A 72,089-nucleotide genomic window follows, 5' to 3' on the forward strand; every position below is an offset into this window, starting at 1 on the left:
ATAGGGAATGAACAAAGGCCAATAACTAAGTCTTTCAATAGGCTAAGGGTGTTTAAGACCACCAGGAGTGGAGGAGGAAATGTACTTTTTGTTAAGGCCTGTAATTTTGAGTTCAAATTTTTGCCATCCCTCCTACCTAGGGCAGGAAGTTTTCTATGTGTTATAAAACAGCTGAAACTTTAAGGGATGGAACAATGACATCTAAAGTATGCAAATAGTCTGGCAAATTATCCTGAAAATGTAGAAGATAAATAGTATGTGATACTTACTCTTAATTAAAAAACCCAACTAGGAGAATTTAAACATGCCTGTGATTGAGACAGTGTTGCCTTCCTCCCCTTCACTCACCAATATTGAAGGGCACAAGCTGCACACATAGAAACACACCCTTTCTGTCCCGTGCAAATGACAGTAACTACTGCCGTTAAAATGTTAGCAGCAACTAGATGACCCGATCCTATAGTTCTATAATCTAAAATACATGTTGGGCTAAATAAATAACCATTTATTTAGGTAATACACACATTGCATCCGGCCAGCCAAGAATTCTCTGTGCTGTGTGTTTTTGCAGAGGACAGGCAGGAATGGTAGACAGAGGAACCACTTCCAATATCACCTCTGCCATTTATGTGCCATGCCCCACCACACTGGGGGAAGGTCAGGGGTCTTTTGGCCTCTCTTTGTGTTACTATCCTCAGCTGTGAAATGACAGTAGTATTGACATCTTGTTCTGTTTACAGAGGAAATTATAATTAATAACTAACATGTTCAACATCACCAACAAATCAGTGTTGATGATGACCATTATCATTGCCAAAATCTTCCAGTCAACAAAGGGTTTCAGTAACTTCTTTACATAACTAATTTAGTGCCTAGAACAGTCCTGCGAGAAGTGATGAAACAAACACAAGGGTTTATGCAACTTGGCAAATGTCTACAGGTGTTGAGCAGCAATGAGGAAGTACACACCCCACAGTTCTGGCTTCTGTAGCCTTGCTTTCAACCGCTATATTTAACTCTCCTAGGTAGAGTAAATACTAAGCCAATGTTACCTATTTTTTAGCTCATTTAGTAGCTGTTTAAAGTGAATGTTTACCTTGTGGTAAATACTGTGTACATAGCACTCCTATTGCTTTTAGTAAATTTCCACAGGACTTCACTTAAGTAACTGTAAAACTTAGTCTCTTAAAAATTCACAGTTTCACAAAGTAATTCACCCAGTTCAAGGCAGACAGACTGAAAACCAAAATGCTTCTAGTCCTTGGTCCTTTTCCTTCTACATTATACTGACTCTCATACTCCTTATTATAAACCCATACAAAATTCCCCCTTTATCTCCAAAGAAGCTGGCTAAAATTCAGCAGTTCATGAAATTAATATCTTTTGTACAACTTAGAAGTGTTCTGGTAATGTACATATTTTTGGTTATTATTTTTAAATGTGTCTTACAATATACATTTCATAAATCATTCATTTCAGAGAGATCACTTCTGAAAGCTAGAAATTTTCTAAATTACTTTAATTGTGGGGAACTACATGTCATCTTAAGAAACCTTAACTATTCCTAACCATATTTCTGTGCTGGTGACGACACTCACATTGCCTGGCATCCATTCACCATCCATCTCCAGAACTGTTTCACACTGAGAAGCTGAAACTCTAACCCAGTAAAGGGTAACTCCACATTCATTCTCCCCAAGACCTCAACAAACATCATGTGCTTTCTGTCTATAAGAACTTACTGTAGGTACATTTTAATAGAATTACAGTTTTTATCATTTTATGACTAGATTATATTGATGTATTCTAGACTCACTCATTTTCAAGGGCAATAAAACCAAGAAGCAAAATTAATAACTTTCCAGGGATACCTTGGTCTTTGCTTCCTACTTTGGTTTTCTTTGAAACTCTTTTATACAGATGTGCTGGAGTTTCTTCTAACAGCTGGAAGTGTATTTTGATCATAACTTACTTTGTGTTAATGGATATCACATGGGTAATTTGATAAAGCCACAATGGGAACACATCACATAAATTTGCAAATGCTGAATGATCAGCTCATTCATTCATCACAGACATTGTCACATGTACATGAGCCAGTCACAATAACACAAAACAAATAGAGCAGTGTAACAGGGAATTTGAAAAATTAATTTCCTTTCTTAGACATACAACCTAATACCATAATTTTGAAAGAACCTACTCTATGTATTTTATTTTTCCTGATTTTTGAGGTATAAATAATATGAAAATTGTATATATTTATAGGGTTCAACTTGATATATAGGTATGCATATACTATATATATATATATATATATATATATATATATATATATATATATATAAATAGACACACACAATTAGTGAGGTAATGACCACAGGTAAGATAATTAACATATCTAATAGCACAAGTAGGCATCATATTATTTCTTTCTATGTGTTAATTACAGTACACAACTCACTCTTTGGGAGCCAATGGATGTCATTCAAACACATGTGCCACGGAGTTTTTTCTTCTGGGATTGTCTGATGATCCAATGATTCAAACCCTACATGGTGTCCTGTTCCTCATGGCTTACCTGGTGGCCCTGTTTGGAAATGGACACATCACGATACTTACTACTTGGGATCCTCAACTTCATAAACACATGTACTTTTACACAAATAACCTGTCATTCATAGATCTCTGCTACATTTCTGACACTGTTCCTAAATTTGCTTTCAACACAATATCCTTCCTTGGATGTGTTTTCAGGTGTTGTTCTATGAGACCATCATGAACAAGTGGACCTGTGGGCAGATGGTGGCGGCATCATACATGACTGTGGGGATCTATGGAGCCATGCACACTGCCGTGACTTTTTCCACAACTTTTAGGTCCAATAAGATCCATCATTTCTTCTGTGATATCCATCAAATTATTTTGATTTCAGAAACCAAAATGAATATAAATGAAGTGGCAGTGAGTGCATTTAGTGCAAGTATTGCACTGGTTTGTTTCCTCTCTATTTTATATTCCTATGTGCACATCTTCTCTTCTGTCTTCAGAATCTCCTCCCTGGAGGGCAGGTCCAAAGCCCTGTCCACCTGCCTCCCTCATGTGATCATTGTAACTGTGTTTCTTACAACAGGTGTCATGCTCTACCTGAAGGCAGCCTCTGAGGTGAGGTCAGACCTAGATATCACTCTATCAGTCTTTTACACAGTGGTGCCTCCATCACTGAATCCCATGTTTTACAGTCTTAGAAACAAGGACATAAAATTGACTGTTGGGAAAATCCTTGGAATTGTATCATTTAATGCAAATTAAATATATTTGATTATTTTAGAGAGAAGTCTCCCCATAGTTCAGAGATACATCAGTTTCAAAATTTACCATTTAAATAATGGGAATGTATCTTAAAATTGTTGTAGTATTTTAGCCTCTCCGGAATGTTCTTCAGACACATGGAAATAACACCTCGAGATATCAGTGGAACACAACTGTTGTGGTATGTTTTGGGTAGTGGCTAACAAAATTTATTTAGCAACATTAATAAAGATATTTCAAAGTAATCTAGAATTCCTACTTGAAAAGCCAGCATAAGAGAATATTAATAATATTTTTATTTAATAAAATAGTTCTACCATGAGGGTAGAGTGAAAGCAGCAGCCAGAGGCACCAGACAGGGCTACAGGCTGTTGGGAAGAAAAATGGTTTCCCCCAGCCCACACTGTCCCTTGAATTATTTCAGTTTTACCAGTCTCATGGGGGATTCACCCCAAGCTGGAACCCCCTTCCCCCAAGAGCTACACATAGGAAAACAACTTTATGACCTTGGGGTTAGGAAAGATTACTCCCACAAAACAAAGAAGCACTAATTATAACCTAAGAAGTAATGATGGTACTTAAAATTTTATTAATTTTTAAAAATACCACAAAAATATCTGAAAACAAGTAGGCAAGCACTGTCACTCTAAGAAAAGCTGCAAAAATGTCATAAGCTTATATATTTTTTGATGAGTCTATGGGCACAAGGTGATATATATTTGGGCATTTTATCCAAATCTCTCTTTTCCTTCATTGTTAGAAATGTCTGTTAGAAACACACAAACACACATTAGGAGATGCACACAACCCATCTAAATCTATACAAAATATACAATATATACAATATTTTCATATCTATTTGTTCTTATGAAATCTAGGAGCTATTTGTCAAATTTAGAATGTCCAAGGAGATAAATTTTAACTATTAAAATAACCATCTTGTATTTATGCAAATTCTCAACCTGAAATCCCTAGCTTAATATTAAAAAGTAAAGTGGCTATGGCTTTAGTTCATGGCTTTTTCTAATATGTTGGCTCTAGAGACCATGCACCTTCATACACTTTACAACTCCGTGTTTGTGGATACAAATCATCCTTATGTGGAGGGCAAAGATCAGTTGCCCACATCCATTAGTGAAAAGCTCATTTTGCTTAAGACAAACATTTCTACGTTCTTCTGATACTTGTAAATTCCAGCGCAAGACCTTAAGCCCATATACATTTTCCCAACTCTTTCCTGGTAAGTGGGAGGCCCTGGAATAACAATATTTGCATCTCTTGCGTTTGTACTGAGTAAAATGCAAAGAGGTACAGTGTAGTAATAGAAAAGTATATATTGATTGTTTTAATAAAAATGAACCTCATTTCTCCATTCTTTAGTCCTACTTTTAGAATCAGGCTTTAAAAGAATACTCAAGAAATACTATTCATCATAACCTCAAATTTTAGGTCCAAGTATCAGAAAATTGAAAAACCAAAATTTCTGGTAGATTTGCTCACTGTCTCAGTATTTTATGACATTAAAAAAGAAAACTCTACTGATATGTCTAATAAGTACATAGTATCAGTGCAATCTCCATGTGTCACTCCATTTATGAAAGATCAGAATAAACTAAACTATTCTGGAAAAACCCCAACAGTTTTTGCTTATGTAGTGATAAATTTGCACGTGGCTGAGTGGGGCACCACAAATCTTTTTTGAAGTCACTTCCTGTCTTCTGATAGGGACTTGGAATGTCCATCAGCACATATTTTTGAAAATGCATGATCCATGTTGAGTAAATTTTATTGCTGTTTTCTTTTTATGTAGATTTCTTATATAAAAAGAAAACAGCAATAAAATTTACTCAACATGGATCATATGCCAAATTGTAAACCACAAAGTATAACCTCCTGGATTATGGTTCAAGATGACAGAGCAGGAGGACCCTGAACTCACCTCCCATAGACACAGCAAAGTTACAACTAAATATGGAATAATTATCCTCAAAAAGACCTGAGAACTAAATGAACAGCACCTCTACAAGAAAAGACAAGAGAAACATTGAGAAGTTTAAGAAAGGCAGAGACGCAGCCTCTCTTAGAAACCCACAATCAAAAGGGATCCCAAAATACTGAACTCTCATGGAGTGAAGGGATGGCACGCATCAGACACCCTGACTCTGGAGTGTGCAGACCATCACTACATGGCAGCCGCAGCTTTATCTCCACCAGCAGGCATTGTCAACCATAAAGAGACACCAATAGGGTGTCTGGCTCTTGGGGCAGGGGCAGAATGCACTTCCAGGCCATACAGATGAGACACCAAAATGTCAAGTTTGAAGATCAACAGGATTTAACAGGAGAACCATAGACCTATGGGGAGTGGACCAAATGGTCGTAATTTTACAGTGACTGCTGTAGAGGCAGGAAATGCAGGGACTACCCTCAAGGGGAGAAGCACTGGTGGACATTTTTGCCATCTCATTCTAACTTGTGGGAATGGAGCTGATAGAATCCATTTCTGGTGCCCTCCTTCTGGCCTGCGAGACCCAGAGAATGTGTTCTGCCCACCTTGTGCTGTCACTAGGTTGGGCTACTGCTCCACCCACCATATGCATAACTCAAGCTTCAGCAGGGCCAGCCAGGATCAGCCCCAACCCACACCATACAGAGACACAGCCAGAACATAGGTCCTGAGCACCATCCTCCTGGAGAGCAGTGAAGGTGTAAATAGGCCATGTCAGCGCACCAAGTCCAGCTTCCCCATATAGTGGCTGGACTCCAACTGGATTGGCAGCCACCCTGAGCATCATCTTCACCGTACAGGTAGCAAGTTGCCCCCAGCAGGAAGAGCACCCTGAGCTCTGGCCAACTTATGCAGAGACACTACTGCAACTGGGTTGAGAAAGCCGCCCAAACCCCACTTTCCCTTTTCAGTGGCCAAACTGCAAACAGGTGGCCAAGTGCACCAAGCCCTGCCCTGCACACACAGCAGCTGCAGCCATATCAGAACCGGCTGACACTCCATGGCACACAAGAGACTCCCACGGAGTTCCTGGCTCTGGCGTCCAGGGTAGGCTGAGCTCTGGGCCACCAAACAAAGCTTCTACAAAGACCACTCTTTCAAAACTGAATGAAGTTGCCACTTCCCCTAATATATAAAGACAAACAGAGAGAGATAGGAAACATGAGGAGACAGAGGAATATGTGCAACACCAAAGAACAAGTCAAATACACAGTAAAAAACATTAATGGAATAGATAAGCAATCTGACAAGAGTTCAAACCAATGGTCATGCAGATGCTCACCCAACTCAGAAGAATGGGAGAACACAATGATAATTTCAATAAAGTGATAGAAAAAAAGAAGAAAGTATCAAATAAAAGTTATAACTGAAATGAAAAATGTTCTAGAAGGGTTCACCAGCAGAATGGATGAACTCAAACACAAATCGGTGACTTGGAAGCCAAAGCAATGGGAAATACCCAGGCAGATGTGCACAAGGACAAAGGAATTCTAGGAAGTGAGGACACCGTTAGGGACCTTTAGACAACATTGAGAACAGCATTTTCATTAGAGGGGCCCCAGAAGGAGAAGAGAGAAAGAAAGGGCCAGGAAAACTGCATGAATAAATAATGGTGGAAAAATTCTGTTTTATGGAGAAAGGAACAGACATCCAGGTACAGGAATAACAAGAGTTCCAAGTGCCAGGTACTAAAAGAGAAACACATGGAGAAAAATTATAATTAAAATAGTGAAAGTTAGGGATAAAAAAAAAGGAATCTTAAATGCAGAAGGGAAAACAAGCATATTACCTATAAGGGAATCCGCATAAGACAATAAGCAGATTTAACAGCCAAAATTTAACAAGCCAGGAGGGAGACATGGCATAATTAAAATAATGAAAGGGAAGAAAGATTAACAACAAAGAATTCTCTAACTGGCAAGGTTATCATTCAGATTGATGACGAGAATAAGTTTTCCAGACAAAAAAAAAGCTAAAGGGGTTTATCGCCACTAAGCTGGCCTTGCAGGAAGTATAAAAAGGAATTTTCTGAGCTAATAAGTGGTACTAGTTAAAAATAACAAGACATACAAAAGTAAATATCTAACTGGTTAAAGTAAATAATAAAGGTAGTTGATTAATCACTTGCAAATCAAGTATGAAAGATAAAAGAACAAAATTATAAATTAAAAATACAATAGTTAAGGGATACATAAAATAAAATATCAGATGTGTCATCCAAAATAAAACACATGGGGTAGTGAGTAAAAATGTAATGCTTGGGAATATGTTTAAAATTATGTTACCATCAACTAAACAGAGACTGATATACATAAGATGTTATATGTGATCCTCACAGAAAACACAAAGATAAAACCTATAGTAAATACACAAATGAAAAAGAGAAAGGAATCTAAACACAACACTATGAAAATGCTCAAATAACAAGGGAAACAAGAAAGAAGAAAGGAACAGAGAAACTACAAAAAAAGTGAGAAAAGCAATTAACAAAATGGCAGGAAGTACATGCCTGCCAATAATTCATTTGTCAATAAATGGCTAAATTCTCCAATTGAAGATATAGGTGGCTGAATGGAGGGGAAAAAAAGAGGCCCTTCTATATACCACCTGCAAGAGACTTACTTAAATCCTAAGGACACTCACAGGCCTAAAGTGAAAGGATGGAAGTTACCATGTAAATGGGTACCAAAGGAGGCTGGACTCATATCGGACAAATAGACTTCAAAACAACTACTGTAACAAAACATATATAACAGTTATGAATATCTATGCAGCCAAGCTAAGAGCACCTAATTCTATAAAGCAACTACTGAGATATAAATGGATAAGGAGAAGCGAAAGCAACATGATAATAGTAGGGACTGTAACACCTACTTACATCAATAGATAGATCACCCAGACAGAAAAAATCAGTAAGTAAATTTTGACCTTTAATGACACATGAGAACAGAGGGACTTCACTATATACCTATATATATACACACACACACAGAGAACATTGTATTCAAGCAGCAAAATGCACATCCTTTCCAAGTGGCATTGGAACATTGTCCAGGGTAGATCAATGTTAGGCCCCAAAAAAGTCTCAATAAATTTAAGAGGACTGACACAATATGAAGCAACTTTCTGAACACGGTGGTATAAATCAAGAAATCAATTACAAAAAGGAAACTTGAATGAAGTGCAAACACGTGAAGTCTAAACCACATTTATTAAACAACCAAGAAAAGGTCATCCTGTGTACACTACCAGCTATTCCTTTGGAACCTTAGCTGAAGGTTTCCATATGGGGTATGTGTTCTGAAAGACAAAGGTCTCAGCTCCGGGTGGACACTTCTGTCAAATCAGTTCAACTCTGGGCGAAACTGCCGTATCAGCTTTTGTCTGGGAAGACCTCTCAGCCAGCTCAGCCATCCCGTGGGATTCCAGCAGAAATGCCTCCCTACGTTCATGAAAAGACATGTCCAGTAAATTATGTTGCCCACACTGAAACAAAGTGTCTCTTCATTCTTTCCTTCTTTATTCTCTATATAACTTTATATTTTACTCATGTGTATGTTTGTGTATGGGTGGGTGGTTGTAAAATGTTATTTCCTTCTCTGTAAAATGTTCTGGCTCATCTTCATGTTGAGTTCATTAACTTGTTTTAATCTTTAAGCTTTCATTTAATTTTTAATTTAAACAACAATCTGTTTCCATTTATGTTAGTTCTAGTAAGTTTTTTCAAATCTTTATAGTCAATAATTATTATTCACACTTTGTTTTATTCCTTTTAATTTTTTTAGTTTAAAAAAATATGGTATATATTAATCTTACGAGTCAACTACTGGAATGAATGGACCACTTGAATATTTATTTTTTTAGATCAATGTGTGTATGTATACACATATATGTATTTTCATGTATTATTCTTAACACATAATTATATGAATAAATTATAACCCATTAAAATGATAAAAATACATAAGTGTTAAATTATCCATTGCTCATATATCATGCAAATGCTCTGGAATATCAGTGACATTAAAAGAGGAAGCTGTTAGCTATACACATGATGGATATAAAGCTGAATCCAACTGAAGCATATTTGCTGAATAGTGAGGTTTAAATCACATTTCATTGCACTTCTAGATAGAGAGCAAAATGGGTAATCAACAGAAGAAAAAAGATGACTTGAAGTTCGATTACTTCCCATCATATATACAATATTGACATACATCTCTGTATTGAAAGGAGAAAATATTAGAGCTAAATATATGTATAAACAATGTACTGTATTCATGTTAAAATATAGATTCAAAGAAAATGAGTACATATGTGTATATATGTAATTATAAATAAGTGTAAAGTATAATGTGAAATTCAAATTAAATAACCAATATTGAAGTCATAAATTTATTAACACTTGTAGATTTTTGAAGACATGATTGTAACATGCTGAACTTTTCTACTAAAATATAAATATGTACCAATTATACTAGTGGTGAAAAATATTATACTCAATGTCAAAAACTAAGTCAATCATTTCAAAAGATGAAGATTTGGGAATGTATTAAAAGCACAAGCAGACAAGGCTCACATGATTACCCCTCACTTTTCTCCAGTAAATTCTAACACTTCTTTTCATGTAAAGATTTATTTGAAGATTTATTTGATGCACATTAGCTGAGATTATGAGCCAGAAAAGTATAGAAACTTATACACATATGTGTATATATATATAGATGTATATTTCAGCAATATTATCTGAGAAATTGTAGTTTGTTCTTTAGCAGATTTTTCTTCCTGTAGTTATTTGATACAGAGGTTGAATTGGCAGTGCCTAAAATGAACTCTAATAAAACACACATCAAGGAATCCCATATCATTTATATTTGTGTCCTGGTCAGTTATAATGGAAAATAAACACCATTTTTAAATGTTGTATAAGAAGTAGATTATAAAGTGAAATGTTTTAAATAAATAAAACAACTAATTCTGCAATTAGAACACAAATTATTAATACATTCTTAGTTTTTTCCATATGTTATACAATCCAAAGTTGTTGAAATGATGTACACACATGGGTGTAGTAAATACAAAGTTTATGGAGAGGTAGAAGAACTGCCTGTCTATGGAGAAGTGAATCTCCCAGGAAGAAGTGTTCCTCCTCTTTTATTCTCTTTATGAAGTGCTTTTGAGATAGAAGCAAATGTTTTATTTGCCACTGTTCCAGATTTTAGATTTAGATAATACAAAAGAACCAGTATAATCCGCCAGTACATGCTAAAGAAAGATTTGTTAAACAGTATAGTGCAGGAAGAACACAGACATTTAAGGCAATATTAAGGAGATTCAGAACACCCAGGCTGTTTCCAGGGGCCATTCTTAGTCACAGAGGGCATGTTTCCTCTGGATTGCAAACCAGAACACCTGGGAATCCACATTCCCTTTCAAGTATGAGACTTTTCTGACTATCTACTAAAGGACCCAAAAGCAGGATGCATGATCAATAAACAAAAATCAAGACAGCCTAACAGAAACCGGGTACAAATATGAATGTGCACATCTTTTCTACCAATGCTTGAAAGCTGTAACTGTCAGACCTGAGGACAACTTCATTCACTTCCATTAGTATACTTTATTCCAATTTGCCTCAGAATCACCACCAGGGTTCCACGTAACCCTGGAGACAAGCACAGATTTGCAACTGAGCAGCTAAATTAATCTTGGACTTACACAAATCTTAAGAATAAAATGCCTTTATTCTTGGAGAAAAATGATATTCCCTTCACCCAGAGCTTCTTAGTGATCAGCTTCTCCAAACCAGCTCTCATGGCTTTGTTTCTTAGGCTGTATATGATGGGATTAAGGGAAGGAGGCAACAAAATATAGAAAGATGATAGAACATGATCAGTGACTGATGTAGACCCTCAGATAGGTTTCAGATAAGCAATAAAATAGTTGAGAGAAAAAGTACAACCACTACCAGGTGTGGGAGGCAAGTGGAATAGGCTTTTGACTGTCCTTCTGTGGATGGTATCTTTCTGACAGTGGAGAAGATGTATATGTATGAGATTATGATGCAGATAAAGCAACCTAAGTCCAAGACTGCATTAATAAGAATGAGCACGATTTCTGCAGTTACATTCTCTGAGCAAGTAATAGCTAACAACTGGGGAATGTCACAAAAGTATTGCTGGATTTCATTCGGCCCACAGTAAGTTAGGGTAAAGGTTCCTGCTCTATGTATAACTGATATCAGGCCACTACTGAGCCAGGACAAAGTCACCATGTGCACACACAGGCCCCTGCTCATGATGAGCTCATAGTGCAGAGGATGGCAGATGGCAGCATAGTGGTCCATGGACATTGCTGTGAGCAGGAACAGATCTGCCACTGTGGCAAAAGGTACCAGGAAGACCTGCATGACACAGCCAGAGAATGAGATGGAATTAATGTGTGTCAAGGAGCTGGCAACAGTTTTGGGCACAGTGAAAGACATGAGGCAAACATCAGAAAGGGACAGATTCTTTAAGAAGAAGTACACGGGTGTGTGCAGGCAGGAATCCAAGGATGCTATGGTGACAATGAGGCCATTTCCCACTAGGGCCATCAGGTAGATCACTACAAAGATCCCAGATTGTAAGAACTGAAGCCTCAATGGGCCAGAAAAACCCAAGAGAAGAAATTTTGTCACCACTAACATATTCTTCATTCTTGATGAAATGTTCTGCATTTAAAAAAAGGAAAGGTATGGTTAAAGTGGTCAAAGTCCCACACCTAATAAATTTTACTTCAGTACAGCTAAAGAAAAACTGTTCCTTTTCAATGTTTGTCACTTGAAAGTGTGTGCGTCCATGTGTATTTCTGTTTGTGTGAAAGAGAAAGTGAAAAACAGTTTTAAGAGAATATTTTCTCGAACAACATAATCCAATTAATTAGTCATGTGTTGTATATGTACCTTTCTTTTAAAAGTTTCTGTTTCTCTAGGTGTCTAAGTGTTATAATGCAATGGAAACATGTGTACAAATTGTTTACCATATTCACTGCACCATGTTATCTATCCCTCATGGAGAAAAATCTTAATTTACATGTGATAGGAAGTGAAGGGATAGATATGAAAAATCCAAACATTGCATGCCATGTCCTTTATAATTGTGCTTTACAATTTTTGAATTTTAATCAATGGATTATTTGACTTAAAATTAGTTGTTCTCATTTTCATCTTAAATATGAACTTCACAAAACAATAGGCATTCTCTAAGGTCATTTCATACATTTTTGATATCTATATGCCTAGAAAGATGATAGAAAGATTGGCTCCCTCCAAAAGCCCTCTGATCTTTTAAATAACAGGAGTAAACAATAGCAATCATTTCAAGCAGATATTTGTCATTTTCTTCAGTGCACAAGTTTTATTAAAATATTCCTTCACTTAACTCTCATGATACTATTAATGTATCTTTTTATTTACTAGTTTTGGTCCAGGCTTCTTTTTATTTCATTATCCCACTAATGCTATGTGTTTTCTCCCTCTCCCCTTCTCTCTGCACATGTATAAATAAACACACATACACACAAGTTTTAGGCACTGTATGTGTGTGTGTGTCCTGTTTTATACTTTGAGTAATATATATAAATAATAAATACATAAATAAATAAATAATGATTGCAGTTGGATATTTGAAACACAATATATCTGCTCTCATTCTTTACTAGAAGAAAACCACTTAAAATCAACAATTTCAAAATTATATTCACTACAGATTATCAGATTTAATAGTGGAGAAGAGATTTATAACTGAATTATGCCAGAATCTGCATCACACATAATCAAATGCTTAGAATTTTAAAAGTATTTTTCTTATCTAACCCATATTTAAGGCACCTTCCCATTTCATATGAATCAAAATTAAGCAATGTTTATGAAGACACTAGCTTATGATCCAAGTTATATTCTGTATATTTTAGTGGTATTTATTTCCAAATTAGCTATATTTTAATTACTTCACATTATTATTTTACTTCATTCTTCATTAATTTCTGTTTATAACTGAAATAAAATGTACCTACTATCTTAACCGATTTTTATTGATTCCAGTGAACTCAGCATCCCTTTATGCTTTAAATAGTTCTGTAAATAACTGTTTCAAAGTCTAATATGTATTTGGTATATGATCTCCTGTTTTGGAACATAAGTAAATATAGACATACAATTTTCCTGTGGCCTGTTAGCAAGCCCATAGTTTAGAAATCTTAAAACTAACATGTAATGACCCAAGAAACTTTTGAAGTATTTAAGAATTTTCTGGCAGGTCTATGCTTTTCTGGCTGAAATCATTATCAACAACCAGATTAATAGAAAATAAATGCACTAAAGTGTTCTGTAGAAGATTCAAGACATCAGCAAGCTTTGAGTATAGTTGCTGGTGAAAGTATTACTGATGATTAATCCAGAAGGACATCACTAATTCTGACTTTCAAGAATTGAGAAACTCCTTTCCTGAAAGTCACTTTGATACTTGATGTCTCAACTTTAGCACAGTTTTTACAAAGAGCAATCAGAAAGAGTATGATGATGATATCAGTATTCCATCTCCCAAAGGCTTGAACTCTGGAATATTCCAAAGGGAAATGATGCCACTTTCATTGGAATTGACTAATGTGATCTGTCCCTCACTGTTATGGGACAAATCTTGGCACTATGCAACCTGTGAAAATAAAGTAGCACAATGGCCTTTCCTTAATTAATGAGTCACTTCCTATGTTGGCATGCAGTCAAGAATCTCCATAATTGGTAAGAAGGCACTGAAGAAATATATTTACCCAGACACCCAGTGAGCTCTTATGGAGAAGAGCCATTTACGCGGCACTTTTCCAGGTACTGGTCATCTTACTCCCAGTACAATTACACTTTTATTAACCTGGGTTATTGAAATCACAAACTCATATTTCCACTTGTAGTGTTGGAGTATCCATTTATATTGTAGAGATCTGGGCTGACAAATACATGATTTTAATGGTTGATATCAGTAACAGTCGGGGACCGCAAAAATGAGAAACAGAGTCAGAATGACGTTTTAAGCAGAGGGCTTAGACTTCTTCTGGAGACTAAGAACCAAGGCAGCGCTCCCCTGCGCTTTTATTGTTACAGCAAGCGAAAAGACAGGCATCGATTAACAATTATAGGATGAGTTTTTTCATCAAGCTAAATAATTGCAAGCTAATTATTTCTTAAAGTTTCTCTTATGTCTCATCAGGTCATCCGGCCAAGTGAGCCTCACGGTGTGATCCTCATCTGAGTTTGCCTCGGAAAGGTTCCCAAGAACTGTTTGTAGTCCTTGTCACACTTCTCATGACTCGCACCAGATTCCAACATTCAGCGCCTACAGTTCTTCTCTCTTAGATTAGTTTCAGCTGTAGACTAAGCTTAAGCAGGAACTAAATTACAGCAAGGTTAATTGCTGGGGTATCTACAGATATCAATCAATATCACAAACTCAAAAACATCCAGTCCAGACAGGCAGTGAGGCATATGAAAGATAATTTAACCAACTAACAATTAATTTACTTATACTTAGCACTGACTACATAAATTACCTCACATTTAGAGAATGTTCAATAATTGATAGACCGTCATGTACACAAATTCCTTGAGACTGAGTGCAATGGAAATGCACATTACTATGATGTGTTAAATTCCAGAGTCAGGTTTAAAACTCTTGTGAGATTTTTGGAAAAAGCTTAGCAAATACCAACTGTTTAACAATATTAAGAAAATAATATAAGGACAGTTTAAAAAGTCCTTGAAATTTGAACTCAAAAAGAAGTTCTTTGAGAAAACAAGTTTCTCTTTCTTCAAGAAAATAAAGTTATTCAAGTTCAAGAAAGAATCCGCTTACTCAAAGAGAAGATCTTTGTAAATCCAGACAGAGGAAATTTAACAACCAAAAAGCAAATGAAGAAAGCAGCCTTCTGCATTTATGGAGCTTCATCAGAGTAGTTAATGTATGCTTTATGGGTTTCCAAGAAGGAAAACATACAGAAAAATGGTAGAAAAGCTTACTTTAAAAATATAGTGACTGAAAACTTCCAAACTCTGGGAGAGAGATAGGCATCTGTGTACATGGTGGATAAATGCCCCCTACAGGTGCAAATTGAAGACTTCATTGAGGCACTTTGTAATCAACAGTCAAAAATTAAAGAATAATAATTTTTAAAACAGCTTGGAAAAAGTTGCTTCTCACATACAAGGGAATTCCCACTAGGTTAAATGGACATATTCATTTTATTGTGTTTCACTTTACTGAAATTCATAGATATTGTGTTTGTTCCAAAGTGAAGGCAAACCTGTACTGAGCAAGTCTTTGGCAATAACGCTCATTCATAATAATACTCATTTTTGCATTTGTCCACTTATTTCCATTTCCTGTAATTTAATAACTTTGTAAAGCATATAATTACTCTCTAGTGTCTTTTCATTTCACAACAAAAAACTCAGTTTAACATTGCTTTGGGGGAGGTTTTGAAGTAATGAGTCTCTCTGTTGATTTTCTGGGGCTGTTTTAATTTCTCGTTCATGTTTGAAGGATAGTTTTCAGATATAGCTCTCAGTTGACAGCTTTTTTATTTTCCTTCGGGCACCTTAAATATGTAATTTGGCTGCCTACTGTTCTATAGGTTTTCTGCGAACAGATTCCTTCATAGTCTTTTCTGTGTGTGCTTCCTTCAAATGTCACTCTTCTCTTGCTGCTTGCAAGACTGTTTCTTTTGTCTTTCAACACTTTGATTATGAAGCATCTCAGTGGGTGTCTATGTGAAGTTCATTGACATTCCTGGATTTGCAGATTTAAGTATTTCCTCGATTCTGGGAAGATTTTAGTTATTATTTCTTCAAATAATCTTTGTGGCCTTTTCTTTATCTCTTTTATTTATGGGATTCCCATACTGCATGCATTTTTCCGCTTGTTGTTCTCCAAAATATTCCTTAGGCTCTATTCACTTTTTTCGTTCTTGTGTCCTTTTTCCTCAGCCTCAAAAGTTCAAATGTCTTATCCACAAATGCGTTCAATTATTTTTCCTGCCTGTTACTGAATGTATGCTGTTAGAAACCTTTACTGATTTTGTTTCAACACAGTTAATATTTAATATTAGAGAAAATTCTGTTTAGTTCTTTTGTACAATTACTATCTCTTTGTTAATATTCTTTGTCCATATTATTTTCCTTCAGTTGCTTTTCCGTGTCTTTCCTTTAGCTTTTTAACCTACGTAAGGCAATTTAAAATATCACTGTCTTACATCTACTGCCTGCGTTCCTTCATGGGTAGGTTCAGCTGTTATTCCTATCATAATACATAATTTTGATTCCTTGAATAACGTGATTTTGGTTGAAAACTGGACGTAAAAAAGAGCCACCTGTCCCAAAGAATCGAATATATATATTATAAATCTCCTGTAATCAAAACGGTATGGTCATGGAATTAAGAATTATGGACAAATGGAAAATAATAAAGAGTTGCATGTGTTAACAACTAATCTTTGACAAGGACTCAAAGAGAAAACAATAGAGAAAATATCTTCAATAAATTGTACAGAGAAAGCTGGAAAGTCAAATGCAAAGAATGAAATTTGACATAATCTATTCCTACATAAGAAGTAACTAAAAGTGGATGAAAGACTTAAATGCAAGACCTGAAAATAGAAAACACTTCAAGTAAAATATTGGGAAAACTTATATTGACATGGGCTATGATTTTTGAATATGACAGCAAATGTACTGAAGAAAAAAAGCAAAAATAAACATTGAGACTAAAACAAACTAAAAATACTCTGCACATAAAAGGAATGAATAAAAAAAACTAGAGTGGAAAATTAAGGAAGGGAAGATTATATATACAAATCATATATCTGATAAGATGTTAAATATAGAATATAGAAGGAGGTCCTATAACTCAGGGGCAAAAATTCCTCACAAAACTTGATTTAAAAATGACAGTAAACCTGAGTAGAAATTTTTTCAGTGAAGATATACAAAAGGCCAGCAGGTATTTAAAACAATGGTCACTATCAGTAATCATCATGGAAATAAAAAACAAACAGCAATGAAATAATAGGATGATTATTAACAAAACAACAGAAGATAACAGTTGGCAAGAATCTGGAGATTAGGGATTTCTTGCAAACTGTCGGAAATGTAAATTGGTACAGCATTTATTGAAAATTATATTTAAGTTCCTCAAAAAATAAAAACAACTACCATATGATACATCAACTCCTCTTCTAAGTATATACCTAAAAATAATATATCCACGCTCCCATGTTTATTGTAGCATCATTCACAATATCCAAGAAATGAAAAAACCTTTTTGTCCAACAATCTATAAGGAGAAAAAGGAAATGGGATATAGATGTCCACACACACGCACACACACACACGGACTATTCAGGGACTAAAATAAATTTTGCCATTTGGACATGTATGAATCTAGAGGACATTATGGCTGTTAATTCGGATACAGTATGACAAATACTGTATGATTTTACTGATAAGAGGAATCTCAAAATATATAGCTAATGGAAGCAGTTACAATGGTGACTGCCCCAGTCTAGGGGATCAGGAAAATGGGGAGATGATACACAAAGGGTGAAAACATTCATTTATAAGGTGAAAAAATTGGGGCATCCAATGTACAGCTTTGTGATTTTAGTTAACAGTACTATATCAGTGTATACTGAAATTTGCTAAGAGAATGCACAAAATTGTGGTAACTGTGTAAGATGATGGGTGTGATAATTATCTTGATTGTGGCAGTCATTTCACAGAATATAATGATATCAAAATACCAAATTGTGCACCTTAAATATATATAATATTTGTGAAATATATACCAATAAAGCTGGAAAAAAATAAACATATGGCCATCTCAATAGACACAGCAACCGCATTTGACGAAGGACAACATATGTTTATCATAAGAATTCTCAAAAAATTAGAAGAATCTTATCTCAGTGCAATTAAGGCCACCTATGAGAACCCTAAAGCTCAAACCATAATTAAGAAGGACAGTAGAAAGTTTCCCCTATAAGATCTGGTGCATACAATGTTGCCAACTCTCACCACTTCTTTTCTGAATAATAGTGAAAGTACAACACAGAGTAGTTAGACAAGAAAAATAAATAATAGACATCCAAATATGAAAAAGAAGAAAATAAATTCTGTGTTTTTTCAGATGATGTATTAGATATAAATATATAACACCAAGAGACTCAATTTAGAAAAGAGTACTAATAAATTCACTAATGTTGCTGAACGCAAAATCAACATACAAAATATGGTATGTTTCTATCATAAACAATAAACTATCAAAAATTAGAAAAACAAGCCCACTCACAATGCAAAAAAGAAAAAAAGAAATACTGAGGAAGATACTTACCAAAAGAAGTTTGGTTTTATTTCAATATTCTTAAATTTGTTTAGACTAATTTTTGTTCCCCATGTATGATAGTTTTACACTGGGGCATGTTCTGTGTGTGCTTAGGAAGAATGTATATGAAGGGGCTGTTGGATGGCATGTTCCATATGATGTCTGTTAGGTCTGTTTGGTCTAAACTATAATTCAAGTCTAATGATTCCTTACTGTCCAAAGGATCAATCCAATGTTGAAAGTAAGGAAAAAAACTGTTTCCTGTTTCAAGGACTGAAGTTTTAACTATGCTAGTGTAATTCTGGTATTTATTCTCTCTTCTGTGACCTGTTAATTTCATACTTTAAAAGAAGCCCATAAAATAGGATGAATCCTGCATAGTATGGTTGATGAAATAGAAGTATATTTAGATAATGTCATGAAGACCAAGAACTTCTTTCCTGAGAGTATCATAAAACTGGGTAGTTGTTTAAAAGGATAGCTTCTTTGGATGTGAGTGCCTCTTGGAAAGGAAATATGTGCTACTTTAGGAAAAGAATATTATACTTATATCAGTTCTCTTCAGTTTTCAAAAATATCTAGGATATAGTCCAAGAAAACATACAATTGTATAATTTGGCTAATAACAACATAACTGATTAGATTGTCTGTTCAGATTGGGGATGATATTTGGCCTATTGGTTTAAACTAGGATCTATGGCTCTTGGCAATAGATTCAACTTTGTCTTACCAGCAGCTCTACTGATGATGTTTGTAAAGTCAGATTTTAGAGGCCAGTTTGATGCCTGATATTATGTATTGTGTCATTTGTTTTCGTGTATGTTTTGTTTCTCTGACTACAATGTAAGTTTAAGTGTTATTTTGGATAATTTAACATGTTCAGTAAGTAAATAACCCAGTGATTAATTTTCTCTGATGAGTGTGATCTTCATATTAGAGAGACCTCTATTAACATTTTAAATAGTCCCTAACTTTTTATTTTATATACAATGGCTCTTTTAGAAATTGTGCTGTTTTCTCTCAGGTGCATCTTATTCTTTCTTGAGAATTTATTTTAATTAATTAATCTAATTTCCTATACCTGCATTTTAAATGTTTCCTGCTTAATATGGATTATATTTCTGAAGAGTGGTGGAATTTGGTATTTTATGTATTCAAAATTATGGTATTTGTATTTATAAATATTATATTTTGCTGTTATTAGTTCTCCCCAAATAAGAAAACTGACTACAAGTTCCAATAAAGTTTGGAGCTTATCCACTTGTAAATTTCACCATTGTGTACATGGTGCAGGGCAGATAAATAGGTGAGACACCCTTTTAATTACATAAAAACTGGGTAAAATTCTTAGGAACCAGAAATAACTCTAGGATTCCAAGAATTTCTTACACAGATTGTTGACCTTTTAATGGAATATTCATGTAATTGCAGATTTGGGAAATGCCATAATGTATAAGGGCTAGAAACAATGTAAAATACTAGAGGAATTGAAATTATATGCAATAATTTATCAACATAGGCAGACAAATAAAAACCTCTCTTTGCCCTGGCCTCAAATACAATTAAATAAAAACAAGCCAATAAACAATGTATATACTATATTTGATCTTTGTGTAGGAGGTCTTGTAAATTCATTTTTATTTTATATGACTGTACCCCTGACCTCCCCAAGAAAAAATTGAGAAGAATATCAGGTAAAAACTGGACCTGTATAAAAGAAAACACTGAAGTTTTTATCCATGTAAACAAATAAGAACAGGATAGAAAAGTGTAGGTAAAATGTCAATAAATCCAGAATCTCTCACTTGGCCTTATTGCATCTCCATATCAATAGGTGTTTCCAGAGGGTAGAGAGAAGTAGGCCATCCCCATATGAATAGGTGAATACTTGGTGGAGTGAGGACATATCTGGACCAGAGAGGTTGGATGGGGCCTCTTTTTGCAGCTGGGTCATGAGAGATATGGCCAAGCAGAAGTGGATGACTGCTTGCCCATAAATGGCAATAAATGGTTTCTCCCCCTTTATTTCTCCCTTTGACTGATGTTTGGTTTCACAGGTAATTTGCCCTGTGTTGGGAACAGGTTTCCTCCAGAGTTAAAGTAAAATGAAGCATTGTGATTTCTGAATATTTATCATTCATATAGCTTTGGTTTTTTTAAACAAGTGACAACTTAGAAAGGAAATAAAATAAGATTAATTAAATCCCATGATCTTATAACTGTGGATTATGTGAAAATACAGTTGAGTATAGTCTGACTGGCATGATGATTCCAAGCGTACATGTGGTTCTGCAGGAGTGAGTAGGGGCAGAAGCCCTTTCCATTTGCTTTTTCTTCTGGCTCAGTGGTTAAAGAAGCAAAGAGAGGTACAGTATGGATGCAGAGGTGATAACCTTTTTTCTACCTGTTTATCTTTGGCAAGATGAGTGAGGAAATAAGGAAAGAAATAAGAAAGCCATATAGGACTTCCAGTTCAGGGTGAATGGTTTAGTTTATATTGTTAAAGCAGGACCAAGATATTTATCCATCTTATAAGGAAGTAAATGTGTTCACATGCAGGTTATGTTGGATGACATCCTTAAAGGCAAGTGTCAGACCCTTGAAGAGAACACTGTTGTGTTCAAATAAAGACATATCTAGTGCAGATTCTGCTAGTGTCTAAGGAAATGAAAATATGTTAGTGCATATGAAAATAACTTGGCAACAAAAGTACAAATTTGTGATGATTAGCTATGAATAGTTATGAAACAGGGGATAATAGGGAAAATGCTAAGGTGCCAGGTTTCCGATAAAAATAATGAGGGGCCACTACACAATGTAGATGTTTTATTTTTTCCTTGAGGATAGTGCCATAAATCTGACTTCAGTTTTCTATGTTTAAAGATAATCCATAATTCAACCCTCTATTAACAAGGAAATATGAAGCAGACTTATTTTATGTGCAATTCAGTACACCTCCATTTCAAGGGAACACATGAGTATAAACTTAATATTCAAAGTATAAATAACATTTTTTAGCAAATTTAAGCCACAGGAAAAGGTACAGCCAAATAAATAATATGTTTACAATTTTCTAAGTCAGGAAGTGGCTTACTTATACAGATTACCTTATATACATTGTCATTCCCATTCATAAAATGATGCTATAAATACACTGTCAAAATTTAGAAAACAATTTACAAGTATGTGTTATTCTCTATATAAAATATTCTTCATGATCTGTCTAATTTCATCAACTACCCTTCTAGTGTTATAATCAAAATAAAATTAAATACTATTTGAATTAAATTTTTATTTTTTATTGGGATTTCTTATATTGACTCATGTTTGCATTTTGTTTTATGCTGTTACCATGCTTTATGAAGACCATCACCAAAACAGATTCTGAAATTCCATAATAGTCTGATTTAATGCATCCTTCTATAAAGTCATACTTACTTTACTGCCAAGTTCTCTTATTTCCAGCGAAACCACCATTATTGCAGCTTTTGAAAGTAAGACCTGACTTCACAAAAATGTAAGAATGATATAAAAATGAATACATGACTCAAGCAGGCTTCTTTAGTATGTCTTTAAATTGTACTTGTTGTAGACAGCATACTCTCTCCTTTGTGAATATTTCAAAATCATGCACTGTTTCCGACTTGCCCTAGAAAAAAACCCATTTCTAATTTTGGGATAAGAGGAGTAATAAAAGGAGGAAGACTTATATGTACATTCTGCCAAGGAATTGGACTTGAATGATACCAACGGTACTGAGATCAGTCTCTCCTTAGTTGTGAGTGGTTAAGAACATGGAACATAAAATATTCTGCTTTGGTACATTGAATATTTTGAGCTGAAGGCACTTGAGAAAAAGTGGATGCAGTCAGGACTCCCTGACCTGCCCAGGTCTGTCCAAAAGCAGATCATAACCCTTGTTATTGGAAAGTGCTCTCCCTGTGAATCTTATCACTGCAAACTGGGAGTTGGTGCCAAAATGGGCCAGTACAACTTATCTTTTTATTCAATTTTCTCTTTATATTTTTCTATTTCTTAGGTACTTTCCTATAATTTCCCATCCTGATCTCAAGCCCCTTTACTTATTACACACCCACAGCATATTATTCTCTGTTAAAAGTATATAAGACTATGGTTATAACAGCTTCTTCATGTTCATTTTCTTTTTGAAGTCACCTATGGGCACATACAAAAGAAAATAAAATGTGCGTGCTTTTCTTCTGTTAATCTGTCTTATGATAGTTCAATACCTAGTTGAGGCATACAACCTAAGACCGTAGAAGCAATCTGGCCTCCCCTACACGAGGATGGCACACAGAAGTTCCTGTGTGAGAATAAAGAATTTTTCATTGTTATTGTGAGAGTTTGCATATGGATTTTGATATTCTGATGGAAAAGGAAGGGTTGGAAAAAAAGGGTAAGGTGTATTATGTTTTCCATTCAGATGTACAGGTATTTTTTATGATAATTTCCATTATGTGTACTATGAAAAAAAATTAATTGGACATTTTAGAGAAAATTTAGATTTAATTTATCCTGGAAAATGATGTGGTGAAGTTAAACTAAGAAAAATTTCAAGTATTGGCATGTGCAAGAAACTTCTGATTTCATTATATCCTTTTGCAATTACAGTAGGCAATTTAAACCTTTGGTTGTCTAAAATGGTGCTTTTAGTGATTTAATCTGCCTACGAGGCAACTGGGGATCTTGTTACCATGCTTAATATCCTTCAAGATGTCTGGGTTTCGATATGCATTTCTAACAAGTTCCACATTAATCTGATGCTTCTAGAACACTGTTTATGCTTTGAATAGCAAGATTTCAGGAGGCAATCGAGTGGAGAACATTCATCCTAAAAAGCTTGGATAGTTTTTTCTTCCAGCACCCTTGTCATCTGTTTTGTTACACACTGTGCTGAAAACCTGAAAATTATTGGTTGTTAATTAACATAGAAAGTGAACATAGCAATGGAAAAACCATTTTCTTCTCTTTCATTTTTATTCTCCACTGGTAAATTGAAATGAGTGCTTGAACATTTTTGTACTGTTTGTTCTTAGTTTTTCCTTTTGGTCTCCCTCCAACATTAACCTTAACTTCTGGTTCTTAAAATCTATATATGTTGAAAATCAGCTTTATTATCCAGAAAAAATCCTAATTATCTAATACTTTCCTACTGTTTTGCAAGAAAATCTCCATTTATGTTAATATTCACTATTTAACACATCCATGTACAGAACACATGGCTGATCATATACATTTAATACTTTTATTGAATAAACTTTGAAAAACAAAATGTTTATTTAATCAATTATATAAAACTGTTTTATATATGTTAGTACTGAACTACCAGATTCCATGACTCTGCTCCATTTAGCAGAAGTGATTTTTGTTCCATGATTACTGATAAGATTAAAATATTAAAACATTCAATGGAAACATTGTATGAGACTAAGCCAGTCTATTTCTGACTTTGGATGGCTTCTGGGCAGTGAGCTTGTGGTATCTACATCTTTATCACTGAGCCATTACACTGTGATAACGTTGAAACAAGATATTTATAGAATATCTACTTTAAAATAATTCAATCCAAAATGTAAAGTGCAGAGAAATGTCCATATCAGGTGGTATCAATCTCATAATTTTCAATATTTAGTGTTTCAAAATGTGGTATAACAATCCATTCTAAATTGCTTCATAGAGTTGATCCCTCAAATCTTATGTATGTTTCTGACCAAGAGGAAACTCTCTTGTGCTACCACTTTGCTGAAAGCATCCTTCACATCTTTGTTTGTCAGGGTGTATATGAGAAGATTTACCAACAGGGTGACCACACAGTAGAACATGGAGACCACTTTACCAATGGTGAAGTTGTACTTGGCTGAAGGGCAGACATTGGCAAAGATGATGGTGCCATAGTAGATGGTGACAACAGTGAGGTGGGAGGCGCAGGTGGAGAAAGCTTTCTTCTGAGTCTCCAAGGAAGACAGTCTGATTATTGTTACCACAATGTGTTCATAGGATGGTGAGAAGAAAAGAACTGAGAATCACAACAGAGGTACATGTGTTGCCCAAGGCCTCCACCAAGAATGGGTCTGAGCAAAAGAGTTTATAGATGGGGTCTGAGTCACAAAAGAAATGGTTGATCTTCTGGGGGTTACAGAAGGTCAGATGAGAGATTAGTATGGTAGGCACAAGATGGGTGATGAAGCCCCCAGTCCAAAATCCAGCAGAGAAGTGTAGGCACACTGGGTCCTCATGAGCAGTGAGTATCTTAGAGGGTTGCAGATGGCCAGATACTGGTCATAGGCCATCACAGCCAGGAGGATGCACTCGGTAGTTCCCATGGAGAAAAAGAAGTAGTACTGGGCTATACAGCCAGACACAGAGATGGTGACACCTATGACCGGCAGGTGGCCAGCAGTTTGGGTACTGTGACTGTGGTGTGTCAGATCTCCAGGAAGGACAGATTTCCTAAGAAAATGTACATGGGCATCTGGAGTGTGGGCTTCATCACAACAGTGAATATGATGAGGGTGTTTGCCATTACGGACAGCAGATACACAGTAAGAAACATCACAAACAATGCGAGTTGCAGGTAGAGAATACCAGGAAACCCCAAAATAATGAACTTGGTCACTGTGGTCTGGTCTGTCACCTCCACAGCTCATCCTCTCTGATCTGGAACCAACAAAGCCTGGATAATAGATGAGAAAGAATGGGATATTTTAATATTAATTTACTTCATTATGATAAAGGGCCGCCAAACATATTATAATTAATGGTTTCCAAAAACATAATTGCTCTCTTTGTAAACAGTTTGCATGAATCAGATCATTTAATTTAAATAATACATCTCCAAAGTAAGTAATCTAATAATCTACTCTGCAAATGAAGATATTAAGGGAGGAAGCAGGTTTCCCTCAGTTTCAACACTTTAAATGTTGGGGTAGAATTTGTGTCCAGGTAGGGGAATATGAAGGGTCACAATCTGAGCTAATCCATGCAGAAATGTGGCTACTAGAAGAACATGGCATTGTCTGTCCTGGAGGAATACACACCCTAAACATTAGATGATGAATATATCCACAACAATGCTGGTCAGAGACCTGTAGATCCAGGAAAGAGGGCTTCAGAACAGAGCTCCTAAGCCATGTCAGTTTCCTCATGTAGACAGAGGGCTGCTTTGGTTTTAACACTGTGACTCTCATTATATGCCATCATTCAGAACTTAGGGGGAAATTTATACATGAATAAACTGTATATCTAGAAAACAGAATAGTAGTCAACATGTATATGAAACATATTTTGTTAAAAAGAAATACAAGGAATCCAGATTGGTAAAGAAGAAGTCAAACTGTCACTATTTGCAGATGACATGATATTGTACATAAAAAACCCTAAAGACTCCACTGAAAAACTACTAGAACTAATAATATCGGAATTCAGCAAAGTTGCAGGTACAAAATTAACACACAGAAATCTATGGCTTTGCTATACACTAACAATGAACTAATAGAAAGAGAAATCAGGAAAACAATTCCATTCACAATAGCATCAAAAAGAATAAAATACCTAGGAATAAACCTAACCAAGGAAGTGAAAGACCTATACCCTGAAAACTATAAGACACTCTAAAGAGAAATGAAAGAGGTCACTAAAAAATGGAAACCCATCCCATGCTCCTGGCTAGGAAGAATTAATATTGTCAAAATGGCCATCCTGCCCAAAACAATATACAAATTTGATGCAATCCCTATCAAATTACCAACAGTATTCTTCAAAGAACTGGAACAAATAATTCAAAAGTTCATATGGAAACACCAAAGACCCCGAATAGCGAAAGCAATTCTGAGAAGGAAGAATAAAGTGGGGGAGGATCTCACTCCCCAACTTCAAGCTCTACTACAAAGCCACAGTATTCAAGACAATTTGGTACTGGCACAAGAACAGAGCCACAGACCAATGGAACAGAATAGAGACTTCAAACATTAACCCAAATATATATATGGTCAACTAATATCCGATAAAGGAGCCATGGACATACAATGGGGAAATGACAGTCTCTTCAACAGATGGTGCTGACAAAACTGGACAGCTACATGTAAGAGAATGAAACTGGATCACTGTCTACCCCATACACAAAAGTAAACTCCAAATGGATCAAAGACCTGAATATAAGTCATGAAACCATATAACTCTTAGAAAAAACATAGGCAAAAATCTCTTAGAAATAAACATGAGTGACCTCTTCTTGAACATATCTCCCCGGGCAAGGAAAACAACAGCAAAAATGAATAAGTGGGACTATGTCAAGCTGAAAAGATTCTGTATAGCAAAGTACACCATGAATAGAACAAAAAGGTATCCTACAGTATGGGAGAATATATTCATAAATGACAGATGCAATAAAGGGTTGACACCCAAAACATATAAAGAGCTCACACACCTCAAAAAACAAAAAGCAAATAATCCAATTAAAAAATGGGCAGAGGAGCTGAATAGAGAGTTCTCTAAAGAAGAAATTCAGATGGCCAACAGATGCTCCACATTGCTTAACATCAGAGAAATGCAAATTAAAACCACAATGAGATATCACCTCACACCAGTAAGGATGGCTACCATTCAAAAGACAAACAACAACAAATGTTGGTGAGGTTGTGGAGAAAGGGGAACCCTCCAACACTGCTGGTAGGAATGTAAATTAGTTCAACCATTGTGGAAAGCAGTATGGATGTTCCTCAGAATGCTCAAAATAGACTTACCATTTGACCCTGGAATTCCACTCCTAGGAATATACCCTAAGAATGCAGCACTCCAGTTTGAAAAAGACAGATGCACCCCTATGTTTATCACTGCACTGTTTACAATAGCCAAGATATGGAAGCAACCTAAGTGTCCACCAGTAGATGAATGGATAAAGAAGATGTGGTACATATACACAATGGAATATTACTCAGCTATAAGAAAAAAACATATCCTACCATTCGCAACGACATGGATGGAGCTAGAGGGTATTATGCTCAGTGAAATAAGCCAGGTGGAGAAAGACAAGTACCAAATGATTTCATTCATATGTGGAGTATAAAAAAAAAGAAAACTGAAGGAACAAAATAGCAGCAGTATCACAGAACCCAAGAATGGACTAACAATTACCAAAGGGGAAAGGACTGGGGAGGATGGGTGGGAAGGGAGGGATAAGGGTGGGGAAAAAGAAAGGGGCATTATGATTAGCATGTATAGTGTTGGGGGGCATGGGGAGGGCTGTGCAACTCAGAGAAGACAAGTAGTGATTTTACAGCATCTTTCTATGCTAGTGGATAGTGACTGTGAAGGGGTATGTGGGGGGGACTTGGTGAAGGGGGGAGCCTAGTAAATATAATGTCTTTCATGTAATTGTAGATTAATGATACCAAAATAAAATATATATATACACAGATATATGTATATATTATGTGCATGTATGAAAAGAAAAGAAAAATATTTTGTTAAAAGCTTACTATTCTTAGATACTTTTTTTTAAGTCAGTGTATCCACCAGTTTTTCTACATTGGTTAGAAACAATCAACCATAAAATTTTCTTTTTTCAAATTGGGAACTACAGAATATACAACACTATATTTGTTTCTCATGTACAACATAGTGACAAATGTACATTACCAAATGCTCACCATGCTAAATACAGTTATACCCTGCTAACACACCAAAATATTTCAGTATTATTAGTTATATTATCTATGCTGTGCTTCCATTCCTATGACTACTTTATTTTATAATTTGAAGTTTGTGTGGAAGTGGATGAAGGGGTGGGTGATAAAGGTGAAGGGGATAAAGAGGTACAAACTCCAAGCTAATAATTTTAAATTCAAAAGTCCATTAATCCTTTAGTGGGCATAGAGTTTCTTTCCATAGCATAAGAACACTTTATATGAGACATAGAGTCATACCAAATATAAGAATACAATATGCTAGTTATAATTATGTTGCATTTTTATCAAAAAAATAGATAAGTATCGTTTTTGTAAAAACAATTTTTCCAATGGATACATGTGCTTTAGGGCCAAAACATCCAGATGATAGCTGTAAAGTATAGTGGTAACATATTAGTAGCAATAATAAAAACTTTTTATATATATATGTATTACTTTCATATATAAAATATTTCATATGTAATATAATAATGTTAGGGGGCTTGAGTTTGCACTCCTCGGTTCTTGTTCCCACTGCAACAGAGAACTGAGGGGGCAGAGAGACACAGCCGTGAAGCAGAGCAGAAGTTTTATTTGAATACAGTCCAAAGGAGGAGCAGACTAGAGTCAAGGTAGGTGAAGACAGATTTATCATATGGATTTTTATATATAATAATTTTTTATTACAGGGATTAACTCTGACTTTTCTGGCTCTCTAGTTTTATCTTGTTAAGTCTTTGAGTCCCTTTTAGTGGGCTTTACTGTCGTATACTCTCTCCACCAGCTCATATCTATTTCTTCCACTTAACAATAATATATATTTTTTTACCATTTTTTAAAATTCCTACAATAAAGATACAGACTTACTATCTCTTATATCATAATGGAAAACTGGCTGAAAAAAATGTGAAGACTATTGGATTCATATTCACATATTTCTGGATTAAACTTTTATGGAGATTTTGAATCTCAAAATACTATTGAAAAATGTGTACAGATTTTATGCAATAATATTAATGGTCTCTGGGGTGCCCTGTTGACACCACAGAAGTTTTCAAAGTATGCATTATAAAAATTTTAGTTACATCTGATTAAAATTTAAATTATACTAGTATGACCAAGGGATATTTTATTTGTCTCAGAAACCCAATCTGTAGATCTTAATACTTAAAAATCCTGACTTTTTCGTAAAACTAAAGTTTTGTTTCTTGCAGGCTATACCACTATTCAAAATCTTTGCAAAGTATTATGACTAGCAACCAACCTAGAATTTTAAATTTAAGAAAATTTCAAGGAAAGAACTTAGACTTGTTTTTTAAAAAACCTTTCCCTGATTTTGTTTCTGGTTCCATTTGAAAATTATTAGCATTTATACTATTAATTTACTATCAAGATTCCACAGTATTTCTTACTGCTATTATGAAAAGGATATTACATACCACTTCTTCTCCTACCTTTAATCACATATTAACTATTTGGAAATCATATAAGTAGAGGTTTAGAACAGAATCAAGGGCACATCATCACAAAGAGAAATCTGTTTTCTTTTGTAAAAGATGTGATGGTTATCTAACTCTGCCTATAGCAAAAATTAGGATTATACACTCTCTATCTATATAGAATCTTAGGAGGAAACTGGATGATGGGGAGATTTAATTTTAAAAAATATATACACTTTTATAAAAATTGAATAACTTTTACTTATAAAAAGTATCTTACATATAATTTTTATATATTTGGTATTTTAATTTTTAAACTATAGTCACTCATCCTACATGCTAAATGAATGCCTGAGAAAGTATATTGCCTCAGATTACACATTATAAAAGTTATAAAAGAATTGCTATAGAACTCTATTACTCTAGACAAATGAGGAATAACACAGATTAACCCTCACAGATATACTCACAGCATATATTCTGTTTAAATATTTCTCGGGACTGGGATGTTATTAGTTAAATTTCTTTTAAATCCTCCCTTTCAACAAGGCTGTACATTAGAGTACACCACATTCAATTGGATCTTAATGGAATTAGCCATGGAAGCTCCTCCCTGCTGTGCCTTTGGCTGTGGGTCAACATCTGTGCTATAGATAAACACCAAATTTCTTTATATTTTTTCTTTTTCTCCTCTGCGATCAAGCTGCAAAGAAAGACATTGCCTCAGATCCCATTGTGAGAAGAATTAGGATTTCATCAATCTTGAGTTTCATTAATCTGCTCTCTCTTTTGGGACGTCCACATAGATTCCCTGAAGATTTTCGTCTGGTGAGGGTCAGAGAACTTTCCCCTTAGGATCAAAGGAAGAATAAAGAAACTTTGGAACGATTAGAAATGCCTTCATGGGAGTGGAAAGAATGTCTTCTCAACTGGCGGCATTAGAAGCCACTGCCTCTGGTATTAACCCTTCAAAATATGATTGTAGAATGGCATCTCTCAATATTTCAGTCACCACAAGTCATGACCAGAATATAGCATTCTCCAACATACAAAGTACAATGTAGATCAGAAATAGTCTTCTTTTCCAATAATAAAGCCACAAAACAAAGTCAAAACCAGACAAGCAAAAACGTCTCTCGTTACTTGACATCTCTTTATAGCAAATAACTAAACTAAAAAGCACTTGCTGACTGAATGTGGAAACTGTCACCCACTCTAGCAGATGGAAACATTTCATGTAGCAGTTATGTTCTAGGGCCTTAGGGAATACGTGAAGAGGGTATAAAAGTCTGAAAAATTTTGTATTAGAAGAGAACAAAACAGCTACCTATAAGACTGAATAAAACAAATCTAGATGATATCTTTATGTCTATTAAAGAAAGTATCAACTAGTGGCTGTCAGGAAGTGTAAGTCACCAGGAGATATTTGAAAATGTGTGGAGGTGGTGTGTTTGCAATAACATGGAAAGTCAGTTTCATGTATTGGCATGGGCATGAAGAAAATTAATTGTCTTGAAATTACCAAAAGCCCTCTGAAGGTATTAATAGAGATCCCACTAAAGATCACTGTGCTAAGGGTATAGAGGATAATTTTTAAATGAACTTTTAGAGCTGTAATTGGCAAATGATAAAATATACATATTACACATATAGGTTTGATATGGCAAATTTATGTAATTACAACTGCTATCAAGAAAGATACATTCTTATTATTTCCAGAAAGTCTCCTCATGCCTCATGCACTCATTCAATTTTCCCATTAGGCCCAACCAACCAAGGCTCTCGTTTTTGTTACTATAGCTTAGCCCTGCTTACTCCAGATTTTCACACATACAGAAGCATAGATCATGTATTCTTTTGTGTCAAGCTTCTTGCAACATAATAATTTAGAGATTTTTCCATGCTGAGGTGTTTTGTAAGTCTGTTCAATTGCTGAGTTGCATCCCTTTGAACAAGTACACAATAATTTAAGCAACTATTTACCTTTTGGTAGATATTTAGACTGCTTCCAATGTGGGATTAATAAGAAAAAAGCCACTGAATTTTCATGTAAAATCCTTGTCACAGTCATTCTCCTTTCCATTTGATTAAATAGCTAGGAGTGCAACTGCCGAGGTGTGGTAAGTGCCTATTTTGCTTACTAAGAAATTAACATGGCTTTTCCAAAATTGTTGAAAAATTTTACATTTCCATATTCTCACCCACCCTTGATATTGCCACATTTAAATTTTAGCTGTTCTAGTGTGTGTGCAGTGTATCTCATTTCTCACTTTTCATTTCTGATGACTAATGTTACATCTTCTCAGGTGTTCACTGGCCATTTATTATGAAATTTTGTCAAGTGCCCAAATGTGGGCATTTATAATTGATTATTTTACTCCATTATTTAATCGTTCTAGTTCCATTTATAGGTATGTGTGATGTGTTTGTGTATATTTTTCTTTTAGTTTTTATTTTCTTTTTCATTTCTTTGGCAATGTTTCCTAAAGAGCAAAAGTTTTAATTTTCATGAAGTCAATAATACCATTTTAATGTTTTATGATTTATACTTGGTGGTGTGAGTCTTTTATAAGACTTATACTACTACAAGTTTATGATGTTTCTGATATTTCTTCTAGAAAATTGTAGTATCAAATCTTACATTTAGGTAATGAGTCTTTTCTAGTGAATTTTGTGCATGGCAAAAAGGGAAATTTCAGATATTATATTTCCAGAATGGATTTTCTATGCTATTTTAACAAGTACAATTATTTATTCACTGAATTTTTGCTTTTTTTTGGAAAATTATGAAACGGTGGGTCTATTTCATGAATCTATATGAAGCATTTGGTTAAATTTATGCAAATAATAGTGTTTACTAACATCACTTTATATTTCATATGGAAATCCGTAAGAATCCTAAAACTTTATGTTCTCAAAACAGTTTTTCTAGTCTAAACATTTCAGAAACATCTCATAAATTTACACACACACACACACACACACTGGAATTTTGAGTGATCTGTTGCATGAATATGGTATATCTTACCATTTATTTGGCTGTTTGAATTTCTCTTAGAACTATATTATATATGTAAGCACAAAGCTCCCCCATATATATTTAAAATTAAAGACTTTCTATACACTTTGTTTAAATTAGTTCTATTAAAGTAGTGTTTTTCAAATTTCACTTTCTAATTTTTGTTTTAAAAATACAGTTGATTTTTGTTTAATGACCTTGTGATCTTTGATCTAACTAAATTCATTTTCTAGTTCTGGTAGTTTTTAAATACATTACTTATGATTTTATATGTAAGCAATATTATTTACAAATAAGCCTATCTTCTTAACTTCCAATCAATATTCCTACTTATAAGAATGACAATATTAAATTAACTTGCATATTATACTTCCCAGGGCCTCTAGTAAAATATTATGATTAGATATTGTTCTCTTGTCCTTAATCAGAAAAGAAGGGATTTAGTGGTTAACTATTAATTGTTGTATTAGGTACAGGTGTTTTGTTTCTTTTTTAACAAATAGGATGTCTTTCTTAAATTCATGAAAACCTTTTTTTTTTTTTTTTTAATTGAAGGGTAGTTGACAACAGTATTGCATTACATTAGTTTCAGGTGTACAACACAGTGATTCAACAATTATATACATGATAATTCTAGGTACCAGCTATCACCATACCAAGTTGTTACAATATTTTGACTATATTCTTTATGCTATACATTACATCCCGGTTACTTATTTATTTTACAATTGGAAGTGTGTTTATATATATATATATATATATATATATATATATATATATATATATATATATATATTTTGTGAGGGCATCTCTCATAAATATTGATCAAATAGTTGTTAACCACAATACATTTCTGTATAGGGGGGTCAATACTCAATGCACAATCATTAATCCACCCCAAGCCTAATTTTCTTCAGTCTCCAATCTTCTGATGCATAACGAACAAATTCTTACATGGAGCACAAATTCTTACATAGTGAATAAGTTACATGGTGAACAGTGCAAGGGCAGTCATAACAGAAGCTTTCGGTTTTGTTCATGCATTATGAACTATACACAGTCAGTTCAAATATGAATATTCATTTGATTTTTAAACTTGATTTATATGTGGATACCACATTTCTCTATTATTATTATTTTTAATAAAATGCTGAAGTAGGTAGATACGAGATAAAGGTAGAAAACAGAGTTTAGTGTTGTAAGAGAGCAAATGTAGATGATCAGGTGTGTGCCTGTAGACTATGTGTTAATCCGAGCTAGACGAGGGAAATAAACATCCAGGTATGCAGATGATTTCTCTCAAAACATGAGGGGGGAGGTTCTAAGCCTCACCTCTGCTGCTCCCCATTTTCTCCCCAGGTGGCACCCTGCGACTGTGCCTGTCTTAGGTTGTTCCTCCCTTGAGGAATCTTACCCGTCTCTGGCTAACCAGTCATCTTCCGGGGCCATACAGGGAAATGTTAAGTTGGTAAGTGAGAGAGAAGCATTATTGTTTGAAAAGGTTAGCTTTTTACTTCTTTGCATATTTATGCCCTGTGGCTTCTATGCCCAGCATTTGTCTTGAGGTGTCTTTACCACTTGGAAGAATTATGATACTCGGTAAATTCGACATGTGGCACGAGTTCTATTTAAAGGTTGTGATTAGGTAGGAAGAAGAAAAGCTATAGAAGTAGCAGGCAGAAGAAAACCTGGGAAGATTGATTATTTCTTTGACATATCTTCTTGTAGAGTAACTTCAGCATCGATAGGTTTTAAACTACTAATTAAATTGTGCACACACATTAACATAATAGGAATATAGTTACCTAACCAAAGCATACCTGTAATTACCAGCCATCTCCAGTGAAACCAAGAAAACCAGTTAGGCACCTTAGGCATTTGTGAAAACTTATCTATGATATGGTGGATATTGTCCGACTGAACTTAAACAGTCTGAGAGAATTCAGATAAACTAGAACAACCCATTCCTGGGGACTGTTCATATCCCATATGTTCTTTTAACGATAAATAGTCTGTGGTTGTAAGATTTTGGAGTGCTACAATTTGCACTTCTCCTAATTCTTGGTTGAGTTCCAACAGTATAGATCCAGCCCAATTTTTGTTTTACTGTATGCACAGGCCAGCTTAGATATCTCCTTAATCATTCCCATGGCAAGTCCAGGAACTGGTGGGATGAGTGCATCTACACCTGTGACAGTGCGTGGATCTTTGTTGGAGTTTTTTTTGTTTTTTGCTGATCATCTTCTGTCATGAGTCTTCCAGAGAGTGCTGATGTTGGAAGTTCTTTTTCATATCGTATCTTAGTTCATTTTCGGGGTAGCCAAATTAGGCTTTGATCCTCTGTAATAACACAAACAGACCCTTTTCCTACACTTTTATATGCCCTTAATATCAATGTGTAGAACTCATTAGAGGTCACCACATAGGAACTGCTTTTTTTTAATCACTAATCTACACTTACATGACGAATACTTTGTTTACTAGGCTCTCCCCTATACCAGGTCCCCCTATATACTCCTTTACAGTCGCTGTCCATCAGCGTAGCAAACTGTTGTAGAATCACTACTTGTCTTCTCTGTGTTGTACAGCCCTCCCCTTTATCCCACCACGCTATGGATGCTAATCTTAATACCCCTCATTTTCTGCACCCCTTTATCCCTCCCTACCCACGCATCCTCCCCAGTCCCTTTCCTTTTGGTACCTGTTAGTACTTTCTTGAGTTCTGTGATTCTGTTGCTGTTTTGTTCCTTCAGGTTTTCCTTTGTTCTTATATTCCACAGATGAGTGAAATCATTTGGTATTTCTCTTTCTCTGCTTGGCTTGTTTCACTGAGCATAATACCATCCAGCTCCATCCATGTTGCTGCAAATGGTTGGATTTGCCCTTTTCTTGTGGCTGAGTAGTATTCCATTGTGTATATGTACCACTTCTTCTTTATCCATTCATCGATCGATGGATATTTAGGTTGCTTCCAATTCTTGGCTATTGTAAATAGTGCTGCGATAAACATAGGGGTACATTGGTCTTTCTCATACTTGATTGCTCCATTCTTTGGGTAAATTCCTAGGAGTTCAATTCCTGGGTCAAATGTTATGTCTGTTTTGAGCATTTTGATGTACCTCCATACTGCTTTCCACAATGGTTGAACAAGTTTACATTCCCACCAGAAAGGGTAGGAGGGTTCCCCTTTCTCCACAGCCTCGCCAACATTTGTTGTTGTTTGTCTTTTGGATGGCAGCCATCCTTACTGGTGTGAGGTGATACCTCATTGTAGTTTTAATTTGCATTTCTCTGATAATTAGCAATGTGGAGCATCTTTTCATGTGTCTGTTGGCCATCTGTCCTTCCTTTTTGGAAAACTGTCTGTTCAGTTCCTTTACCCATTTTTTAATTGGGTTATTTGTTTTTTGTTTGTTGGGGCGTGTGAGCTCTTTATATATTATGGACATCAAGCCTTTATCTGATGTGTCATTTTCAAATGTATTCTCCCATACTGTAGGGTTCCTTTCTGTTCTATTGATGGAGTCTTTTCCTGTACAGAAGCTTTTCAGCTTAATATAGTCCCACTTGTTCATTTTTGCTGTTGTTTTCCTTGCCTGGGGAGATATGTTCAAGAAGAGGTCACTCATGCTTATGTCTAAGAGGTTTGTGCCTATGTTTTCTTCCAAGAGTTTAAGGGTTTCGTGACTTACATTCAGGTCTTTGATCCATTTTGAGTTTACTTTTGTATATGGGGTTAGACAATGGTCCAGTTTCATTCTCCTACATGTAGCTGTCCAGTTTTGCCAGCACCATCTGTTGAAGAGACTGTCATTTCGCCATTGTATGTCCATGGCTCCTTTATCAAATATTAATTGACCATATATGTCTGGGTTAATGTCTGGATTGTCTAGTCTGTTCCATTGGTCTGTGGCTCTGCTCTTGTGCCAGTACCAAATTGTCTTGATTACTATGGCTTTATAGTAGAGCTTGAAGTTGGGGAGTGAGATTCCCCCTCCTTTATTCTTCTTTCTCAGGATTGCTTTGGCTATTCGGTGTCTTTGGTGGTTCCATATGAATTTTTGAATTATTTGTTCCAGTTCATTGAAGAATGTTGCTGGTAGTTTCATAGGGATTGCATCAATTCTGTATATTGCTTTGGGCAGGATGGCCATTTTGACGATATTAATTCTTCCTAGCCATGAGCATGGGATGCGTTTCCATCTGTTAGTGTCCCCTTTAATTTCTTTTAAGAGTGACTTGTAGTTTTCAGAATATAAGTCTTTCACTTCTTTGGTTAGGTTTATTCCTAGGTATTTTATTTTTTTTGATGCAATTGTGAATGGAGTTGTTTTTCTGATTTCTCTTTCTGTTGGTTCATTGTTGCTATATAGGAAAGCCACAGATTTCTGTGTGTTGATTTTGTATCCTGCAACTTTGCTGTATTCCGATATCAGTTCTAGTAGTTCTGGGGTGGAGTCTTTAGGGTTTTTTATGTACAGTATCATGTCATCTGCAAATAGTGACAGTTTGACTTCTTCTTTGCCTATCTGGATTCCTTGTATTTTTTTGTTTTGTCTGATTGCCGTGGCTAGGACCTCCAGTACTATGTTAAATAACAGTGGGGAGAGTGGGCATCCCTGTCTTGTTCCCGATCTCAGCGGAAATGTTTTCAGCTTCTCGCTATTCAATATAATGTTGGCTGTGGGTTTTTCATAGATGGCCTTTATTATGTTGAGGTACTTGCCCTCTATTCCCATTTTGCTGAGAGTTTTTATCATGAATGGATGTTGAGCTTTGTCAAATGCTTTTTCAGCATCTATGGAGATGATCATGTGGTTTTTGTCTTTCTTTTTGTTGATGTGGTGGATGATATTGATGGACTTTCGAATGTTGTGCCATCCTTGCATCATTGGGATGAATCCCACTTGGTCATGGTGTACGATGGTTTTGATGTATTTTTGAATTCGGTTTGCTAAAATTTTGTTGAGTATTTTTGCGTCTACGTTCATCAGGGACATTGGTCTGTAGTTTTCTTTTTTGGTGGTGTCTTTGCCTGGTTTTGGTATTAGGGTGATGTTAGCTTCATAGAATGAGTTTGGGAGTATCCTCTCCTCTTCTATTTCTTGGAAAACTTTAAGGAGAATGGGTATTATGTCTTCCCTGTATGTCTGATAAAATTCCGAGGTAAATCCCTCTGCCCCGGGGGTTTTGTTCTTTGGTAGTTTTTTGATTACCGCTTCAATTTCTTTGCTGGTAATTGGTCTGTTTAGATTTTCTGTTTCTTTTTGGGTCAGTCTTAGAAGGTTGCATTTTTCTAGGAAGTTGTCCATTTCTCCTAGTTTTCCCAGCTTGTTAGCATATAGGTTTTCATAGTAGTCTCTAATAATTCTTTGTATTTCTGCGGGGTCCGTCGTGATTTTTCCTTTCTCATTTCTGATACTGCTGATTTGTGTTGACTCTCTTTCCTCTTAATAAGTCTGGCTAGAGGCTTATCTATTTTATTTATTTTCTCGAAGAACCAGCTCTTGGTTTCATTGATTTTTGCTATTGTTTTATTCTTCTCAATTTTATTTATTTCTTCTCTGATCTTTATTATGTCCCTCCTTCTGCTGACCTTAGGCCTCATTTGTTCTTCTTTTTCCAATTTCGATAGTTGTGACATTAGACCGTTCATTTGGGATTGCTCTTCCTTTTTAAATATGCTTGGATTGCTATATACTTTCCTCTTAAGACTGCTTTTGCTGCTTCCCACAGAAGTTGGGGCTTAGTGTTGTTGTTGTCATTTGTTTCCATATATTGCTGGATCTCCATTTTGATTTGGTCATTGATCCATTGATTATTTAGGAGCGTGTTGTTTAGCCTCCATGTGTTTGTGAGCCTTTTTGCTTTCTTTGAACAGTTTATTTCTAGTTTAATGCCTTTGTGGTCTGAAAAGTTGGTTGGTAGGGTTTCAATCTTTTGGAATTTACTGAGGCTCTTTTTGTGTATTAGTATGTGGTCTATTCTGGAGAATGTTCCATGTCCACTTGAGAAGAATGTGTATCCTGTTGCTTTTGGATGTAGAGTTCTGTAGATGTCTATTAGGTCCATCTGTTCTAGTGTGTTGTTCAGTGTCTCTGTGTCCTTACTTATTTTCTGTCTGGTGGATCTGTCCTTTGGAGTGAATGGTGTGTTGAAGTCTAATAGAAAGAATGCATTGCATTCAATTTCCTCCTTTAGTTCTATTAATATTTGTTTCAGGTATGTTGGTGCTCCTGTATTGGGTGCATATATATTTATAATGGTTATATCCTCTTGATGGACTGGCCCTTTATCATTATGTAATGTCCTTCTTTGTCTTTTGTTACTTTCTTTATTTTGAAGTCTGTTTTGTCTGATACCAGAATTGCAACACCTGCTTTCTTCTCTCTGTTGTTTGCTTGAAATATCTTTTTCCATCCCTTGACTTTATGTCTGTGCGCTTTTTGGGTTTGAGGTGAGTCTCTTGTAAGCAGCATATGGATGGATCTTGCTTTTTTATCCATTCTATTACTCTGTGTCTTTTGATTGGTGCATTCAGTCCATTTACATTTAGGGTGATTATTGAAAGGTATGAATTTATTGCCATTGCAGGCTTTAAGTTTGTGGTTACCAAAGGTTTAGGGTTAGCTTCTTTACTATCTTACTGTCTAACTTAACTCGCTTGTTGAGCTATTATAAACACAGTCTGATGATTCTTTATTTCTCTCCCTTCTTATTCCTCCTCCTCCCTTCTTCATATGTTGGGTGTTTTGTTGTGTGCTCATTTTTGGAGTGCTCCCATCTAGCGCAGTCCCTGTAGGATGCCCTGTAGAGGTGGTTTATGGGAGGCAAATTCCCTCAACTTTTGCTTGTCTGGGAATTGTTTAATCCCTCCTTCATATTTAAATGATATTTGTGCTGGATACAGTAGTCTTGGTTCGAGGCCCTTCTGTTTCATTGCATTAAGTATATCATGCCATTCTCTTCTGGCCTGTAGGGTTTCTGTTGAGAAGTCTGATGATAGCTTGATGTGTTTTCCTTTGTAGGTAACCTTTTTTTCTCTCTTGCTGCCTTTAATACTTTGTAGTTGTCTTTGATCTTTGCCATTTTAATTATTGTGTTTCTTGGTGTTGCCCTCCTTGGATCCCTTGTCATTTGAGTTCTGTGTACCTCTGTGGTCTGAGAGGCCATTTCTTCCCCTAGTTTGGGGAAATTTTCAGCAATTATTTCTTCAAAGACATTTTCTATATCCTTTTCTCTCTCTACTTCTTCTGGAATACCTATGATTCTTATATTGTTCCTTTTCGATTGGTCACTTAGCTCTCTTAAAATTCTTTCATTCCTGGAGATCCTTTTATCTCTCTCTGCATCAGCTTCTCTGCATTCCTGTTCTCTGTTTTCTAGTCCATTAATGGTCTCTTGCATCTCATCCATTCTGTTTTGAAGTCCTTCCAGAGCTGTTTTATTTCTGAATTCTCCTTCCTTAGTTCTTGCATATTTCTCTGCAAATCCATCAGCATGTTTATGACTTTTGTTTTGAATTCTTTTTCAGGAAGACTGGCTAAATCTATATCCCCAGATTCCTTCTCAGGGGAAGATGTAGCTGATGCCGAAGCTGTCTGGGTTAGTCTTGTCTGGATCATATTTTTTTGCCTTTTCATGTTGACAGGTGCTATTGACTGTCAGCTGGGAGGGCCAAAATTTTCACTTGCTTCTGGCCTTTCTTTACTGGGACAACTGCGACTCCTAGTGGCTTGTGTTGGGTAATTGCATGTAGAGTGGGTCTTTGTGTCTTGCCTGGCCGGAAGGGAGAAATTTCCCTTTCTTTGGGCGGAATTTGCCTCAGGCTACTTCTCTGCTTTCGCAGCGCCCGGTGGTTTAATGGATGGGGGGGCTGCTTGACTGTTTGCCTCCGTGAGGGGTCTCAGAGCTGTTGCCCAGGGTGTTAGTGCACCCGGTTTTCCCTGTAATTTCCAGCTGCTGTACTGTGACCTGGGTTGTTTCCGTCAAGCTGTTAAGTCCCTGTCCCTTTAAGACTTTCAAAAAGCCCCCGCTTTTCTTTATCACAGGGGCATCAGCTTCAGCACCCGCTCAGAGGTCTTACTCCCTGTTCCCCCAGTATCCAGGTCCCCCTGGGCACGTACTGTGTCTGCGCTCTGGCCCGAATGGCTGGGGCTGGGTGTTCAGCAGTCCTGTGCTCTGTCTCCCTCCCGCTCTGCCTATTCTTCTCCCGCTTGGAACCAGGGGGAGGGGCGCTTGGGTCCCGCCGGGCCGGGGCTTGTATCTTACCCCTTTCACCAGTCGCTGGGTTCTCGCTGGTGTAGCTGCAGTCTGGCCACTGTCCTGGGTCTTCTGGTCTCTCTTTTAAGGCTAGTTGTGTTTGTTGTATTTTCAAAAGTATATATGTTTTTGGGAGGAGATTCCCACTGTCCTACTCACACCTCCATGTTGGCTCTGCCCCCTCATAAACAATTTTTATTATAGTTTGATAAGTGTGCTTTTTGCTGTTAAAACACAAAACGTTTGAATTTTTCCAATGCTACAAATTCTTCTATTGAGATATTTATAACATTCTTAAGATTTATTATTTCTATGTGCTTTATTTCTATGTTAAACCCCCTTTACATTTCTTGCTTACATTCCTTTTGGCAATGATTTATGATCCTTAATATATTGCTAGATTTTATTTTATTTTGTTTTAATGAGGACATTTGATTGCATATTCATGAAGATATTCCTCTTGCTTTTATTCACTTAAATGCCTGCCCAGTGATACTATTTGGGAGGATATTTAATTACAGAATATAGTTACAAAATATGACTACTCAGGTTTTGCATGTTTTTATAGAGGTAATTGCCATAATTTGTGTCTTTCAAGAGATTTTAACGTTTCCGTAATATTACTGAAATTAGATACTGAGAAGTGACTGCTGGTTACCATGGGGGAGGAACTGGAGTGGGTAGGTGAAGGGAATAAATAATAAGGCACAAAATCTCGAACAAAAAATAAATTGCTCATGTGGATGAAAGTACAGCATAGAGAATATAGTCAAAGGTTCTGTAACATCTTTCTATGTTGACATTATCTACACTAGTTGGGATGAGGATTTAATAATGTGTGTAACTATATGATCACTATGTTGTATATTTGAAACCAATATGATATTGTATGTCAACTACACTTTAATAAAAATATTTTTAAAAAGTTAGCTAAACCCAAACTAAAGTGAACTAAAGCACAAAGAAGCAGTAACACATAAAGCAAAAGAATTTAAACTTGAGTGGTACGTAAATAAATGGACAATTAGAACCATCATCGATTTAAAAAATCATAAAAATATGGGAAACGGCAATACAACTTCTGGTATTAATATGTTATAAAAAGAAAATGCCCATAATTCAGAAAAAATAATGAGGCATACAAAAAAATAGCAAAGGGTATCTTAAAGGAAAAAATTAATTGGCATATATTCCTGATAGAGCTCAATATTCTAAGTGACTAGAAAGAGTTTTTAAAAGTACTGTCTAGAATGGCCACTATCCAAAAGATCAGAAATAACAAGTGTTGGTGAGGATGTGGAGAAATGGGAACCCTCCTACACTGTTGGTGGGAATGTAAATTGGTGCAGCTACAATATGGAGGTTCCTCAAAAATTAAAAAGAGAACTACCTTACCACCCAGTATTTCCACTTGTCAGAGTTTACCCAAAGAAAACAGCATCTCTGATTTTAAAAGATGTATACACCCATATGTTTGTCACATTATTTGCAGTAGCCAAGATATGGAGGCAACCAAAGTGTCTGTCAAAACATCTATTGGCTATAAATAAAGAAGATCTGGTTCATATATACAGTGGTATATTGTTCATCCATAAAACAGAAAGAAATCCTGCCATTTGTGACAACATGGATGAACTTACAGGGTATTATGCTGAGTGAAATAAGCCAGGCAGGAAAAGACAAATACCTGATGATTTCATTTATTTGTGGAATCTAAAAATAAAACAAAAGAAAATGAGCAGAACAGAAGTAGAGTCATAGACATTGAGATGTAGCCATTGGTTACCATAGGGGATGGGTTGGGGAGGGTGGGTGAATCAGATGAAAGGGGTAAAGAGGCACAAAATCTCAAAACACAATGTAAATTAGTCATGGGGATGAAAGTACGGCATAAGGAATGTAATCAGTTCTGTAACATCTTTATATGTTGCCAGGAACTATGCTAATTGGGGTGAGGATTTAATAACATATATAACTGCTGAGTACTTGAAACCAATATGATATTGTAGGTCAACTATATTCAAAACTAAATTTAAAAATTATACACATACCTAACTTTGGAGCACCAAATGATATTAAGCAAGTATCAACAAATCTGAGCGTAGAATAAAGCAACAATAAATAATAAGGGGAGACCACACTCTCAGCTATAGACAGGTCATCAGAAAAATCAGAGGCAGAAAATCAGAAAAGGAAACATTGAAATGAAACCACACTTTAGGCCAAATAAACTTAACAGATATATGTATAGAAATCCCACCCAACAACAGTACAATACACACTATTCAGGCATTTGCCCTTGGTTATAGAATTTGACTCCTTAGATGATTATAATCACTCATGCCCATACCCGTACATGCCACCAACATTCCATATCACTGTAAACAGCTTGTTCCACACATCTTCACGTATCTCCTGGTGACTTCCACTGCCTCGTTTATAACCACTGGTTTGCAATTTCTTGCCCTAATGGGTAAATATCTGATGTACTTGGCGTTTATGACTAAGAATTGAATTTCTATTTGATTTTATATAGGGGCTAACCAATGTTCACAAAACATGCTAAACAACATATTCTTTTTCTTGAGCTATTTAAGTAAGCTTAAAGTTATGCTGTAAATTTCCTTATCACTATACATATGTGAATATCATCTAGACTTATTCTATTCAGTCTTATACGTTGGTGTTCTCTTCTGCTAACAAATCTCATCAGGTATGTTTTTACCATCTGCATATAGGCATTGTGCTCTCATACATATATGTCTCATGAAGTGGCTCAATCGTGGTATCTACTCCAGTAGGAAGCAAAATTTTCCCGAGCATCTGATTAATGCTTTCTCCATTGAAGCATTTGCTATAGAGATGCAAGCCAGGGTTGTTTTTTGCACTGTATTACTGTAAAATGAGATATCCAGGCTAATCTCTTCATTAGCTTTGTAGCTAGATAATATGATTTTCTGGCTGTGTTTATGGTGACTGAAATATTGAGGAATACAATTCTGCAATAAAAAATGAAGGGTTGGTAAGATGGGTAATGGGATCTAAAGAAACCACCTAGGATGTTATTCCTTCAGTTCCTGTGAAGTCATTTTTAATAGTTTCCAGAGTTTCTTCTTCCTTTGATCCCTAAGGAAGAGGACCCTGACCCTCTCCAAAGGAAAGTCCTCTGGGAATCTACATGAATGTCTCAAGGTGCAGGGCAAACTTCTGAGGCTCAAAGCTAACGTGACCCCATTCATCCTCACAGGGGAGGCTTTTCAGAGCCTCTCAGAGCAGGCTTTTCTGGGCATCTTGGCCAGAGAGGGGAAATTTCAGAAAAAAAAATGAGGAATTTGGTGTCATTTATACCATAGATGGTGTGACACAGCCAATGATGCAGCAAGGCATAATTAATTAGCATTCTTCCCTTGTGAACAAAATGAAAGTAGTGTGCTCTAATACAGAGCTTGGTGAAAAGGCGAGTTTAAACAAAATTTTCCCATAATATTCCATTTCTGAAAATAACTAAATGGAATAAAGGCTTGTGAGTATACGTGGGGACACATAAAAAATGCCATTTTTTACTTTCCAGGAGAGTAATGGATTTACATAACAGAACGTTTATAATTTTGGATAGTCTGTAATCTGAGGCACTGTTCTTTCTCAGACATTCCTTTGTCATGTGAAATGCATAACTAACTTACATATGAACTACAGCTTATGTCATATAACTATACATTATAAGCTGTAGTTCCTCTTTATATGTGATTTTATTTTTAGCAAAACTGTTAAATGATTTAAAATTAATTTCTTCTATCTTTTTGTTCCTTCTTAAAGTTACATACAACTTGGGAGTGTAGAACCCTACTTGTGTGAAAGGGAGAATTAGTAACTGGGATGTCATTTAGAAAAAGAAGAGGGATGTTGTCTTTGGGATGATGTTCATCTGAATCTGTTGTCAAAGATCTACGTATATTATTTCCAAATAGTTATTTGATTTCTTTCTGTGAATGCTAGGAGAAATATAGTCCTGCAATTTTCATTAAATAATCACAATAAAAGATACCTTGGACTTCTGGTCTTATATGAATAATATAAATGTTAATATTTTTCTTATAGAACTAAAGAATCAAACTCAGGGAGACTATTTAAAAAATCAGTCATAGTTTTTTCATCCGAATGATTTTCTTAAATTATAAATTCTAGGTGACTGTTAGTCATAATGTTTTCAAATATTTTTGAAAACTGCTCTAGCCTGTGAAATGCATGTATTTGTTTTTGTTACTTGGAGTAATATGGAAAGTGTTAGTATTTTTAGGAAATTAATATTTAGAGGTTCATTTAGTGGGATAAATAAAATATCCCTAGACCATACTAACATAATTTCACTTTTAACCAGGTCTAACCAATAATTTCAATCATGTATGTGTGTGTGTGTGTGTGTGTGTGTGTGTGTGTATATATATATATATATATATATATATATATATATATATATATACACTATAATATATATATATTATAATACATCAATAGTGCACAAAAGGAAACAGTAATGGTGTGGCATAAAGCGTTTACACATCTTTCAATAAAGTTTTATGATTCGGAGTTACCTAAGAGTTTAACACAGAAATGTGCAGACATGAACATAATTGCCTTCATGTTTCATTTTGCTGATTTTTTCACTGTGATATAGGAGCTATCAAGTCTGCACCTTTATGGCAAGGAATATGAAAAATAGTAAAAATTGAATTGTATATATACCAGAAAGTTCTTACTATGGAAACAAATAATTTTTTTTACTATACACTTATCATGTGGATTATTTGGACTGACAGGCCATTTCCTCCCCTAGTTTGGGGAAATTTTCAGCAATTATTTCTTCAAAGACACTTCTATCCCTTTTTTTATCTCTCTTGTTCTTCTGGTACCCCTAAAATGTGGATATTGTTCCGTTTGGATTGGTCACACAGTTCTCTTAATATTCTTTCATTCCTGGAGATCCTTTTATCTCTCTCTGCATCAGCTTCTCTGCATTCCTGTTCTCTGTTTTCTAGTCCATTAATGGTCTCTTGCATCTCATCCATTCTGCTTTGAAGTCCTTCCAGAGAGTGTTTTATTTCTGTAGTCTCCCTCCTTAGTTCTTGCATATTTCTCTGCAAGTCCATCAGCATGGTTATGAATTTGGTTTGAATTCATATTCAGGAAGACTGGTTAAATCTATCTCCCCAGGTTCCTTCTCAGGGGAAGATGTAGAAGATGTCAAAGCTGTCTGGGTTAGTCTTTTCTGAATCAAATTTTTTTTTCCTTTTCATGTTGATAGGTGTAGTGCTATGCTATTGACTCGTCTGTCAGCTGAGAGAGCCAAGACTCTTTCCACTTGCTCCTGGCCTTTCTTTACTGGGAGAACTGCGACCCCTAATGGCTTGTGTTGGGCAATTGCATGTAGACTGGGTCTCTGTATCTTGCCCGGCTGGTATTGAGGAAGCTCCCTTGCTGTGGGCATGGCCAGCCTCAGGCTGGTGCTCTGTTATAGAGGGCCCCAGAGGGGTAATGGACGGAGGGCTGTTTGGCTGTTTACCTCTGTGAGGCGTCTCAGAGCTGTTGCCCAGGGGGTTAGTGTGCCCAGAGTTCCCTGGAATTTCCAGCTGCTGGACTGTGACCTGGGATGCTTCCGTCCATTGGTGGGGTCCCTGTCCCTTTAAGACTTTCGAGAAGCACTAGCTTTTCTTTGACACAGGGGTGCTGGCTTCAGGACCCACTCAAAGGTCTTACTGTCCTGTTTCTCTAGTTTCCAGCATCCCACACATGCATTGTTTCTGCACTCTGGTGCGGATGGCTAGGGCAGGGTGTTTAGCAGTCCTGGGCTCCCTCTCCCTTCCAACTCCGACTCCTCTCCTCCGGCCGGGAGCTGGGGTGAGGGGCCTCGGGTCCCACCGGCTGCGGCTTGTATCTTACCCCTTTCACCAGGTGCTGGGTTCTCGCAGGTGTGGATGTAGTCTGGTTGTTGTCCTGTGTCTTCTGGTCTCTCTTTTAGGGATAGTTGTATTTGTTGTATTTTCAAAAATATATGTTTTTGGGAGGAGATTCCCACTGTCCTACTCACGCTTCCATCTTGACTCCCTGCCTCATGTGGATTATTTGGAACTAAAGAACATGTGTACATTACATTCATTGGAAAACTGTTTCTCTACAAAAAGGATTTCTGTATTTTTTTAATTTTAGAAAGAACACAGGTATAGTTATAAAATCTGTATCATACACTTAAAAATTCGTAAATGGATATATCTCACATTGAATGTTCCTTCATAATAGCCAAGCTATAGAAAAAGCTCTATGTCCATTGAAGATATAATAGAATTTTGACTTTACGTTATTTGCTTGACTGTTCCTAACCAATGTAGAAAAATTGGTTGTTGAACTGATTCTGAAACAAAACAAGCCAAGAATAGAATTTAGAAAAATATTTATGAAAAAATCTTTTCTGTATAGATGTTGAATCTTACTTTCTGTTTTGTTTACTGGTGATGGCATTTCCTCCAGTTCCTATCTTGCACCCAGCTCTGAGAGATGATGTGGGATAGGGGCCGTAATGTCCATACTGCAGCAATGCCTTGGGTTCCTAAGGCAATAGGTGTAGCCCAGGAGCTCCATCTGAGATCCAGCAGTGGTCACTGGCCTTTGATATGCGTGGTGCTGATTTCTTCACCATCTTATATGTCTGGAATGGGACATACTTGCTGATACTACAATGTCAGGTTCTTGCAACAGCCACTAATTTTATGAATTAATTTGCACTGTAGTATTCTAAAACGCCCCACCTGAGTACAATGTGCCCCACCATATAAAGTGATGCAACTGAGGGAAAATAATGTCTTTCCTTAGTATCTTCATTGGTAAAATATTCATGTTGATCAAGTATTTACTATTAACCTTCAAAATTAATTTTTTGAATTAAGTAACCTATTCCATGTAAAATGTTTATAAAGACACCAATTATGTTTTTGGAAGCCATTAATCTTAATATGTTTAGAGGTCCTTTATCATCATGAAGAAAATTAATATTAAAATATACCATTCTTGCTCATCCATCACCTGGGCTTTGTTGGTTCCAGATCAGAGAGGATGAGGTATGGAGGTGACAGTGACCCAGTTCATTTTTCTTGGGTTTCCTGGTATTCTCTACCTGCAACTCACATTGGTTGTGATGTTTCTCACTGTGTATCTGCTGTCCATCATGGCAAGCACCCTCATCATATTCACTGTTGTGATGAAGCTCACACTCCAGGCGCCCATGTACATTTTCTTAGGAAATCTGTCCTTCCTGGAGATCCGGTACACCATAGTCACAGTACCCAAACTGCTGGCCACATGCCTGTCACATGGTGTCACCATCTCTGTGTCTGACTTCATAACCCAGTACTACTTCTTTTTGTCCATGGGAGCTACTGAGTGCATCCTCCTGACAGTGATGGCCTATGACCGGTACCTGGCCATCTGCAACCCTCTAAGATACTCACTGCCCATGAGGATCCCAGAATGCCTGCAGTTCTCCACTGGATCTTGGATTGGGGCCTTCATCACCTCTCGTGTCTACCATACTCATTTCCCATTTAAACTTTTGTGGTCCCCAGAAGATCAACCATTTCTTTTGTGACTCAGATCCCATTTTTAAGTTCTTTTGCTCAGACACATTCTAGGTGGAGGCCTTGGGCTACACATGTAGCTCTGTTGTGATTCTCAGTTCTTTTCTTCTCCCTATGTCCTCCTATGGACACATTGTGGTAAAAATAACCAGACTGTCTTCCTTGGAGGCTCGAAGAAAGCTTTCTCCACCTGTGCCTCCCACCACACTGTGATCACCATCTACTATGGCACCATCATCTTTGCCAATGTCTGCCTCCAGCCAAGTACAACTTCACCATTGGTAAAGTGGTCTACGTGTTCTACTGCGTGGTCATGCCGTTGGTAAATCCTCTCATATACACCCTGACAATCAAAGATGTGAAGAAAGCTTTCAGCAAAGTTGTAGCACAAAAGAGGTTCTTCTTGGTCAGAAACATAACATAAGACTTGAGCAACTAACTCTATGAAGCAATTTAGAATGGATTTTCATGTCACATTTGGAAATAGTAAGTATTGAAAATTATATTATGTAATTGATGCCACCTGATAAGGATGTCTCTCTGAACTTTACATATTTGCATTGAATTATACTAAAATAGATATTTTACAATGTATAATTTTGTTTTTAAGAATCTTTTAATACAATACACAGTGATAAAATGATAGCACAAGATTAATTATTGCCCACAATGTATTCCCGATCAGAAAATGGGCTGGTTCAATCCCCTATAGTATTTCAGTTAAATGTTTTCATAATTTACAACTCAACAGTTACCCTAGGTCAAAAATTGAGTTTGTTAAATGGAATAGTGTTAGGCCGTGTTAATTATTTTCTGGTGGTTTTTGTAATTCCTGTCTCTGCTTTCCTTCTTTGTGTTATATTTGCATCCTTCCTCTGTTACATGCTTCCCTTGTGATTTAATGATTTTTAGTGTTTTGCTTGGATTCCCTTCTCATTTTTTGTTTATCTAGTATAGGCTTTAGGTTTGTGTTTACCATATGATTCATAGACAGTTTATTAAATATATAACAGTCTATAATAAGTTGGTAGTTGCTTGATTTCAATCATACTCCAAACATAGTACTTTTTAATTCTTATTCCTCCTCCACAGTTTATGTATATGTTATATCCTGCATTTTTAAAATTTCGTTATAGTTGCTTTTCCTACTTTTGTGTTTGGAACTTCATACTTGTTTTGTAAGTAATTGGTATACTACCTTTACTGTAAATTTGTTTTCATTGATGAAAAATATTTTGACAAAATATTTCCATCTAAAGTTCCTTTAACATATCCTGTAAGGCTGTTTTAATAGACATGAATTCGTTTAACCTCTGTTTATCTGGGAAATTTTTAATCTCTCCTTCAATTCTAAATGACAGCCTTACTGCGTAGAGCATACTTGGTTGTAGATTTTTCCCTTTCAGTAGTTTGAATAGTTCATACCACATCCTTCTGGTTTGTAAACTTTCTGCTAATAAATCTGAAAGCTTTATGAAGTTCCTCTTGTAAGTAATTGTCTTCCTTTCCCTTGATGCTTTTAAGATTCTCTCTTTATCTTCAATCTTTGCCATTTCAGTTACTATTCTTCTTTGTATTGTCTTCCTGATGTTCATTTTATTAAGGGCTTTCTGCATTCTAGGACCAGGATGTCTATTTTCTTCCCCAGACTGTGGAAGTTTTCAGCTATTATTTATTTCAATAGATTTTCTATCACCTTGTCTCTCTCTTCTCCTTCTGGGAGAAGGATATTTAATATCCTCCTGGGGCAAATATAGTTTCATTTGAAATTGTTGCAGAGCTTTCTTAGCATCTTCTCATTTTAACATATTGTTATTTCCACTGTTCCTCAGCTTGGTTATTCTGCACTTGCCAATTTCTACCTCACTGATGCTTTCCTTAGCTGCTGCTGTCTACTATTCATTCCCTCTAGTGTATTTTTCTTTTCAGTTATTGTACTTTTCAGCTCTGAATGGCTCTTTTTCATATTTTCTATCTCATTGAAATTTTCATTGAGATCCTCAATTCTTCTCCCCATTCAGGTGCACATGCTACTTTTAATTCTTTATCATGAAGATTGTTTATCTTTGTTCCACATACATGTGTTTATCTTGTCTTTTGTTTGAGACATATTCCACTGTGCCATAATTTTGTCTAGGTTTCTGTTTCTTCCTTTGTGTTAGATAGATCAGCAATGCTGCCTTGTGTTGGACTTAGTGGCTGTGTGCAGTAGGTGACCTGTGGTGCCCAGAATTTTAAATCCTCTGCTAGACAAAGACCAGTTTTCTGCTGTGGTTGATTGGCAGCCAGGAGAGTCTGCCATTGGTGTTCTGTGGGTGGGGCTTGCCTTTCAACTTCTATGCCACTAATGGTGGGTCCACAACTAGCCTCTGCTTGTCCTTTGTCTGAAGTGAGGGATTTCTTTTGGGAATCCCAGTGGGAATGCCTGTTATTAATGACAGACCTCTACTGAGCCTAGAGTTGTAGGTGAGGTAGGTCTCCAGGGGAAAGCTGGAGATGAACCAGAGGGGCAGGTGTAGAATATCAGAACTGTTTCTGAAAACATCTGTCCAGTTGGTCTGAGGGAAGCTGGAAATGTGATCCTCTCTCTTGAGATTGCTCCCTCAGACCCTGCCACTGTAGCACACTTCCAACAACTAGCAAATCTTTCAGACTGCCACCTCTGTTTTGGGTGAGGACTGACATAGCACATAGTCCTGTTTGGGCAGGACTGACAGAGCACACTGGTCCTCCACAAGTGAGAGGAGCCTTGCTCTCCCTCCCAGAGCTCCAGCTCTCCCTGACGTCTGGTCCTGCTGATCATCAAGCCCCAATTCAATGTGTACCCTTCTTCCTGGAGCTTATCTCCAGGGCCATGTATGCCACATTCCTGATTGGTTAAGCCTCTATTCCATTTCTCTCCCTCCTGATTATGGACTTTTATAAGGGGATGGCTTGGGTCACAAATGATAATGGCTATGCCCCCTTAACCTTCTCAGTGTGGTCTTCACTTCCTTGCCAGTTATAGATGGTTTATTATGAAGTCTGCAGGTCATTTTCAGGGTTATAGTCAATGCAGTTTCTTCCATGGTGTGCAGGTATAACAGGTGATTGAAGTGACCTCAATTCCACCATTTTTCTCCAAGTCTGATTTACTTTTTAAAAATTGTTCTGCCCTATTTAAACCAATAGATTTCCATAAATATTTCACAAGAAACTTATCAATTTACAAACACACATCTTCTGGGGTTTTGAGTCTTCTGAATATGAACACAGCATATTTTACCATTTATTTGACCTTCTTTAATTTCTTTTAGCAGTATTTTGTAAGGTATTCCTCATGCTTTATAAAAATTATCCTTTACATTTAATATTTTATTGTTATTAAAATTTTTTCCAAATATCAGTTTCTACTTTTTGTTGTTTGAAAATACATTTGATTTTGTATAATGACCTTGTAATCTGTGATTTGTATAAATTAATTTGCTGCTTCTAGTAAATTTTTAAAACATAGTCTCTGTGATTTCATATATACACAATAATTTTATTTACAAATAAACTTTTCTTCATTCTCTCAACTCAATATGCTGACTTTTAATTGTGGCTTCATCATTCATCTTGCCTTATTATGAGGATCTCTAGTGGAAATACTGAATTTGGACATACCTATCCTTGAAAGAAGGATTTCCGTTTTCCACTATTAACTAAGATGTTAGGTACAGGGTTTTTTTTAACAGAAACTCTTTAAAGGATTAACAAAACCCCGTTCTGTTATAGTTTGTTGAGAGTGTTTTTGCTGTGACTGATGTTATTGAAACACAAAGCACTGCTGAAATTTTCATATCCTATAATGCTTCTTCCTATTGAGACATTCTTATCATTTTTAAGACTTATTTTTGTAAGGAAAGTAGCACTGTCTGTTTTCAAATGTTAAACCAGCTTCACATTTATTGAATATATTTCATCTAGTCATGTTGTATTATCTTTCAGTACTTTGGAATATTTGATATGCTTATGTGTCCATGAGGGAATTTATTTCTTCACAAAAGGTATTAATGAAGGCTTCTATATTATTTGTTTTTGATTATTTTATATGACTGTCTGCTCAAAAAAATGATTTGGAAGGATATTTTATTATTCAGTATATTTCCAAAATCTGACCGATCAGGTTTTCTATTTCTTATAGAGGAAATTGTCATGATTTGTGTCTGTTAAGATATTTGTAAATGTCAGTTATGTTGTTGGAATTATTGGCAGAGCAGGCTGTAATATTTTTATCTTTTTACTGCCTGATATATCTTACTTAATTCCTGATACTGAAAGTGGTTTTTTTTTTCTTGATTAGCTAGGAAAGAGACTTCTATATTTTGATTTTAATATTTTAGTACCAATTTTTAATTTCATTGACATTCTCTATGTTTTCCCTCTGTATTTCATTGATTTCTGTTCTAATAATTATTTTTTTATATTACCCTACTTTGCCTTGATCTATCCTTATTTCTCTAGTTCCTAAAATATAAGATTCATCTTATAAATTTGATTTCCCTCTATTAGCATTTAAAACTGTATTTCTCTTTTGACAATACATTTGACAAATGTACTAAATATTTATTATGTGTCTGTCATTTCTTCATCTTTATTCATTTTTAAATTTTTCAAAGTATTTGAAGATTCTGACATACATTTCTCTTATGATCTCTGATTTGATTCAATTATACCACAGAAAATGTACCACAGGTTGTTATTTGCATTTACTGAATGTTTTGTTTTGGCTTATAGGTACTGAAAAAAATACACTGAAAAAAATAATGTTCATGAATATAAACTGGGTAAATATAGAGGATTCCTTATTTCAAGACTTGAATTTTTTTCTTCTAAACATACTTATGACTAAGATTTCAGTGTCACAATACTTAAACTATATATTTTTCTTTTTTTCTTATTTTTTCAGATTTTTCATAGCACAAGTAGTTTAACATTAATTTATTTTTAATTGATGATCACTTCAGAATATCTTAATGAGTATATTTTTAAAAAACTTTAATACCTGTAACTTTTTTTGGTTACAAAACAAGAGGCACCCCTTTTAAAAACTTTCATAGGGGTAACATACAAGTTCAGCAGAAAAACAAAAACTAAAATTATAAGCCACTATGTTCAGTAACACTGAAAAAACAATCAACCCAGCCATTAATTAAACAAAGACAAAGAATGTGTTGTAATATCTAAAAATGAAACACTGGTTTAACTGTTAAAAATAAGCCATTATTATTAATTATATTACCTGTTGAAGAAACAAAAATATGCTAAAACTTACACAGTTTATAAAATATAAAATTCATTTCTAAAGAGAGAAAACATTAGAAGTTAAAAACTATAATCTTACAATCACATTATTTAAAGCTACAAAAAACCTAAAGTGTGATGTCAGCAAGGTGGCAGATTAAGCATATCCAAGAGATTTTTCCTTTCAGAAATATTGAAAATTGAGCAGAAACTCTCAGATCAAATGTGATCATAACTCCAGAAATATGTCCAGCATTTCCCAGCAACCTAAGAAATGCTGAAATTAGAAAAAAGGCAACTTGCACAGAGTAGGATTATGTATGTTATTTTAAAATTAACTTATCACAGCCTCCTCCATGGTACAGTGGTGAATTATTAAATCAGCAACAGTCCAAAGCAGTGATAGACCACATTCCCAATAGGTACCCTAATCACTGGTTCGGGAAGGAACAGAGCAGCTCCAACTCACATATTATCTGTGTGTGTGTATGTATTCAAACCAGTGTGGGAACTATCTGAAAGTGAACCATAAGGGACTTACCTGTTTTGTCTAACATGGAATGCGGACTGGAAGACTGGTAAACATTACTCAAAAATTTTGCAATGGACACTGACAGGCCACAGAAAACTAGGAAAATATTACTGGTAAAACAGAATTAACTACTGAAAGCTTGGGCAAGAAAGCTCTGGAAATTCATTGGAAATCTTGGACATTCACAAGTAGTCATGCATACAGGGCACTATAGAAATCCATATGAGTGGTCATGGCAACATGTGCTGAGAAAAGACTGGAGAAAATGCAAAGCTTTTAACATAGGCTGGTACCTGCGAGCACTGGCCCACAGTGGAAGGTGTCCAATAGAAAGCCAGTGTGCATAGACCAGCAGTGTGCAGCTGTATGTTTTACTTTTCTTCTCTTTTTCTCTTCTTCCTGGAGTTCAACAGAATGTCTGTTAAAATGTGTGCTAAACACAAAGAAAAGTATATTACAGGACAGACTTCAGTGACTTCACACAGGGAAAATTGTTTAAAAGTAGATTGGAATGGTTCCTAAACAAATGAACTATTAGCGACTTCAATAATTTTTTAAAATCAGCCATTTTTGAGGGAAGGTGTGAGAATATGACTTCCAGAGTTACCACATCATATTAAGAAAATGTCCAATAGTCATGTAAACACAAACATACACACACACAAACCTAGGAACTAAAAAAAAAAAAAAAAAAGGAAATTATGTCCAAAGGAATAAAATAAATAACAAATATAATTGCTGATGAAGCTCAGTGTTTAAAATGACTTAAGAGAGATTTCCAACAAAGGCAAAAATATGCTCAACTTGATAAAAGTAGCCCTAGACCAAAAATAAAGAAAAACAGGAAAATGATGTGTTAACAAAATATTATTAATGAAATTATTGAAAGTACGGAAATGAACCAAACAAAATTCTATAGCTGAAAAACACAACCAGTGAAAAATTTAGTAGGAAAGGTTAACATCAGATATGAGCAGAGAAATAAAAGAACAAGCAAACTTGAATATACAACAGTTGAAATTATTGAATCTCATGACAAGAAAGAAAAATAAATGAAGAAAAATGACTAGAGCGTAAGGATACTCTGCCATTAAGGAGGCCAGTACACAGAGTGCAAGGTTCTAAGAAGAAGAGAGAATGTGACAATATTTTAAGGAATATTGCCCAAAATTCCCTATATTTGATGAAAGACACAATTTTACTCATGAAGCTTAAATAACTTTGAATAGGAAAAACTTAAAGAGATTGACAGCTGAGATTACAAGAAAGGGGTTGAATTCATAAACAGAGACCCCAAGACAAAGGCTGATTCTTGAAGCAGCCAGTACCACACAGATCCTCACAGACTGGGGATCCTCTGTGGACAGCAGTAAGTTGCTCATCAGAAAGCAGACAGACTGGATGGAAGGTGGATGATATTTTCAAAATGCTGAAGGAAAAAAATCCTGTCAAACTAGAATCTTATATCCAGTAACACTGTTCTTTAAACATGAGGAGAAAATAAGCCATTCACAGAAAAATAAAACATGAGAGATGTCACTTGTTGGCTTGCCCTATAAGAAATGCTAAAGTGAATAATTCCAACTGAAATGAAAGGAAATTAGAGAGTAAATCAATGTGCTGTGAAGAAATTAAAGATTTGATGGTGTTAAATATATGGGAAAAATGTAATTTCAGAATTGTTTCTTTAGAGAGTAATTGCATTGTAATTTTCTACATGATTTCAAAAGCAAATGCTAAAAATTAATGTCAATGGCCTCACAACTTAAAAAGATATCATTTGCAACAGCAATAACACAGAAACAGAGCATATAAACAGCTTTATGTTATTGAAATTAAGTTCTCATAAGTTCAAATTTGATTGCTGTAAATTTATAATGGGAAAAATAAACTTCAATGTAACAGTAAAAATGTATTAAAATATCCAAAAAAAAGGGATATAGCAAAGGGAAATAAAACAATTCATTACAAAGGCAAATAGAAATTGAATCAGTGTTGGAGGATATAAAAAGTAAAAAAGACATACAAAAAGAATAGCAATTGTCAGGCCTAAGTCCTTTATCAATAATCACTAAAAGTGTAACTGGTAAACTAATCAAACGTCAAAATTAGTAGAATAAGTGAAACAATGTGATCCTGTTATGGGTCGTCCATTGGATACTTGTTTTAGATACAAATTGACTGAAAATGAAAGGACAGAAAAATACATTTAATGCAAATGGTAAACAACATGGAGTTAGGTTTACTAAACTAACCTTGGAAAAAATAAGCTTATAAGACAAAAAAGTTTAAAAAGTGAAAAACATCTTTATGTTTTGATAGAGTATTAATTCATGAAGATGTAGCAATTATATAAATATTTGCACTACACAACAGAACCCCAAAATGTATAATGCAACTTTTGCCAGAATTGAGAAATAGTCTTACAGTATATTTGGTAAATTAAATATTTCATTTTCAATAGTATATAGAACATCTAACCATAAAATATTACAGGGCTTGCATAGCACAATAAAACAGATACCTTATAAACATATATAGTGCAGTCTAGCAACAGTGATATAATTCATATTCCTCTCTAGTTCACATGGAATATTCTCTAGGAAAACTATGTGGTAAACACAAAACAAGCATCAATATATTGAAAATTTTCTGGTATTACATTAATACTTTCTCCAGCCACAAATTAATGAAGATGGAAATTAAAAACAGAAGGAAACCAGAAAATACACAAATACATGGAAATTTAACAACACATTCTAAAAAACCATGTTGTAAAAAAAAGAAACACAAGGTAAATTATGAGATATTTAAGGGTGAATAAATGAAAACAGAGCATCTCAAAACTTACAGGACACAGTGAAGGCAGTCTTCAGTGGGAAATACATAGCTGTCAATGCCTACGTCAAGACGAAAGATCTCAAATCAACATCATCTATGTCCTCAAATAGAGGATGTTTTTCTTCTTCCCTTCAATATGGATTACTTTGCCTTTTTTTGTCTTGACTGCTCTATGTCTTTTGGATTCATGTAGCTATAGTACTTATGCTAAAGTTCATTTACAACATCCACTGTTTGCCCACAACGAATCTGAACCTTTTACTTCTTAAGAATTTTCTAATTTAGTTACCTTTGCTGCTTTTCTTCTCATAAAAGATATTAAATAATAATAGAAATACAATTAATATGCATAAATATACTTGATGGGAATAAATTACATTTGATGACACTAATACATATAAGGCTGTACTATGTAGTATTCAGTATCAATTTATAAAACAGAATTAGTAAATAACAGATATTTCCCTATTTTAATTATAGAACCTCAATTTCCAAATGTGAATATTTTTCACATAGTTTACCATTCCTTACAATGAACAGAAAATAGAAAATTAAAAATAGCATAATGTATTCCAATTTCTTTAAAAGGCTGACTACCTTAAGAAGAATGGTAAGCTTTTGAGTGGTGGAAGGATGCCATATGCAATAATCTAGCACTTTGATCCCTCAAACCAGTCCAGTACTTACAGGGGTTTTCCCAAAACTTCTTTCAATAAGATGGCAAATTCCTTCTAATATTTAACAAAACCTCCAAGTCTGGAAATAAATCACAGAGAGTGAACACTTTGACATGATTATTTGGCTTTTGGCTACCAATGAATAATCACCTTGCACTTTTCCCTTGTCCTATCACTCACAGTATTTAAGGTACAGGACCCTAACTGCAGTGCTCAGAAATCACCAAAAATCCAAGATTTTGAGCTTGCTTTCCTCTCTGCTTAGAATACCATTCCTCAGACTTTTCCCTGCATTACATAGCAGTAATTAAATAAATAATTGTGGGAGGGATAGCAGGAGGGAAGAATGGAACGAAGCATGCTTATCAAAATGCTAATAAAATAGAAGCATCCTAGTAACTGTTTGAAATTCAGTTTATGAAAATGTTTTGTAATTTTGAAAATATCAATAAAGCTATTCACAAGGAAAAGTGATCCTTTGGGATCACGATTCATAAATGGCCCAAACCAGACAATCAATCATAATTGCTGATTTGTTGAATTTCTTGGGAGTAAATCTCTGGAGCACTTGTTTTCATGTGACATAATCTGCTTTCCAGGGTGAGGCCCGTGCCTACTCTGGTAAGCGAGGGAGCTGGCAAACCTTTAAAATCTGCTGGAGGAACAAAGAGGTGATCTAATACATTACTTTGGACATATTACCCAGAAGAAAAGAGGAAAATATATGTCTTTCGAATTGAATTTCTTCTCAGCCAACAGTGGATTTCATCATTCATGTAGTAGCTTAACCAAAATTGATGGGCAAGTTTATCAAGTGAGTTTATCCTTTTCTCAAGTAAAAGTATAGTCTTGAAGAAAATAGCCAGAACAAATCACAAGCCTGCCAAGTTGCAAGTTATTCACTCTAAGTTCTCTGAGAATTTATTATAAAATTAAGTGTTAATTAAGTTTACTATATTGATATTTGAGGTAATACTCATATTCCTGAATTAACAAGCTTGAAACAATTTAAGGGATAAAATACCATAGACATTGTGTAAGACCACTTATTTACAGGAAAACATGGTGATGATACATTTTATAGAAAATTACTATTTTGACATACTACTAATAAATGCTAATTTTAGTATTGACATCAAAAAAGTGTAAGATTGTTTAGTTTTGGAAAAAAAAACACAGTGTTCCTTATTTCTGTCTGTCTTATATGAAAGGGAGAATGTGAAGTAATATGTGAAGGCATAATGGAAAGTAAGATATTCTAAAGAATTTAAAATGTGTCAGACTTCAAGAAAGTTTTCATGATGGAATTTCTGAGAAATGAATAAGGATGTGTAAGGTGTAGAACATCCCATACTAAAAAGTAAAATGAAGAAATTTAGACTTGATGAAGTAAGTAACAGTCACTTAATGGCCGAGATAAGCTGTATTATCAGGCTATCAGAAATTCTAGAGGTAATTGTGAATATGGCAACTCCTGGAAAGGGAAATGTTTTAAGATTACAGAATATGTTAATGACAGAACTTCATTAAAGCATGATTTACTGCAGCAATAACAGAAACATAATGCTATTATACTCTCAAATTATTCCCATTTCCCATTTTTCTATCTATAAGAGTTGACTTACTATGTTTTGCTAAATATTAATTTGAATGTTGACAAAATTAATTAAATATTCTAGGAAGAGTAGATATATCCCGTATTGAAATATCTCAGTTATTTTATAGAAATTGAACAAAGTTTGCTTTAGAAAAACTCACTTTTGCTCTTATTCATCCTTATTACCTCTTTGATATTTCAGGCTGCCTTTAAATGATAGCTTCATTTTGACTTATTCTGTTGCTCTACCTTATAATCATTATATAGAGAATTGATCCATAACTAGAGATCAGATGATAACACTGACATTATTTTAATGTGGCCCAAGATTGTTTGTATAATCTTGTTGCATATTTTATGACATTGTTCTTTCACAGTGTTTAGTTCATTCTCAGTGCATATGTCATATTCTCAACATATATTGAATTCTAATAGCCCCAACATCTTACCCTCAAAAACATGTATGTAAATAAATTTTTAAAAGTAACTATTGAGCAAAAAAGACAGAAAAGAAAATATTAGTCATCATGATACCTATTTCCATGTCATTATGTGAGTTATATATTATGCAAAAATGAAATGAGCCTTAACTAGTAATGCAATACCCTTTAATTAAGCCTAAATAGGTGAAATAAATTTGGCCATGAGACTCCAATTCAAAGGACTGATCCTTTGGGCTCTTTGTTTTCTTAGGACTTTTATCTTAGTGAATTTACTATCCTAATTCTGCAAAACTCACAGAGCAGACCAGTGGCTTACTACCTGAGATCCGTATACCACCCAGACTGTCATTGATCATATTTGTAAATAAACTGGTTATCATTCTTGTTCACTGTAATTAAGTACAAGGAAATGTAAGGCAAACAGCTGAATCCAAGTAAAAAGAATGTGAAAGTATACATTCCAACTTGATTATTTAGATATTTCTGAATAGATGCTTTGCACAGTATACAAAGGTTTTCCATCTACATGTACATTCACAAGAGCAGAATTGTAGAAAGATTAAAATATATAAGTGGGGATATGATAGGTATTGCATGTAATATATAACCTTTGTTTGCAAGGACTAATGAAAGCACATTTAAATTTTGGGTTATGTAAATATGTCATTGATGATTCTGTATAAGGCTGTCTTTTATTTTCTCAATAAACACATAAAACATGTTTATCTGACAATAGAAAGATATATAAGAATAAATGTGAAATTACTGGTTGTTAAAGCACACATGTCTGTGTAATTAAGAATATATATTATTGATATCATAAGTGAGATGTTGGCTTACCTTGCTAGGACCCTGTTTCTCTTTCTGAACACTGACCTTTCTTTCACCAGCTGGAGGAACCTACACATTGGAAATGGCCAACCTCACTGGTATGACAGACTTCATCCTCATGGGGTTCTCAGAGATTCATGAGATTCAAACCTGACATGCTATCCTATTCTTACTGATCTACATGACTGCTCTCCTGGGTAATATCCTAATCATCACACTCACCTCGGTGGACCAGTGCCTTTCTACTCCTATGTACTTTTTCCTGAAGCAGCTCTCCCTCTTAGATTCTTTATTCATCTCAGTCACTGTACCCAAATCTATCATCAATTCATTAACACACACCAGGACCATCTCTTTCCTAGGCTGTGCCACACAGCTGTTTTTAATCCTCTACCTGGCATTTTCGGAGCTGGTCTTACCCAAAGTGATGGCATATGACCGCTATGTGGCCATTTGTCATCCCTGGCACTATGAAGCCTTCATGAACAGGGAGGTCTGTGTGTACCTAGCAACAGCTTCTTGGTTCAGTGGGGGCATAGGTGGGGGCATGTACACTTCTAGCACCTTCTCATTAAACTTCTGCAGCTTCCTCATACAACAATTTTTCTGTGATGTTCCTTTCTTACTGAAGATCTCATGCATTGGGAGACATATTGCAAAGAATGTCATAACTGCCATAATTTTTTTCTTGTCTTTGGGGTGCTTTACTTCCATCATAGTATCCTACACTTACATATTTCATACTGTACTGAGAATCCCTTCAGCAAAGGGCAGATCAAAGTCCTTCTCCACCTGCCTTCCTCACCTCTTTGTCACAATCTTATTTTTCTCAATTGGTACTACTCCCTATTTGGTGTCCAAGTCAGATATCTCATCACTGGTGGATGTTCTATTTTCTGTCTTCTATACTGTGATGCCTCCAACTCTGAATCCCGTGATCTATAGCTTGAGGAATAAATACATCAAAGATGACTCAAGAAAGGTAGTTTTTGGCAAAATATCTTTTCATTGTTAATTCTTTCATGTGATCTCTCTCACCTATAAGATATTACAGGGAGGGGATAGGTTTTGAACAACATATGTTTGGGGAAATATTGGGTAATTTTAACTGGATATCTAGCAAGGAAGGGATAGAAATTAAAAAAATAATACTTCCAAGTGATGTTCTCAGAGAGGCTCTGAGAAATCAATAGTTAAGTTTTCTCTAGGGAGCTTCCGAAGCCATGTGTTCACTAGAAAGCCTGCTCAGATGGCTCTGTAAATTGATGGCACAGAACAAGAAAGTTTTGAATTAAACAAATGATGGAGATAGAGCCTTCTGGTGGTGCTGAATGATATGCAACAGTGCCATCCAATAGCCGTCCTTCAGGGTGATAATGTGCCTAAAGTGTTAAAGAAAGTGAGATTTGAATTTCATTTTAATTAATTTAAATGTAGGCTGCTACCTGTGGCAGGTGGCTGCCATATTGGACATTCACAGGTTTAGAGTTTAAATGATTGAGTACAATCCCTAAACCTAAGCTTAAAATATAAAAATCACTAGGTATATTTTTCTATGATGTGTACAACATTCAGTTTGCAGACATAGGTTTACAGGGAAGAGTTTATGTATGAGATGTTGAGCATCGTATTTGCCTCAGAGAGATAAATCCATTTTCCCAAGAACCTGTTCTTCAGTTGACACCAGGGTTCTTGTTTGTGGAGTCAAAGAATGAACTTAGTAAACACCCAAAGTAGGAGAGCGAGAGAGTGGCTTTTATAGAGACAGACAGTGAGAGGACAGAGCTCCTGGCTCATGCCAGGAGGAGACAAGATAGTCTGAGGTGGTGCGTTGTCTAGGGAATTTATAGGCAGTTGGGGATTTTTGTGAACTGATAAAGGGCTTAGGGTGTGGACTTGTTAAAAGTGGCCTTAGGATGTTTGTCTTTGATGAGATATTAAGTCCATTATAGCATGCTAAAGTGAATCTTACACATGATTACAAACGATTATCATAATAAAAACATGGACTACTTTTATTTATCTCGGGCATATCAACTGTCCTCACTGAAGAATGACTCTAGAGCTTAATGTTTAACATAGAGTTTTGGTAGGGGGCTTCCTTGCATGTAGTTACATTGCTCTGACTGTAAATATCCTGCCTTGCTTTTTCTGAGGCCCTCACCCTCTTCTGTCTAAGCCTTTGTCCCTGTCTCACAGTGACAATTTTAGGAAAGAGAGTGGTGGGAATTTTTTTCAAGGTGACAATTTCATTTAAGGAAAGAGTGAAAGGAATCCTGACTCTTTTAAAGATCTTTATCTGTTAATATATGCTACTCAGAATAATTAGCAGTCACAGAACAAATAAACAACTGAAGCAAAATATTGACCAATTTCATGGAAAAAACAGAGAAAAGAAATCCCCATTGGCCAGAATTTTTGCATTGTCATCAGTGGCTTTCCAAGTTCTAATGACCTGATAACAGATATGGCTAAAAGAGGGTCGCCCCCAGCACTGAGCCCACTGAGGTAAGTGGGTGGGGCCTTGGCGGGGCGGGGGCTCGGACGGCTGGGCTCCGCCCCGGGGGAGGGGCCTCCCAGCATCCGTGCGTCTCTGCGCGGCATGTGTGTGAGCGCGGTGGTCCGCCAGTCCGCCCGAGCGCCCCGGCTGGAGCCGACTGCGCTGTCTCTGCGCAGCTCGCCTCGTAGCGGGCTTTTCCGAGGGGCCCTCGCCACCGCCGCTCTCCCTCGCTGGGGTCCGCACGCCCTCTCTCTTGCCTTCCTGCGTGAGTGGCGCCCACGCTCCCAGGCCCCTGGTTCTCTTAAATGTTTTCTTGGAACCTTAAAAATGGAGATGAGTAAAATGACTGGTGTGTCACTGAAGCGTGGGTCCCTTGCTGTCGAAGATGACGAGGAAGCAAAAAGACAGAACGTCTCAGAATGCTGTGTGACCAAAGGGCCAGACGGGCCAGAGAATGACTCTCCTCCCCGCAGTGTAGGCGTGCTGGGCCACCTGAGGCTGTGGCGCCGGAGAGGGCATGGAGAACTCTGGGGCTCGGCGGGAAGAAGGGGAAGGAGAGGGTCGGATGGCCTTTCAGAGGCAGGAGAGGAAGGGAGGACACCGAGAGCTCGGCAGACGTGACGGAGCCCGGCCTCACCGAACTGGACGTGGGCGTCCCCAAGTCTGTAAGCGCCCATCAAGTACTCTCAGGAATCTTACAGGTACTCTGACTTCGTGGTTCGTGCAATACGAAAAGATGGACAAATCATGCATTTGTATAACTTGTCCGTCCTTGTGGATGAGGAGGATCCTTCAGAACATGTAATTGCAGTTCTGACAGCTGAAGAAAAGCAGCGTTTACAAGAGCTCCAACTTTTTAAAAATAAGAAAACCAGTGTTGCCATCTAGGTTGTTGACACCAAAGAGAAAAGAACAGTCATCCATCAAGCAATTAGATCTCTGTTTCCAGGATTCGAGACCAAAACAGAGGATAGAGAGGGGAAGAAGTACATTGGAGCCTACCACGCAGCCGGAAAGAAAAGGCTCTGGCGAGTCGGTGGGGGAGGCGGCGGCATTTCTTCTGCCTGGGGCTCCCAAGAGGCAGAGCCGCGCCTCGCGCTCCCTGCCCGTTTGTGTCCAAGGGCAACTTGCTGTCGTGTAGAGGAGGATACTGATCATGTCACTCCTTCAAAGAAGGCGCGTAGCATCATCTCAGATGCCAGAGCAGCTCTGTCGGGTAGGGGTCATTCGGTCTTTTAGGTGAGCAGATTTATGGTGGTGCTTGGAGGGGTCTAGGAATGTGATACATTCCCTGAAGAGCCGAGTGGGCTGGCGGCAATTCCAGAAGAAAATGGAAGGCTATTGCTCATTCTGTGTTCTTAATGAGGAAAGAAAGCTTTCAGAGCAACAAAAATGCTTGTCAGCTATCCCAGTGGCATATTTTCTACAAAGTCCTGATGTGGAAAGAGCTGTTGCTTTCCAGCTGCATCTTCACTCACACATAAAAACCGAAGCTTATATAGAAAAATGCTGTGCTTCACCGAAGCTCTCTTTCACTGAGTATCATTTATTTGTAATGGGTGGGTTGCAGTAAATCTTTTTGATATTTTTGTTCTTAATATGTTTTCTACAGCCATGACAATTTCTATTTGCATATAACCTTAATAAAAAATAAGATCGGTTTTATTCCTTTACATGTCAAATCAGCAGATAAAATCATAATGAAAATTATGGTCAGAAAAAGCTATTTCCTCAACAGTGACAGCTTCCACTATAGAAGACTTATTTTTATAGGTGTTTGTAAGAGCAAAACTCCAAGACTGTATATAACAAAAAACTTGAGCCCATTAAGGGCTTTGTCAGTAAGTACTCTCTCTGTGAATGGATGAAGCCTTAATTGTTTCTAACTACGGTTCTAGTGAAATGAGAGGGTATAAGAAAAATGGAAGTGGAATTAAGGTTTAGCCATGCCTGAGAAAATAAAGTGGTAAAAAAAAAAATGGCTACACTAAGTAATTAAACACTTAATTTGTTAGAAAAATCCTGATGTAATTAGCTTCTCTCAAAAGAGGGTTTGGCAACACTTTGAAATTTGTTTCTGTAGTGGACAAAATGAGTGATATTTCTATGATAAAAATGACTAACAGTATACTTCCTTAATTCTGGGACCTTCTTGATTATAGATAATCTTCTGCATCTCACTGTGCTTGTAGCTAGAATAAATAAAGTATAAGTAATAACTCATATATTGAATAGGTCTCATGTGCTCTGTAGGACACAATGATTATATGGATTTAAACCCCAAATGGGATAAGGTATAAAAGTCAACAACCTTAACTTGTTTTCATAATGACAAAGTAAGTGAATAATAGTTTTGTTTTGAAATATCTGTAACTCATATATAAGAAAAAATGAATCAAAACTAAGCAACAGAATTTAATTTGACTTTACAAAAGGGATCATGTATATTCTTTTGTCTAATGAAATGTTTTGGAGATTTCATTCCTTCCCAAATAAATCAATGAAATCCAAATAAAAACGAAACAAGATTTTTCTTGGAGTCATAAAATATTCTGAAATTACTATCATGAGCTGGGGGGGATAAAATTATGAGATGGTCATGAATTTTAAGGAATTAACAAAATGTAATACTATGAATCGTGCTTACATAGGACAAAGCAAACAATTGGTGATATGTGACTATTTTTATCAAGCAGAAAATAGCCATTTAATGTTTTATAATATAATACATGTTGAGGGAGTGGATATAATTTGTTGTAGATGGAGCAAACGTAGCTTTCCTGAATGAGACTGTTATTTGAAATACAGACATTCAAGATGCCACTGGTGAGAGCTGAGTAATGTTAAATAAAATTCAACTGAATACATTTTAAAGGTATTATTGGCTCTATTCAGTAATTCATGAGTCAGCATTTAATCTAGCACATTCAAAGGGGCTTTGAAGAGTTTTACAGAAGGCAAGATATTTTATATGCATAAGGGGGAAGGAATGTGGAAACTATAGTGGGAAAAAGAGCAGATTAGGTATTTCAAGGATACTTTCTTTACAGGATAGCTGATATCTATTAGGCAAATTACCTAATTAATAACAATCAGGAGATTCCTGTGACTCCTTAAGGATTCCATTCTTGGTGAAACCAAAAATGTAATTAAGTCTCAAGTTAGTGATGTGGGACTTATCATACGCAACTCCACTCAGGGCCTGTTGTCTTGTTTTTAAGAGAAAGAAGGGACAGCATTATAGATAACTCCTAAATCACGTTGGAGAAAACCTAATAAATGTAATGTTGGCAGACTGATACCAGAAATCCAGCTGGGAGACTGTTTCTAGGTGAGTTTAGGTGGAAGTGGAATATGTTATTGGGTCCTGGAGTTAGTGGGCTCCGTGGTATGCAGTCACATAAATCTTAATTAAATTGTGTTCTACAGTTTTTTGGGAAGCAGGACTCAGACGTGTGAACTTGGATATTTCACTGAGGATATTTCCAACCAATGTGCGGACCTGCACCTAGGATCCTCTTTGCTTATAATAAAATGAGGAAGTCATTAAATGAGAGAATTAATGTTTAATAAAAGAACTAGAATTTGATTACATGAGAAATGGTCATGCTGTTCCATACCCAGACAAAGAAAAAGAAGCGAAAATTCTGAAATGTCTGCTGCAAGCACTGCACAGAAAAAAAGACTTACTGGATGGCTTTACTACATTCTTCTGAATGCTTGGGAAGATAGAAACAGAGTATTTAGTCACAAGAGAGGAAGATACTCCTCACAAATCTTTTCAAACTAGAGGCCATGTAGGGTATTTGAGAACTTGTTCCTCAGCCATTTCAACAAAAGCCAAAAATAGAGAAGGAATTATAGCAATTCTTTGTGTATCAATTTTATATCAATTTGGCTTTTGTGCAGTGGAGTGAATATCCATGAAATTTATACAATCTTCACTTTGTTATAGACAATTTTGAATCAGGAAAAACTGCCTCCTGACCTTGAACTGAAAGAGAGAAAGAGTATCCTGGAGGGACATGAAATTTATACATATGCAAATTATGCTCTCTGAAAGCAGGATGGTAGAAACACTCATTTTCAGTTGTTTACCAACATTTAAAGAAGATAAATCTTGGTGGAGCCCAGAGGGCAGAACCATGAGCATGAAGTGTAAAACCAAGAGCTCAAACACAGAGCTGAAAATGGAAGATTTTTAACAATAATTTAACTCAAATTAATGGATTTTTAATTTTTCTAAATAAAGTTTACAAAAAAAAACATAAATAATTTGTTCTAGTTACAATTAATTAATTTCGAAGCAAACAAACAGGTTTTCACTCAGCATAACGATTTAAAGGACTGATAATAACCATCCCAGGTACCTGTCTAAAGCTAGTCTCATGCCTGCAGTTTGAATGCTAAACTGATATATTTGAAAGGAAGTTAAATAGTATCTTTAAGATACAAAGGGTGGATAATGAAACCACCTATTTTGATAATTCTATTTAATTCATTAAAAAAAATTTTAAGGTTGTGGATTCACATGAATTTGTAGATTTATGTAATACCACATACCCTTTTTGAACATCAAATAACATTTAACAAAACTAAAGTGCAGTATCACAACCAAGATACTGACATTGAAAATGCAGAACATTCCCAAGCCACAAGGATTCTTCATGTTGCCATTTAATAGCTACACCACCACCGAAATCCTGGCTAACACTAACATCTTCTATGTATCAACAATTTTGTCATTTTAAGAACGTTTTATAAATGGGATCAGATAATATATAAACTTTTGAGACTGGCCTTTTTCTACTCAGCGTAATGCCCCAATCAACCCAGGTTATTGCATGTATTGACAGTTTCTTGTTTTGTATTGTGGAGTATTTCATATTATTCATATATCATTGTATTTTATTTTAATTATTTACCTGTAACAGGGCAGACGAGCTCTTCCCAGGTTTTGGATGTTACAAATAAAGTTCCTGAAAGTCTTCTTGAAGCGATTTTTCTGTGAACAAAAGCAATTTCTCTGGGGTAAATGTCCCAGATGAAATTGATGCATTGTGTAATAGTTGCCTGTTTATTTTAAGGGACATGCCAAACTACTCTCCAGGTTGACTGTCCCATTTTATTTTCACATCAGCAATATGTGAGTTATTTGGTAACTCTGAAGCATTGCCAGTATTTGGGGTTGACATTCTTTTTATTTTAACCAGTCTGATAGATGTCTAGTGATATCACGTTGTAGATTAATTTTCTTCGCATTTGATTATTTTAGTATAATAGGCATTTCATAAAATGGTCGACATCAAAAATAAAAAAGAAATGATAATTATTTGAATTCAAAAGAAGAATGAGGTTCATATACAGTTTTTCTTTTTAGATAATTATTTTTTATTGAAGGATAGTTGACACAGATTATTACATTAATTTCAGTTGTACAACACAGTGATTCAACATTTATATACATGATCATTCTAGGTACCAGCTATCAACATATCGAGTTGTTAAAATATTTTGACTATATTCCTTATGCTATACATTACATCCTGATTACTTATTTATTTTACAATTGGAAGTGTGTATTTTTTTTTGTTTTGTTTTGTTTTGTTTTGTGAGGGCATCTCCCATATTTATTGATCAATGGTTGTTAACAACAATAAAATTCTATATAGGGGGGTCAATGCTCAATGCACAATCATAAATCCACCCCAAGCCTAATTTTATTCAGTCTACAATCTTCTGAAGCATAACCAACAAGTTCTTACATGGAGAACAAATTCTTACATAGTGAATAAGTTACATGGTGAACATTACAAGGGCAGTCATCTCAGAAACTTTTGGTTTTGCTCACGCATTATGAACTACAAACAGTCAGTTCAAATATGAATACTCATTTGATTTTTATACTTGATTTATATGTGGACACCACACTTCTCTCTCTATTATTATTATTTTTAATAAAATGCTGAAGTGGTAGGTAGATACAAGATAAAGGTAGAAACATAGTTTAGTGTTGTAAGAGAGCAAATGTAGATGATCAGGTGTATGCCTGTAGACTATGTGTTAATCCAAGCTAGACAAGGGCAATAAAACATCCACATATGCAGAAGATTCCTCTCAGAACAGGCTGGGGGCAGGTTCTAAGCCTCACCTCTGTTGATTCCCATTTTCTCATCTGATGGCCCCCCTGCGACTGTGCCTGTCTTAGGTTGTTCCTCCCTTGAGGAATCTTACCCGTCTCTGGCTAACCAGTCATCTTCCGGGGCCATTCAGGGGAATGCTAAGTTGGTAAGTGAGAGAGAAGCCTTATTGTTTGAAAAGGTTAGCATTTTACTTCTTTGCATATTTATACCTTGTGGCTTCTATGCCCAGCATTTGTCTTGAGGTGTCTTTACCACTTGGAAGAATTATGATACTCCATAAATTCGATATGATGCACGAATATTATTTAAGCGTTGTAATTAGGAAGGAAGAAGAAAAGCTATAGAAGTAGCAGGTGGAAGAAAACAAGGGAAGATTGATTATTTCTTTGACATATCTTCTTGTAGAGTAACATAAGCATGTATTGGTTTAAAACTACTAATTAAATTGCGCACATACATTAACATAATAGGAGTAAAGTTACATAACCAAAGCATACCTGTAGTTACCAGCCATCTCCAGTGAAACCAAGAAAACCAGTTAGGCACCTTAGGCATTTGTGAAAACTTATCTATGATATGGTGGATATTGTCCAACTGAACATGAACAGTCTGAGAGAAATCAGACAAATTAAAACAACCCATTCCTGGGGACTGTTCACATCCCATATGTTCTTTTAACAGTAAATAGCCCGTAGTTGTAAGATTTTGGAGCGCTACAATTTGCACTTCTCCTAATTCTTGGTTGAGTTCCAACAGTGTAGCTCCAGTCCAATTTGTTGTTTTACTGTATGCACAGGCCAGCTTAGATATCTCCTTCTTCATTCCCATGGCAAGTCCACGAACTGGTGGGATAAGTGCATCTACTGCTGTAGCAGTGGATGGAACTTTGTTGGGGTTTTTGATAATCATCTTCTGGCATGAGTCCTCCAGAGAGTGCTGATGTTGGAAGTTCTTCTTCATATCGTATCTTAGTTCATTTTCTGGTAGTCAAATTAGGCTTTGATCGTCTGTATAAACACAAACAGACCCTTCTCGTATACTTTTATATGCCATTTATATAATTGTGTAGATCTCATTGGAGGTCACCACACAGGAACTGCCCTTTTTTTTAATTATTTTGTTTGGTTTTTAGCATTACTAATCTACACTTACATGACGAATATTATGTTTACTAGGCTCTCCCCTATACCAGGTTTTCATTACAAACCCCTTTACAGTCACTGTCCATCAGCATAGCAAAATGTTGTAGAATCACTACTTGTCTTCTCTGTGTTGTACAGCCCTCCCTTTTATCCTACCCCCTCATGCATGCTAATCTTAATACCCCTCTACTTCTCCCCCACCCCTTATCCCTCCCTACCCACCCATCCTCCCCAGTCCCTTTACCTTTGGTACCTGTTAGTCCATTCTTGAGTTCTGTGATTCTGCTGCTGTTTTGTTCCTTCAGTTTTTCCTTTGTTCTTATATTCCACAGATAAGTGAAATCATTTGGTATTTCTCTTTCTCCACTTGGTTTGTTTCACTGAGCATAATACCCTCCAGCTTCATCCATGTTGCTGCAACTGGTTGAATTTGCCCTTTTCTTATGGCTGAGTAGTATTCCATTGTGTATATGTACCACATCTTCTTTATCCATTCATCGATCGATGGACATTTAGGTTGCTTCCAATTCTTGGCTATTGTAAATAGTGCTGCGATAAACATAGGGGTGCACTGATCTTTCTCATACTTTATTGCTGCATTCTTAGGGTAAATTCCTAGGAGTACAATTCCTGGGTCAAATGGTAAGTCTGTTTTGAGTATTTTGATGTATCTCCATACTGCTTTCCACAATGGTTGAAATAACTTACATTCCTACCAGCAGTGTAGGAAGGTTCCCCTTTCTCCACAGCCTCGCCAACATTTGTTGTTGTTTGTCTTTTGGATGGCAACCATCCTTACTGGTGTGAGGTGATACCTCATTGTAGTTTTAGTTTGCATTTTTCTGATAATTAGTGATGTGGAGCATCTTTTCATGTGTCTGTTGGCCATCTGTATTTATTTTTTGGAGAACTGTCTGTTCAGTTCCTCTGCCCATTTTTTAATTAGTTTATTTGTTTTTAATTTGTTGTGGCGTGTGAGCTCTTTATATATTCTGGACGTCAAGCCTTTATCGGATGTGTCATTTTCAAATATATTCTCTGATACTGTAGGGATCCTTTTTGTTCTATTTATGGTGTCTTTTGCTGTACAGAAGCTTTTCAGCTTAATATAGTCCCACTTGTTCATTTTTGCTGTTGTTTTCCTTGCCCGGGGATATATGTTCAAGAAGAGGTCACTCATGTTTATGTCTAAGAGGTTTTTGCCTATTTTTTCTTCCAAGAGTTAAATGGTTTCATGATTAACATTCAGGTCTTTGATCTATTTTGAGTTTACTTTTGTATATGGGGTAGGACAATGGTCCAGTTTCATTCTCCTACATGTAGCTGTCCAGTTTTGCCAGCAACATCTGGTGAAGAGACTG

The 72,089-nt window shown here is 35.8% G+C and overlaps 1 pseudogene; it reads right to left on the reverse strand.

Moving 5' to 3' along the window:
* Nucleotides 1–24,434: 24,434 nt before the first annotated feature.
* On the reverse strand, nt 24,435–48,347 carry LOC118930109 (olfactory receptor 5F1-like; annotated as a pseudogene).
* Between the last annotated feature and the right edge of the window lie 23,742 nt (nt 48,348–72,089).

The sequence above is a fragment of the Manis pentadactyla genome, chromosome 13, assembly GCF_030020395.1.
Source record: "Manis pentadactyla isolate mManPen7 chromosome 13, mManPen7.hap1, whole genome shotgun sequence".
Taxonomy (NCBI): domain Eukaryota; kingdom Metazoa; phylum Chordata; class Mammalia; order Pholidota; family Manidae; genus Manis; species Manis pentadactyla.